The 72,089-nt window shown below is 34.3% G+C and overlaps 1 protein-coding gene and 1 non-coding gene across 4 annotated transcripts; one reads left to right on the forward strand and one right to left on the reverse strand.

Moving 5' to 3' along the window:
• Positions 1-11,482: 11,482 nt before the first annotated feature.
• LOC121213440 (small nucleolar RNA R71) lies at positions 11,483-11,589 on the reverse strand. Its single transcript, XR_005908821.1, has one exon. It is a non-coding gene; the product is annotated as a small nucleolar RNA R71 (small nucleolar RNA).
• A 17,169-nt stretch (positions 11,590-28,758) lies between these two features.
• LOC107893900 (pentatricopeptide repeat-containing protein MRL1, chloroplastic) lies at positions 28,759-45,699 on the forward strand. 3 transcript variants are annotated; one of them, XM_016819044.2, is made up of 20 exons: positions 28,833-29,243; positions 29,648-29,894; positions 29,994-30,380; positions 30,545-30,776; positions 31,001-31,064; positions 31,168-31,312; positions 31,424-31,539; positions 31,894-32,022; positions 32,123-32,296; positions 32,380-32,544; positions 33,504-33,644; positions 33,930-34,029; positions 35,273-35,381; positions 35,506-35,597; positions 43,054-43,144; positions 43,498-43,729; positions 43,821-43,913; positions 44,410-44,458; positions 44,749-44,842; positions 45,189-45,699. In XM_016819044.2, exons 1-20 carry the CDS (start codon positions 28,917-28,919, stop codon positions 45,421-45,423), a joined length of 3,222 nt encoding a protein of 1,073 aa, XP_016674533.1. In that variant the 5' UTR covers positions 28,833-28,916; the 3' UTR covers positions 45,424-45,699. The 3 variants fall into 3 exon arrangements, with proteins under 3 accessions (XP_016674532.1, XP_016674533.1, XP_040942081.1); XM_016819043.2 differs by having other exon boundaries at positions 28,759-29,243; positions 29,648-30,380; XM_041086147.1 differs by lacking the exon at positions 28,833-29,243 and adding an exon at positions 29,291-29,523 and having other exon boundaries at positions 29,648-30,380.
• The last annotated feature ends 26,390 nt before the right edge of the window (positions 45,700-72,089 follow it).

A 72,089-nucleotide genomic window follows, 5' to 3' on the forward strand; every position in this document is an offset into this window, starting at 1 on the left:
GGGGTGATAATCAATCACAAGTTTATAGTGTTTTAACAATTCGAGCCATCTTTGTTGCCTCAAATTATAGTCCCTTTGGGTCATCAGATACTTAAGACTTTTATGGTTTGTATAGACATGGCATTTCTCTCTAAATAGGTAATGTCGCCAAATCTTCAAAGCAAATACAATGGTAGCTAGCTCTAGATTGTGTGTAGGATAGTTTTTCTCATAGGGGTTTAGTTGCCTCGAAGCATAAGCTACTACCTTGCCTTTTTTGCATAAGCACACAACCTAGTCCATTCAAGGTCGCATCACTGTAAATCACAAACTCTTTCCCTGATTTCGGTTGCACTAACACTGGTGCCTTGGTTAACAACGCTTTCAGTTTCTCAAAAATCTATTGGCACTTTTCTGTCCATTTGAACTTAACATCCTTTTGTAACAACCTCATCATTGGAGTGGCAATCATCGAAAATCCTTTCACAAATCGCCTGTAGTATCTAGCCAAACCTAAAAAGCTCCTAACTTCAATTATATTCCTTGGCGGCTTCCATTTGACAATAGCAGAAATTTTACTAGGATCAACTCGTATATCATCTCCTAAAATAATATGGCCTAAGAACCCGACCTCTCGAAGCCAAAAATTGCTTTTACTAAACTTGGCATATAACTGTTTATCCCTCAAAGTTTGTAACACCGTTCTTAAGTGCTCAGTATGGTCTGCCTCATCTCTAGAATAAATTAGAATATCATCGATGAACACCACAACAAACTTATCCGAATATGGCTGAAAGATTCGGTTCATTAAATCTATAAACATGGCAGGAGTATTCGTTAATCCAAATGGATTAACAAGAAACTCGTAGTGGCCATACCTTGTTCTAAAGGCAGCCTTAGGCACATCTAACTCCTTAACGCGTAACTGGTAGTATCTGGATCTCAAGTCTATCTTAGAGAACCATGTCACTCCTTTCAGCTGGTCAAAAAAGTCATCGATCCTTGGAAGAGGATACTTATTTTTGATTGTCACCTTATTGAGTTACCGGTAGTCAATGCATAATCTCATGGAACCGTCCTTCTTTTTCACAAATAATACGGGAGCACCCCATGGTGAAAAGCTTGGTCTCGCAAAACCTTTGTCAGTCAACTCTTGCAATTGTGACTTCAATTCTTTCAACTCAGTCGGGGCCATCCTATATGGAGCAATAGAGATAGGTGCTGTCCCTGGCATTAGCTCAATACCGAATTAAACTTTATGTAAGAGTCGAAACCTACGGAAACACAATCAAGCCAGAAACTGAACCAAATAAAAAATTAATGAGAAAGGGCCACATGACCTTGTGTTCCGACCGTGTGGAAATGCCTAGGCCGTGTGGGGGGCCAACACACCCATGTGGAGGGGCACACGCCTGTGTGCAAGGAGGCACACTCCCGTGTGACCTTGGGGCATGGCCATGTGATCCGGCCGTGTAACTTTCTATCCGTTTGTGCTAAAATGGAGTACAGGATAGACACAGTCGTGTGAGGGTCTCACACGCTCGTTTTCCCACTAGACACAGTTGTGTGTATAAAACACACGCCCGTGTGGGATCCGTAAATCACCAAATTAGCCATATGGCCGTGTGGCACCAAATTACTATATCCCTAATTTCCAAACACACACGCCTGTGTGCCTAGGGGACACAGTTGTGTGAAAATCGACTAAATTCCCCAAATTAGCCACATGACAGTGTGGCACCCAATTTAGCCCAGAAACCCTAAATCCCAATTGCACGCGATAGTGTGAACTACCATTGTAAGGGCACACGCCAGTGTGTCCAACCGTGTAGTCATGAAACCATACCGAAATTGACTGAAAGTCTAATTTTCCAATCACTAAAGTGACCCCTAATCAATGTATTTTCAGAAATCACCACAATAAACCGAATTCATGCTATTTAAAGCCAATTCAAACCTTAATTGCTCAACTACCAAATCACACAAAAAGGGTTGTAGAATTTCAAAGTAATTCGATACCGAGTTATACTGTTCAGAACACACTCATTCTGTCTAATTACCCAGAATCAATTCATTGTTTCGATAATAAAAAGGAAAGTTCAGAACCCACACCTTAATGCACGATCAAAATGCCCAAAATGATCGATGCCTCAAACTCGCCAAGTTTGATTCACACCTAATGTCTTAGCTAATAATTCCTTTAACGAAAACGCTTGAAGACTTCAAACGAAAGATCAAGGCACCGAAAAATAAATAACAGAACAAAATTGGGAAAAAAGAGAAAATAGAAATAATAAAAAAAACAGAAGAAGAGATAGGGAAATGTGGGAACATGTAAAACAATTTAGGGTCCCCACCCTTTATTTTCTCTCCCCCAAATAAAATAAAAACTAAAATAGAAATAAAATAATTAACAAAATCTACTATACTTAAAAACCATACTAAAGAAAATTTTTTCCCCAGAACGCACACAAGAGGATTCGAACCAGGGACCTAGAGACAAACTAACGCACAACCAACCACCAGACCAATAGGCCCATTCTGAAACTAAAATTGTAATAGCCCAATTTTAGAGTTAATCAAAATAGTGGTTTCAGTGCCACCAAATTCGACGAGTAGGTTTGTAAATATTATATTTAATATTTACGAGTTAATTGTGATTTTAAAAATGTTTTTGATATTGTGATTTTTATTTTATTAGCGATTTATTAAATTCAAGTGGTATGACCGTAAGGTCAAGTGCGTTTAGAAAATGAGCTATCAGGACCTCGTTTCTATAAATTGAGTCGTAAGTATTTTTATAAAGATTTACGGAGTGGCAATAAGATGGTATTAAAGTTTCGTTGAAAAATTTTATCGTTTCGATAGTTAATTAAGCAAAAATGACTAAATTGCGTAAAACGCAAAAGTTGCATGCTATTAGAAAAAGGTGTTATTTGGCTTTGGATTTTAAAGTGAAGGTCCTAAAATTTTAATTAAACCATTTGAATTGTGAGTAGACATGTTTGGTCATGCATGAAATATTTTAGTGGTTTTACATTAAGGGTAAAATTGTAAATAGGTTATTAAAGGTTAATTAAATAAATAAAACATGAAAATGCACGAAAAGTTCATCTCTTTCAGCCAAATATGAAAAAAAAGAAAGCCATGGTTGTTCTTTTAAGGTTTGGCCATTCATCTTCATGCATGTAAGTCCGTTTCGTCCCAGTTTTTGATAATTTTTACGTTTTTGAGATCGTTGCTTCGTAATCTAGCTAGCCCGTATCTCCGATTTCAAAATTGTTAAAGTATTTGGATGATGCCATTTTGAGTGTTTCACTATCTTGATATTTAATGATAGAAAATAAATCTTTGATGTTAGATTAATGAGTTTTGTTAAGTGAATTTTAGTAAAAATGTCAATTTTGGACTAAATTTTGAAATATGATAAATTGTGTGGTAAAAGTGTGAATAAATAAAATGTGTGGGCTGCTAGGGACATCGGTGATATTCAGCTATAGTAGGATTGTACTCAATTTCATGAATTTGCATTTTTACGATATAAGGACTAAATTGTAAAGAAGTTGAAATATTAGGGGTAAAAATGTAATTTTTCCATAAAGTGATTTATGGGCTGTTTTGATATCATGATCATTCGTCTAAGCTTAATTATGGTTAAAAATGGTTAATTTGCATGTTTTGAACTGAGGGACTAAATTGAATAAAAGTAAAACTTTAGGGTAAATTTTGTAAAAATGTCAAAAATGACCAAATTGCATGAAATGAAGTGTTTTACTGTCTAAATTAATCTATTGAATGAAATTATTAATTTAGATCAAGATCGGATGGAAAATAAAGGAAAATGAGAAAATTACCAAAATACCCCTGAACTTTAGTATCTCTACAACTTAGCCAGGTAAGTTCGTATGCTAATAAACGTATTTAAATTGTGTTATAAATACTTGTTTATTATCATTGAATTTTCATGAATATCGAATGATTTAATACGAGCAAGAATCAACAAAGTCATGACATCTGAAAGCCCGTACGAACTTTAAGAATAATATAGGATACAAATGTCATGACATTAGGTTACCGAGATGTGACTTCGTGTAAGACCCTGTGCGGGATAGTGGCATCGATATATGATAACATGTAAGACCATATCTAAGATATGGCATTGTACGAGCTATATTGGATTACCGTGTATCCTTAACGATTCCGAATGGTTCAACGGGCAAAGTCAAGTCGAGAAAGAAAGTGTAAGTCTTTAAGCAATTAAAAATCATTTATATTGAATGTGACTTGGTTTAATATGCTGTTTTGGAATCTATAGATTCATAAAAAAAGCTAGTCGAATGTGTTTAAAAATGGAAGTACTGTATTTGAGTTTAATTGACTAAATTATATCATTGAAAGTTCGAATGGTCGATATGAAATATCTGAAGTTTTTGTTATATGAATTGTGTACGAAACAGTTTTATAATAGTGATATTCGGGCTTTAAGCCTAGCAAGCATTGTGCTGGGGAATGTAATTGGGCTTTATGCCTAGAGGCTTATTGCCGGTGGATATAAAATCAGACTTTAAGTCTAGCAGGCCTTGAACCGGTGTGTAATTTAGGCTTATTCCTAGCAGACTTTATGCCGGTGAATTATTAAAAGTTTATGCTTAGAAGAATTCATACTGATGTGGTATTTGAATTAAGTAAATAAACTAAATGGCTAGGTATGAATAAACTTATTATCTATTTAATACAAGGTAAGTAAGTAACATGATGATTTATTACAAATAATGTGTGATGCAAATGAAGTATATATGTGATTATGGAATGTGTATTCGGTTTTATGATCAAATGATATGAATATTTTAGAATTTGGTTTGTGAATATGTTTATACAAGACCATGTATACTCAGCCATATGGATATTTCGTGTATGTGATGTTATAATACGATTTTTGAACTTGTGTATATGATTGTCGAGTTATATGAAGTTGAAAACTTATGAATGAGGACATGAATAATTTGAAATTAGTTCGTGAATTGATGCTTTAATTGTTAAAGATTTATCTAATTCGAAACTGTTATATGAATGTTATGATCATTTTAGACTCATACGAACTTACTAAGCTGTGAAGCTTACTTTGTGTTTTTTTTTTATGTTTTGTAGTGTTTCGGATGTTTGCTCAGGTTTGAAGTCAACGAGATCATATCACACTATCCGGTTATTGAATTACAGTATTTTTACACTTTGAGGCTTGGTTTATGGCATGTATAGGCTAGTGTTAAGATGATATATTTTGTTGTGATTTTAGCCATGTGATTTGGCTTATAAAGGCTGGTGTGTATTGGCCATTTAAGTTGGCCTAAAGTATGTGTTTGATAAATGACATATGTGATGTTTATAATGCTTTTGTGTTGCCATATTTTAGTATGAAGTATAAATAATGAATTGATATGTTTGAGAAGCATGATTTAGGTGATGAAAGATTGAGAATAATACATAAGTAAGATATGTAAAAATTTTTATAATGATGTGTTGTTTTGGATATGTTTAAGATTGAGTTTTGTGTAGTGATTTGGTTTGTGATATAATGTTTTGATTTGTATATGAATTTGCCATGTTGTAATTGCCTATGTATATTTTGAAATGGCATGAAGTGTGGTATTTAGGTATGCTTGTGGAGGGTGAGAAATGTGGCTTTAACAAGCCTATTTTCATTCAACACGGCTGAGCACACGGACGTGTGGCTTGACCGTGTGTGTCACATAGCCTTGGTACACAACCGTGTATCCGCTAGGTAGCTTCTCGAATTAAGTCAGTATACCCTACAGACTTGACACGACCTAGACACACGGGCATGTCTTATGGCCATGTAAGGCACACGAACTGGCACATGGGCGTGTGGCCGGTCGTGTGACCCAAGTCAATATTCATGCCCTTTTTCCACAGGGCCTGGGACACAGGCGTGTCACTTGGTCGTGTGAGTGACACGACCCCTACAAAGATGAAAATTTTCTAAGTTTCCAAAAGGTTTCAAATGTCATCGGTTTAGTCCTGAACCTCTTTTGAGTATGCTTTAAGGCTGTGATGAGCCTAGTAAGGGACAATATAATTGTGAATGATAAATTTTTTAAGTTGTATGCAAAATGTATGATTTGAATGTGTTTAAATGTTTTGATGTAAGTCCAGTAATGCCTTGAACTCTGTTTCAGTTCCGGATACGGGTAAGGGGTGTTACATTTAGTGGTATCAGAGCTACGGTTTAGTCGATTCTAGGACTAACATAGCATATGTGAGTCTAGCTATACATGCCATATAGAACCTGAGATAGTGTGATATCTCCCGACTCTGATGAAAAATTATTTTGACGAGACAGATGTGCTTTCCAACCGAGCTAATTCCGATAGTGCAGAAAGTGGTACTCAAATGTTTGAGGAAAATGTGTTGGTGATGAGTTCAAACTTATAAAGGTATGAATCAGAATGCATGATGTTCTGCTATTGATAAATGTTGTAATTATATGAGTATATGAGTTGTGATGTTGGATATATGATTGTCTAGTGAATATTTTTATTTGAAATTAATGATTTGATTTATCGTATGAGCTATGTGTTAACTATAAAAGTGATCATAAGTAAATGATTGCTAGATGTTTTGAGAATGTGGAATTATTAATGAACTGGTCATTCAAAATAGTATGTGTGATATGCATGTTTACGTGAGAGTTAAATTTTTTTTGGCTTTACAACCCTCACCCCTCATCGGTAAAGTATTGTAATGAAATCCATATTATATGGATTAACTAAGCTTACAAGTGTGGAATTACAAATTTTCGTGATTGAAGGATTAGTACTGTGATTAGATAAGAGAATGAGTTCGCAAGTGAAGGTAGTAACAGAAAAGATATTGAATCGTGTTTAAGGCCATTCGTAATATGCCAATTCACTATTAAAGAAGAAGTTGAATTTGAAGAGATGAAAGTATTTAGGTATGATGTCTAAAGAACGTATTAACTGTGAGTTCTTCTGAATTGATTTCTGTTAGTAATGGGATAATGTGAAATCAGTGATGACAGAATTAGACAGTTGAATAATGTTTAAATTTAAATGATAGTTGAGTGCAGTGGTTATAGTCGGGCAGTTACTATGGTTTCTTCTGGGCATGCTATGTGTACATTTATCCTCAGAGGTATGTGTAACTATATATTTTGAGATGAAATTTTTTTTATCATATGAGAACGTTATTTAAATACTGATATACTAAAGCATTGTTGGGCTGTGCGGGTTATGATCAGCATTATTCTATTTTTCTCTAGTATTTTATTACATTATGTCGATAGAAGGTCGACGGTAAAATTAGTATGATGTTGGTATTCTGTTTCTATTGGTTATTGTTCTGTTGAATGTACATGAAGATTATATTGCTTCTGTTATCTTGGATTCTAGTGCATATGAGTAATGCTTTACTTTTGGATTTCCTTTGAGACATCATCGAGATATTTACCATCTGATATGAGTGCTTTCTTAAAAAGTTCAGTATAGTATTATTATATTTGGGATTACACTATCTCGATTTTCTTATGATTCTATATGATTGTCTGCAAGGGATATTCTTTTAACAGAGATGACCATATCTAATATGATCTAAAATTTCTGGTTTGATCTTGGGAGTACAGTGGTATATTTATCAGATTTATAGAGGTTGTGTTTCTACATTGTTTTCTGAGGGAGCCAGTTTCTATTTTCTTTTGGGTTCCAAATGCAGTATTAACAGTAGGGGATTTTATCTATTTTTATGGTTCAGACATTGGTCTTATTATGGCATTATGATTTCTATATGATAGAAGTGGCTTCAGTATGGTTCAATGCTTAGATGATTAATGGATGTGATAGCTTTATTGTATAATCCTTTCTAGTTTCTTTAAAAAGGGTTGACATCGGCAAAAGTGTAAACGGTGAAAGATCAAGTCAAATTTGTGTATCGGTTATTATTCCCAAGTAATCTTGATAAATGTTCATGGGTTGAAAACGAGATGTTATGTCACATTGAATTATGTTGTTTTTAAAGATATTTGATTAGTATATTAAAGAAGTTGGAATAAAATGTATATTTGAGTTATCCTGACAACAGTACCTTTCTTTGAAAATTTATTGATCAATAGCCAAAATCGATTCAGTTGTTTAGCCTGATAGGATTATTTGCTTGAAAGGTTAATTGAGAATATGTGTTTAATTTATCCCTGAGTCTGGAAAATAAGTTTTGTAAGTTCACGAGTAAATAGATGGATAGTCTAAATGACGAATTCATATTCTAGAAGATGTAATACAGAATTATATCTATTGGAACGGTTCTAATTGAGAAAGTTATCATGATTGGGAAGTCCGAATGATATGATATTTATTAATAAAGTGGTAAACAGTTAAAGACATTGTTAACTGAAGGGTCAATAATGGTTTAGCCTGCATCGGGTAAAGAGTTATTCAACACAAGAATTAAAGATGGTTTGAATTGTTGAAAGATTATAAGTCAATGATTGATTATCACTCTAGGCAAAAAATTATATTCTTGGATGTTCTGAGCGAGAAATCTTTGTGTGCTTTACGATCGATAGTCATGCAATTAATCTTATTAGATGATGAGTAGTTATTGGCTGACCTAGAAACTAAATTGATATTTAATTAGCAAATTTGTTAGGCTAAGAGGTGTGTCAGTGAATTATAAGTTAAAAAGGGGTACAGCGTAAATTGATTTCAGATTCAGAATTTCAGATTAGAACCGGCAATCATTTGTTGTGTCAAGATAAAGTTTGTGTACCGAGGAATCTAGAAATTTTACAACAATTGTGAGTTTTGGGTATGGAATTGCTTTGCAACACCATTTACTATCCTTAATGTGATAGTTAATATAAGAAGTGATTCAAATTTATGAAACTATATTTTGCTACTGTGTTATAGAACTTGAAAGCAACTGAGAAAGACATTTATTGTTGGTTAGGTTGCGTATACTAATAGTTATGAGATGAATATTAAAATAGCATTGTATGAGTATGGAATGGTTACAATTACTGAACTTCGTTGTATTGAATTGAATTTTGATAAAAAGAATTCCAGGGTAGATGTGATTAGAAAGAATGAAGAGAAATGAAAGTAATTCGTGACAATCTAAAAGCAGTTTCAGATTAGCAGAAAACATATGCAGGCTTGATACGTAAAAGTATTGAATTTCAATGAGAAAACTGAGTATTTGTGAAAGTATAATAGTGGGAATAGAATTTCGTGACTTAGCTATAAAGAAAAGTTGAGTTCACGATCATCTGACGGATGAGATTATTGTCAGAACTAGAGAATACCTGTAAATGTGTTCTTAATTATATGATGTGATGATACAGATAAGATCCTTTTTTCTATAGTATCTCTTACAGAAGTAGAAACTCAGCTTGTTAGGATGTATAACAAAGAACAGATGATAAACCGTAATTTATACATATTTTTACCCCATGTTTAACGCATTTTATGAATGATTTCCTATTAGAATTGGTGAATTCGATGCTCCTAATGCTTCAAATTCATGTTTTATACTTAGGAGAGCATAGGAGAGCGAAAGGAACGAGGAACGAGCCAAAACTGGAGAAAATGGGCCAGAGTACGAAATCAACACGGCCTGGACCTCTTCACACGGGCAAACCACACGGCCGTGTCAATTTGGCAGGCTCGAGCATGGCCTGAAGTAATCGCACATGGGCGTGTTACAGGGCGTGTCCCTACTGAGCCCAAGTTGAGTCCAATTCGAGAAAGGCTAATTTTGAGGGCTCTTAGGCACTCCAAAGCCTATAAATACACCCTAGAGGAGGAAGAAAAAGGGGGCACAGAATAGGGAGTAAGGAATTACTCCAAGGAAGCCGATTGATCCATCTCAGAAGCCGGATTCACCATCAAGATTAAAGATCTCTCCTAAATTTCCCCTTCAAGAGTTTTGGGTTTTCTTTATGTTTTGTATTCTTTATTATTCTGAGATGTTTTCCTTTTTAGTTATGAACTAAATCCCCTAAATACCTAAGGGGAATGAAACCTAAGATGAATCTTGTTATTATTTTCTCAATTGTATGATAAATATTTAACTTGTTCTTAATTATGTATTCTTAATTCATGTTTTGATATCCCAGGATACTGATTCAAGATAAGCTCTTATTCAGAGGAGGAATAGACCCTGTCTAAGAGTACATTTGTCATAATTAAGCGGAGTTGATTGCGCCCCTAGACATAGGGTGACAAGATTTTGCCGGATTAGGGTGAAACCTAATAAGAAGATCCATAAATCGAGTTAATGCAACCCTCGGGTGTTAATTAGAGAAAGGTCTTAATTATTCAATCTAGGGATTAGATGTTATTAGTCTTGAATCGGGATAATAACATAACTTAGGGATCTTTACGGAACAAGTTAAATGAATAAATCGTCCGATTCGGAGCCAGAATAACAAGTACAGTCTAAGTGGATTTTTTCTTAGGTATTGTCTTAATTTAATCGATTTTCCCAAAAGAAATTCCCCAATTCTATTCTCTGTGAATTCTTAGTTTAGATAATTAGTTAGTTAAAACAAAAACCTCTTTATTCTTAGGCTAGATAATAAAAAGACAATCATTACTAGTACTTTTAGTTCCCTTGGGTTCAACAATCCGGTCTTGCTAAAACTATACTACTGTTCGATAGGTACACTTGCCCACATCGCGATAATAGTTAGTTTCAAGAACGATTAATTATAAATATTTAAAACCTATCACGAATTAACGCGATCAAGTTTTTGGTGCCGTTGCCGAGGAATCTAAAATATTAGGAACACTTAATTTTTATTACTTTAGCCATTTATTTTTATTACAATCTAATTTTATTTTTAATTTTATTCTAATTTACTAATTTTATTTTTCTTTCTTCTGACAGGTTTTTATAGTTTATAACTAGAAAAAACCCGTCAGTACCACTACTTTTTGACAAAGAAATCGATCGTACAGTTCGCAGAAACCAAAGAGAAATATGGTGAAGCTTAAGATACACAGAGAACGAGCCAGAGAACGATACTCAAACCCCAACCGTAGAGATGGTTGAAAACCAAGACAATCAGCTACCTCCTACAATTGCGGTGAATCAAAATCCTGCTCCACGCACTATGTATGATTATGCTAAACCTTCTTTAACAGGAACTGAATTGAGCATAGTTAGACCTGCTGTAGCTGCAATTACTTTTGAACTAAAACCTAGCACTATTCAAATGATACAACAATTTGTTCAGTTTGATGGTTTGCAGGATGAAGATCCCAACGCTCACTTAGCAAACTTTTTGGAACTATGCGATACATTTAAAATTAATGGCGTTTCTGACGATGCAATTCGTCTTTGGTTATTCCCTTTCTCATTGAGAAACAAAGCTAAACAGTGGTTGAACTTGTTACCATGAGGGTCAATTACTACTTGGGAACAAATGACCGAAAAATTTTTACTAAAATATTTTTCACCGACTAAAACGACTAAATTATGCAATGATATCTCTTCTTTTGTGCAAATGGATTTAGAAACGCTCTACGATGCATGGGAGAGATACAAGGACCTTTTGAGAAGGTGCCCTCACCATGGGTTACCACTTTGGCTTTAGGTTCAAACATTCCATAATGGCCCGAATCATTCGATTCGGCAAATAGTTGACGCAGCTGCTAGCGAAACCATCAATAATAAAACACCTGAAGATGCTTATGAGTTCATAGAGGAGATGTCATTGAATAACTATCAGTGGCAAGTCATGAGGACAAAGCCAACGAAAACAGCCGGTGTTTATAACGTCGATTCGATCACCATGCTCTCTAATCAGGTAGAACTCTTGAATAAGAAAATTGATGGTTTTCTTAGTTCTTCACAGGTTCACCCAGTAATGCAGTACGAAGCAAGTGGAGGTGGAACAAGCCATTCGGAATACCAACCTTATGGCCACAACATGGATAACGAGCAATTAAATTACATGGGTAATAATCCTCGACCTCAAAACAATCCATATAGTAACACTTATAATGCAGGTTGGAGGAACCACCCAAATTTCTAATGGGGAGGCCAAGGAAATCAGCGACCACCTTCGGGCTACCAACAGCCACCCTATCAACAGGAAAAGAAGCCGAACCTTGAAGAGATGCTCACAAAGTTTATCTCAATGTCGAAAACTTGTTTCCAGAACACCGAGACAGCACTTAAAAATCAACAAGCGTCGATCCAAGGGCTTGAAACTCAGATAGGCCAGCTTTCCAAACTAATCTTCGAACGACCACAAGGGAGCTTGCCAAGTAATACTGAACCTAACCCAAGGGAACAACTCAACGCGATTAATGTTCAAGATGAAGAATGATTTGTTGAGCCTGAGCCAAAACCAAGGCAAGAAACTGTGGTAAGCAAAGGTCAAGGTGAGGTAGATCACAATAAAATTAAATCGATGAATGTCGAATATAAATCTCGTGTGCCATACCCCAACACGACAAGGAAAGACCGCTCAGATGAACAATTTGGTAAATTCCTTAAACTCTTAAAAAAAAATTACATATTAACTTACCATTTATTAAAGCTCTATCACAGATGCCAAACGCAATGAAATTTTTAAAAGAGCTTTTAGCAAATAAGCGGAAGATGGACGAGGCATCGCATGTGGAGCTCAACGCAGTTTGCTCAGCTATTCTCCAAAATAAACTACCCAACAAACTTAAAGATCCAGGGAGTTTTACTATTCCTTGCTTAATTGGTAGTTTAGATGTTAATAATGCATTAGCTGATTTGAGGGCTCGTATTAACGTCATGCCTTACAAAATGTTCAAACAATTAGGTCTCGAGAAACCCAAACAGACTAGGATGAGCATTCAATTAGCAGATAAAACTATAAGATTTGCTAGGGGTATTATTAAAGATGTGCTAGTTAAAATCGATAAATTTATATTTCCCGTTGACTTTATTGTTCTAGATATAGAGGAGGATAGCAACACTCCTTTAATTCTAGGAAGGCCCTTTTTAGCAACTGCTAAAACAATTATTGATGTTGGCACAGGTGAACTCACACTCCGTGTGGGAGACGAAACAATCACCCTTCAAGCACGTAATTTTGGCAACACAATGGAAATTGAAGGTGATTGTCTAAACCATTCTACTAAAACTAACAATATGGTGCAACCTACTTTGCAGGAAATGAGTTTGAAGGAAGTACATGAACTATTCTCAAGCAATAGTAGAGGACCCATTCATGAATATTGAAGGCTACAAATCGAGGAGCTAGATGAATGGCGGATGCATAAACTGAGAACACCTGACAAACCGAATCTATGACAGAACAAGCTCAGTCCCTTTCCAAATCAACTTAAGGTTGGAGATAGAGTCTTATTAGATGCCTCATATCCCCACATTGTCGCTACCACATTGAATGAAGAAATCCCTCTTACGGTACTCTGTATTTTCCCATTCGGTACGGTCGAGGTGAGTCATCCTAAGTTCGGCACTTTTAAGGTAAACAACACCCATTTAAAACCTTATTTTGATGAGATTAATAGCAGGAATGAGGAGCATAAACTCCTCAAACCACCATGATCATTCAAAGGAGAAGTAAGTCGAGCTTAGACTATAAATAAGCGCTTCTCGAAAGGCAACCCGAGCACTAACTGAATTAACTTTTTAGAATTTAGTCTTCAACATCTAACTTACTAACGGAACGCTTGAATACAGGTTTTCCACAGGGACACGGCCAAGAGCACGGGCGTGCTTAGGGCCGTTTGAAAATAGGACAATAATTTTTCCCAAACACGAGCTGCGATAAAACGCCACGGCCGTGCGACATGGCCGTGGTTGAACATTCCAAAACAACACGGGGGTGAGACACGCCCGTGTCGAAGAACCGTGGGTGAACTTGTTAAAACAGCATGGGCATGCGACACGCCCGTGGTCGAACCTGTTAGATTGATAAATGCGTGGGTTTGAATACACAGGCGTGGGAGAAGTGAACAACGTCAGACACGACCTGCGACACGGCCATGTGCACCTACACGCCCAAGAAACACGGGCGTGTACTAAATGTCAGACGAGCCCAAATTCAAAATTCGCGAATCACACGGGCTGAAATTGGGGAACACGGGCGTGTTACCTGGCCGTGTGCCCCAAAATCTATAAATACCCTGCACTATTAATTGTCTTCCCCACTCAAAAACCCTAACCCTAGCCGCTGCAATTCCACACGGCCTCCTTGCCATGCCTGTGTGCTGCCTCTAACTCCATTTTTGACGCCCATTCTCCTTTTTCTAGCGTTTGTTCACTCTTTTCTCGTTTATTCTTACTAATTTCTAGGGCTATTTATCATAATAACATGAAATTTTTCATGTTCCTTTCTTATTTTTATCATACAAATGTTATATCTAGAATAGTTATTATCTTTTTCATGTTAAAATTTTTACTCATTATATGATTTCTCTACTTTATTTAATTAACTAGAAGTAAATATTCATGATTAGAACAATATATATACTCATGCCTTTAGTGTTAACATTTTTCATCCGTCACACATATTTCATTCCATGAAATTCGTTGCCATTTTTATGCCATACAATTGATTGCTTTGATTAACTTGTTAGTCTTAGTAGTTACTGAAATTATGATTGTTATTTACAAATTATCTTCATTTTACTTTGATCATTCCTCAAAATGAATTAATGGTTTTTGATTGCAGGTACCATGTCATCTTCACGAGGAAAGAAAACTGACGTACCTGCTTCGAAGAAGAGGAAGGAAGCATCATCTTCCGCGGGTCCAACCACGAAAATTCGTCACCCTCTCCTGCAGTTCTCCCGAGGGCCCCAAGAAGAGCTTTTCCAAATACTTTGGGCCCGACCTTTAATTGCGGGTCGCTGCATCGACTGTGCTACCGTAGAACAAGTTCAGTTGGCTGATGCATTCGGGCCCTCCTAACCACCGACCCTTGGGAGCTGTTCTTTGGGATCATCGAACCAACATACCTCGAGCTCACGATGGAACTATGTTCAACGTTCCATCTTTAGACCGTAATGACGAATTACGATGATCCTAGCACGGTCCAATTTCGCCTAGGCAGGTTAGTCCGCCAGCTAAGCATCCCAGAGTTCAGTGCTCCACTGGGCTTATATAGGGAGGAGTTCAAGGAGGAGAATGAAATAAATGCTCTCACTCGCCACATACATTTCTCTCCCTCGAAGTGCTGGCACACTTTGACCCCTAGTACAGCCTCCTACAATCCTTACCGCTCCAAGGCATCAGTTCTCCCACCATCTCTGAGGTACCTACACACCATTTTGGCTCACATGATTATAAGGAGGCGAGAGAGCACTGGCGTCGTCAACACTCACGACGCCTACTTCTTATGGTGTATGTCGCACGGGTACATCATCGATCTTGCCTATTTCATCGCCCTCGCGATTTAGCACCAGACGGAGTGGCATAGGATGGGGTCATCTTCATTGGCCCTTATGTTACTCGGTTGGCTCGACACTTCGGGCTCCTCAGCACTACGGCCTAAGAATCATCCCTTGCCCTTATCGGCCAAATGTCTCCACAAGGTATCTCGAGCATGCTTAGCATGAGAATGATCGAAAAGCGCCAAATAACCTACCCTTCTCAATATCGTCTCGCCCAATCTACCGATGAGGAAGCCTACAAGGACATTCTTGATGATGTCAGCACAAGGACCTACCGACTCAGCCACTACCACCCTCTCGTCCAGTTCATGCGGCGACTTCATATGCTGACATCTTTGAGCGCCTCACTAGATTCGAGTAGCAGTGTTTTCAACAATTTGACAACATTGATGCTACTCTACAGCAGATTTGTCAGCACGTCCACATCTCATCGCCAGACCCACCTCGCGAACCATCCAGCGATGAAGATGTTTAAAAACATTTATTTATTATTTTATGTTTTTAATTTTTATTAAAACTACTTTTTATTTTTATTATTAGATTTTATAATTTTATTTTTAATTAGGTTATTTCTTTATGAGCAACTATTCTTCCTAATAGTCCCTAAAAATTTCCTAATTTTATCATAGTTATATAGAGCTCTTAAGCTCATCATTGCATAGGAACTAACAACTCCACCGGGAAAGGTTCTTCACGACTGCCATGTCCTGATCGACCATGACCATAGCTACCACTAGATATAATATTCTATTGGCACAGGACTTATGGACTAATGAACCTCTACGACCGCCGGAGTATCCTCCTCCACTCTCGAACCGATTACTCTCCAAAACTCCAGTTCGAGGAATTCATCATACAGGAAGTTTCACTTCTCTCCTTATCTTATTTTTATACTCTAATATCTATCTTTGTACATTGAGGGTAATGTACATCTTAAGTGTGGGGGGTATTTATTTCATTATCAGAAAAATCCTTGAATGACTACCTTATTCTCTTTAAAAGCTCTCATATCATATTTAGGATAAATTTTGATTGATTTTTTATTTTTGTTGATATATCTTGAATTAAAACATAGGCATTTATGCATTGATTGTTTAAACTTAAAGACATTAGAGAATCAAGCATGATAAGTTGATTTTTAAGAATTTAAAATCTTAGGTTGTTTCTCCAAAGTTTAGGTATTACTTTGAGTTGGAATTCACAAGTTTTAAACATCAAAAAGCCATAATTTTTGTGAGATTTTTTAGCCTTTTGAGCATCTATTAATTCTTTCATGCTCACTTTTATTATTGCTTTGAGTGCGTCAGTATTGAACTATTATTCTAGAACTTGCTTGATTATGCATGTCAAGACACCATTTGATTTGATATGTCAAAATGATTAAGGCACTTAGGATTAACCCACTCACGCCATGAAAAGCCTACCTCCACGATTAACCCCTAGTAAACCACCTTGAGCCTAACAAGCCATTTCTTGTATTACCCTTAATATTAACCCTCAACCCATTATTGTTGAAATCCCCTAAATTAATTTGATCCTTATTTTTGTCGAGATTTAAGTTGAGTAAATTGCTTAGCTATGTCTTGTTTGTAATAAGTTAGTCTATGTTACTTAACTTGTTCTTAAAAAAAACAACAACTATGTATACACATTAGTAATTCCATATTCTGAGAAGAAGCTCTGTTGTACGCAAGTGATGATTAACTATTTTTCTAGTTAGACAATTTTTCAATTCAATCTCGATTCTAACCCTTTCTTTTAGGTTGTGACCACACCCCCTAACCAAGCTTCATTACAACCCTCTAAAGACCTTTTGATTGATGTTTCATCTCAATTTATCAGTGGTGGAGATTTGATTTTCATGCAAGCCTATGGTAATAACTTTTCATTATTGATTATTAAGTGCTTCATTTATTGTCCTTAAAACACCTCGACTGATTTGAGTGAATCTTTAGTAAGGATGTGAAACTCTATGATATTTCGAATCAAAGGTAATTACTTAAATGAGGAGAGACACCTATGTTTTCAGGAGAAAATGCTCAACTTGGAATGTTTGAAATTTTTATGTTCTTTTAGTTGAATTCTCAATGTATGATTACTTATGAATTATTTTGAGATATTATCGATAGAAATTATAAGTTGAGAAGAATTTATTTTGATTATGAGTTGAGAATTTTGCTTGAGGACAAGCAAATGCTTAAGTGTGGGGGTATTTGATAAACCATAATTTATACATATTTTCACCCCATGTTTAATGCATTTTATGAATGATTTCCTATTAGAATTGGTGAATTCGATGCTCCTAATGCTTTAATTTCATGTTTTATACTTAGGAGAGTATAGGAGAGCGAAAGGAACGAGAAACGAGCCAAAATCGGAGAAAATGGGCCAGAGTACGAAATCAACATGGCCTGGAACTCTTCACACGACAGACCACACGGCCGTGTCAATTTGGCAGGCTCGAGCACGGCTTGAAGTAATCGCACAAGGGCGTGTTACACAGGCGTGTCCCTACTGAGCCCAAGTTGAGTCCAATTCAGAAAAGGCTAATTTTGAGGGCTCTTACGCATTCCCAAGCCTATAAATACACCCTAGAGGAGGAAGAAAAAGGTGGCACAGAATAGGGAGTAAGGAATTACTCCAAGGAAGCCGATTGATCCATATCAGAAGCCGGATTCACCATCAAGACTGAAGATCTCTCCTAAATTTCCCCTTTAGGAGTTTTGGGTTTTCTTTATGTTTTGTATTCTTTATTATTCTGAGATGTTTTCCTTTTTAGTTATGAACTAAATCCCCCAAATACCTAAAGGGAATGAAACCTAAGACGAATCTTGTTATTATTTTCTCAATTGTATGATAAATATTTAACTTGTTCTTAATTATGTATTCTTAATTCTTGTTTTGATATCCCAGGATACTGATTCAAGATAAGCTCTTATTTAGAGGAGGAATAGACCCATTCTAAGAGTACATTTGTCATAATTAAGCGGAGTTGATTGTGCACCTAGATATAGGGTGACAAGATTTTGCCGGATTAGGGTGAAACCTAATAAGGGGATCTATAGATTGAGTTAATACAACCCTAGGGTGTTAATTAGAGAAAGGTCTCAATTATTTAATCTAGGGATTAGATGTTATTAGTCTTGAATAGGGATAATAACATAACTTAGGGATCTCTACGGAACAAGTTAAATGAATAAATCGTCCGATTCGGAGCCAGAATAACAAGTACAGTCTAGGTGGATTTTTCTTCAGGTATTGTCTTAATTCAATCGATTTTTCCAAAAGCAATTCCCCAATTCTATTCTCTGTGAATTCTTAGTTTAGATAATTAGTTAGTTAAAACAAAAACCTCTTTATTCTTAGGCTAGATAATAAAAAGACAATCATTACTAGTACTTTTAGTTCCCTTGGGTTCGACAATCCGGTCTTGCTAAAACTATACTACTGTTCGATAGGTACACTTGCCTACATCGCGATAATAGTTAGTTTCAAGAACGATTAATTATAAATATTTAAAACCTATCACGAAATAACGCGCTCAACAGATTAGAATCTTAGCTCGTGAGATTGAAAAGTCGAGAAATCTGAGGCTAGTGAAAGCAAATCATTAATCTATTCGCGATAAGATTTTCGGGGACGAAAATCCCTAAGAGGGGGAGAGTTGTAATAGCTCGTTTTTAGGGTTAATCGGAATAGTGGTTTCGGTGCCACCAAATTTGATGACTAGGTTTGTAAATATTATATTTAATATTTACGAGTTAATTGTGATTTTAAAAATGTTTTTGATATTGTGATTTTTATTTTATAAGCGATTTATTAAGTTCAAGTGGTATGACCCTAAGGTCAAGTGCGTTTAGAAAATGAGGCATCGGGACCTCGTTTCTATAAATTGAGTCGTAAATATTTTTATAAATATTTACGGAGTGGCAATAAGATGGTATTAAAGTTTCGTTGAAAAATTTTATCGTTTCGATAGTTAATTAAGCAAAAAGGACTAAATCGCGTAAAACGCAAAAGTTGCATGCTATTAGAAAAAGGTGTTGTTTGGCTTTGGCTTTTAAAGTGAAGGTCCTCAAATGGTAATTAAACCATTTGAATTGTGAGCGGAGATGTTTGGTCATGCATGAAATATTTTAGTGGTTTTACATTAAGGGTAAAATTGTAAATAGGTTATTAAAGGTTAATTAAATAAATAAAACATGAAAATGCATGAAAAGTTCATCTCTTTCAGCCGAATATGAAAGAAAAGAAAGCCATGGTTGTTCTTTTAAGTTTCGGCCATTCATCTTCATGCATGTAAGCCCGTTTTGTCCCGGTTTTTTATAATTTTTACGTTTTTGAGATCGCTGCTTCGTAATCTAGCTAGCCCGTATCTCCGATTTCAAAATTATTAAAGTATTTGGATGATGTCATTATTGAATGTTTGAGTATCTTGATGTTTAATGATAGAAAATAAATCTTTGATGTTAGATTAATGAGTTTTGTTAAGTGAATTTTAGTAAAAATGTCAATTTTGGACTAAATTGTGAAATATGATAAATTGTGTGGTAAAAGTGTGAATAAATAAAATGTGTGGGCTGCTAGGGACATTGGTGATATTCGGCTATAGTAGGATTGTACTCAATTTCATGAATTTGCATTTTTATGATATATGGACTAAATTGTAAAGAAGTTGAAATATTAGGGGCAAAAATGTAATTTTACCATAAAGTGATTTATGGGCTGTTTTGATATCATGAAAATTCGTCTAAGCTTAATTATGGTTAAAAATGGTTAATTTGCATGTTTTGAACTGAGGGACTAAATTGAATAAAAGTAAAACTTTAGGGGCAATTTTGTAAAAATGTCAAAAATGACCAAATTGCATAAAATGAAGTGTTTTACTGTCTAAATTAATGTATTGAATGAAATTATTAATTTAGATCAAGATCAAGTGGAAAATCAAGAAAAACGAGAAAATTACCAAAATGCCCCTGAACTTTGGTATCTCTACAACTTAGCCAGGTAAGTTCGTATGCTAATAAACGTATTTAAATTGTGTTATAAATACTTTTTTATTATCATTGAATTGTCATGAATATCAAATGATTTAATATGAGCAAGAATCAACAAAGTCATGACATCCGAAAGCCCGTACGAACTTTAAGAATAGTATAGGATACAAATGTCATGACATTAGGTTACCGAGATGTGATTTCGTGTAAGGCCCTGTGTGGGATAGTGGCATCGATATATGATAACATGTAAGACCATATATAGGATATGGCATTGTACGAGCTATATGTGATTATCGTGTATCCTTAACGATTCAGAATGGTTCAACGGGTAAAGTCAAGTCGAGAAAGAAAGTGTAAGTCTTTAAGTAATTAAACATCATTTATATTGAATGTGACTTGGTTTAATATGCTGTTTTGGAATCTATATATTCAGAAAAGAGCTAGTCGGATGTGTTTAAAAATAGAAATACTGTATTTGAGTTTAATTGACTAAGTTATATCCTTAAAAGTTCGAATGGTCGATATGAAATATCTGAAGTTTTTGTTATATGAATTGTGTACAAAACAGTTTTATAATAGTGATATTCAGGCTTCAAGCCTAGCAAACATTGTGCTGGTGAATGTAATCGGGCTTTATGCCTAGCAGGCTTATTGCCGGTGAATATAAAACCAGACTTTAAGTCTAGCAGGCCTTAGCCGGTGTGCAATTCAAGCTTATGCCTAACAGGCTTTATGCTAGTGAATTATTAAAAGTTTATGCTTAAAAGAATTCATGCTGATGTGGTATTTGAATTCAGTAAACGAGCTAAATGGCCAGGTATGAATAAACTTATTATATATTTAATATAAGTTAAGTAAGTAACATGATAATTTATTACAAATAATGTGTGATGCAAATGAAGTATATATGTGATTATGGAATGTGTATTTGGTTTGATGATCAAATGATATGAATATTTTAGAATTTGGTTTGTGAATATGTGTGTACAAGACCATCTATATTCAGCCATATGGATATTTCGTGTATGTGATGTTATAATACGATTTTTGAACTTGTGTATATGATTTTCGATTATATGAAGTTGAAAACTTATGAATGAGGACATGAATAATTTGAAATTAGTTCATGAATTGATGCTTTAATTGTTAAAGATTTATCTAATTCGAAACTGTTATATGAATGTTATGATCATTTTAGACTCATATACGAACTTACTAAGCTGTGAAGCTTACTTTGTGTTATTTTTTTATGTTTTGTAGTGTTTCAAATGTTTTCTCAGGTTGGAAGTCAACAGAGATCATATCACACTATTCGGTTATTGAATTACGATATTTTTACACTTTGAGGCTTGGTTTATGGCATGTATAGGCTAGTGTTAAGATGCTATATTTTGTTGTGATTTTAGCCATGTGATTTGGCTTATAAAGGTTGGCGTGTATTGGCCATTTAAGTTGGCCTAAAGTATATGTTTGATAAATGACATATGTGATGTTTATAATGCTTTTGTGTTGGCATATTTTAGTATGAAATATAAATAATGAATTGATATGTTTGAGAAGCATGATTTAGGTGATGAAAGATTGAGAATAATACACAAGGAAGATATGTAAAATTTTTTATAATGATATGTTGTTTTGGATATGTTTAAGATTGAATTTTGAGTAGTGATTTGGTTTGTGATACAATGTTTTGATTTGTATATGAATTTTCCATGTTGTAATTGCCTAAGTGTGTTTTGAAATGGCATGAAGTGTGGTATTTAGGAATGTTTGTGAAGGGTGAGAAGTGTGGCTTTAACCAAGCCTATTTTCATTCAACACGGCTGAGCACACGGGCGTGTGGCTTGACCGTGTGTGTCACATAGCCTTGGCACACGGCAGTGTATCCCCTAGGTAGTTTCTCGAATTAAGTCAGTATACCCTACAGACTTGACATGACCTAGACATAGGGCATGTCTTGTGGCCGTGTAAGGCACACGAACTGGCACATGGGCATGTGGCCGGTCGTGTAACCCAAGTCAGTATTCATGCCCTATTTCCACACGGCCTGGGACACGGGCATGTCACTTGGCCGTGTGAGTGACACGACCCCTACAGAGATGAAAATTTTATAAGTTTCCAAAAAGTTTCAAATGTCATCGGTTTAATCCCGAACCTCTTTTGAGTATGTTTTAAGGCTATGATGAGCCTAGTAAGGGACAATATGATTGTGAATGATAAAGGTTTTAAATTGTATATAAAATGTATGATTCGAATGTGTTTAAATGTTATGATATAAGTCTGGTAATGATGTGATCCGGCTCAGGTGGTTGAGTCAAATTCACTTAGTTGCCCGATCGTAGACGAGAGAGTCGTTCGTGCCTCGAATCTTAGAAATAGAAGTGAAAAGATAGGTTTGGATAAGCGGAAGGTTTCAATGAAGGGTAAGTTTAGTATTAGGTTCGGCTATGGTTAGCAAAGGTGGATGTTGGATGGTTAGCTCGGTTTGGTGATAACAAAAAAGAAACCCAAAGGATGGGGATGGAAAACGAGCTTAACGTCAGGAATGATTCAACACTAGATAGTGTCACCCCGGTTCCTATATTGTTAAGGTGAAAATGATGAATAGAAGGATAGGTGAACGCCACACCAAGATTGGTGATAAGTTCAAACAAGGATGATTGACGCCACTAGCACAAGCTAGATAAGTCTTTGAAACTTGTACGAGATATGAGAGGAAGCAACCTCACAAGAACAATATTCATTAAAACAAATTGGCAAAAGTCCTTTTACAATGAAATCAACAAACTATTTATAGGCAATCATGTAGTAACCGAATGGACAAACTAGCTAGCTTAAAGACTAAGCAAATTCGGTCATGAATTAACTAGAATGTTCTAGAATGAAAACATTAAGTAACTAGTCTTGATTCGGCTGATGGGGATGTGTTTGGACAGCTTCATGTATGAGCTTTAATCACTTGAATGAATGTGCACCTTTGGGAGCTCAACGGGTTGTCTAGGTTCGGCCAAGGTGTGCATGAAACTTCCAAGAGGTGTCTCTTGGCCGAGTAGGTGCTTAGAAAACTCCAAGGGTCCTCCCACATGCATCGGCTGTACATGGAACTTGGAAGGAGGCTTGAACCTAGCCATACATACACTTGCATTAATTGTCCTCCATTCATGCATGTGTGCCGTCCAAGGAAGATGTATCTTTCAATATTCATTAACCCTCCATGTACATGAATGTAAGGCTTCCAAACATTGAACCGAAATATGCATGTATCTTCCCGTTCAATGAACATTCCCATACATGCACCTTGTCATGAATGAACCTCCACATTCGGCTAACCTACATAATTAAATAACATAATTAAATAAAATAATTATTCATATAATCATAATTAAGAATATTAACTAAACAACTTAATGACAATAACTAAATTCAGACATATTAATTATAAGTCAACTATTAAATTCGGCTAGCTCAAATAGTCAAAAGCACTTAGTGAGCTAAGTTGAGCTAGGGAATTCGGCATGAGCTGTAGCAAACTTAGTTAAAAATAAAATCGAAACTTAGTTTATTAAAATGAAGAAAAAATGAGCTGAAATGAGCTAAATTCGAGCTCAAGCGAGCTAAATCAAGCTCAAGTGAGCTGATTGGAGCTGAATGGCGCATGGGGAGCTGGAGAGGAGCTGAAATCGGATTGCAAAAGGGTGCATGGAGTCTTCAAGGCATGTCTTTAGCTCCTTCAACGTCATGGACCTTGATATCATCCCAAATACGCATCACCAAGGCTGATAAAATGCCTTGAAATTGCTTGGTTCGAGCTCGAGTCATGGGGCCTTTTGAAAGCTCGATTAGTTCTTGATTTGCATTCGAGGATGCCCCGGGCATGCTTACATCGGTAATGCCTCGAACTCTATTTCGGTTCCGAATACGGGTAAAGGGTGTTACAAAAATGCGAAAACACACTCAAATGCTCATCTAGCCACTGATCCTACCTACAAATCCCAAAACTCCTAACCCCAAAAACTGAGGCGTTACATAAAGTGCAAAAGTTACATAAATTAGCAATTGAATGTGAAATTAGTTGTGTGATGAAATGTGTTATTTGTTTTATTCCGTAGCTAACATTGACCTGGATTTCTCGAAAAAGAAGGGAAAAGACAAGGTCGTTGATGAATAGCTCATTTACAGTTTGTGTTTCTATAATCCGAACTAATTTATAAATTACTGCATTTTGATTTGTTTGCGCATAGTAAGTATTTGAGGTGAATTCTTGTTCAATTGGGTTTATTTGAATAATTTGATAATGAAAATGATTCAATTATGTATATTTGAGAAATATATGCATCTTATGAATGTATGAATTGAATATATGTTTTGTGGAAATTTTGGTTTTATAAAGTTGAATAAATGCACTCATGTTAATAAAATATATGACATTGAAACATTGTTCGTATTAAAATATAAAATGAAAACCCTATTAACTGTTTAGGCTAGGTCGGATATAGATGGTATGCTATAGGATAGGAAGTGTTCAGGGTTACTTCGACTATTAGTTGATGAGGCACTGGGTGCCAGTTTGCTTATGTTTAACCAATGAAACACTGTGTGTCAACTTATTATAGCGCTGAGCACAATTATTTGCTTTAGAATTATCCGATGAGGCACTGGGTGCCAAATTAGTGTGTTGGTTGGCTCCATGAATCCGTCCAAGTCTGAGTCTTGTTAATATGGATATAAAGAATGAAATAACGTATATAAATTGATATTATTCAGAGAAATATGAAAAGAAAAAGAAATAAGAAATGAAGTGAAAGTATAATATATGGATTGAAATGGGAACATTAATATGTTATGTTCCATGAGTTTTGAAATTAGACTTTGATATGGAAATGATTTTATATACATTTGTTAATAGATTTGATAATCTTACATGTCATTTTTATTCCATAATTATATTTCTTAATGTTTTATATTATACTTAATGTTTGGATTATAAAAATACAATTAAGATATGCTTAGTGTGTGGTTTTGTGTTCGTGCGCAGGTTAGGTATATTTCAGTTTGTTGTCGACTTATCCAACTACGATCTTGGTCTCAAGTGTGGTGATGCTTCTACTTTGTTATGGTATGTACCTAGGAGGTCTTTTGGTTGATAGTTTGTGTTGGTAACGTGACGACATTTTGAATATTAAGTGTATTTATTCATGTGGTTGATGTTTAAATTATATTTTGGTATTGTTAGCTTAACTAGAAGATTTACATGTGCTTAGTTTTATATTTGGTGACTTAGGTAGTTAGGTTATTAGTTCAATATGGAAATTTAGTATGAATGAATGGTTGAATGATTTGTTGCATTAATTTGTTTGAATGGTTAATTGAGGTGTCATTTGAGGCATATTGGTTAGATATGTAGATGCTATTGTTGTGTTTTGTTTGGTTTGGTTTGCGAATTTGATATGAAATGAACTTATAAAGGGATGAGATTTTACCATTTTGATGTTAGGTATTGATACTTTGACATTTGGCATCGATACTTGACCATATGAATAGTTTTAAAACAAACAAAATGCTAAAATGGTATCGATTTTTATTTGAGTATCGATACTTTTTCATAAAATATCGATACCACATAATAAATATCGATACTTATGTTTTGAGGTAATAAACAGAATCATAACTTGGTATCAAATTTTCATAAGGTACCAAAGCAGTATTGATACCTACTATGAATTATCGATACCAATTTTAAGATTTTGAAATTTCATTTTTCAAATCCATATTATGCTTAGACTATTTCAAATAGGTCTTTATTGAATTCAATTTGCTATGTTGCATAGTGTATAATTACGAGAATTATGTGTAAACACATTATCTATGAATTAATTATAATAAACTGATTTTTTTAAATTATATATTGTTCGTATTGGATTGTACTTATTCGTAACATTTAATTGTTTGGTTCCTGTGACCGGAACTGGTGAGGGGTGTTACAGTATCTAGGACTTAATTGGATGATTACTAGTTAAGCTTTATAAGTTGTTTTATCACCCAATAAAAATATTTGTTTAACAATTGGATCCTAAATGAAATAAAATATGTTAGAAATTGGTTAGATTTATTATTAGTTTTTACAGTAAGTTATGGATTTAGGATCTATTTGATTCACTAAAAATAATTTTTGAAAAATGTTTTTTAGAAAATAGTATGATTTTTTGAAAACTATAATAATTTTTTATATTTGAATGTTTTTATGTAAAACATTTTTTATTATTTGATAAATTTTCTTAACTCATTTTTTGAAAATTATTTTAATTGAAACAAACGCAACATAAATATTTTCATATTTAAAAAAATAATTCTTTTCATAGCTACTCTAGAATATTAAATTTAATTGTTAATTAAATCAATAAACAACATCAATTCTAAATACTTTTTTAAAAAAAAAAATTAAATCTATAAATTTAATTAGTGATGAATGCATGGCTTGAGTTGGAAACAAGAACATTTTCGTAATGTCTAATAATAAATTTTTTTCTAATTTTTTTATTTAAGAATTTCATTGAAATGTATAAATATATATTGCAATTTAAATAAATTTAACATTGTTTTTTTAATGAAGAAGTCTCACACTAAAAAAAATGAAATTATAAATGCTACCTTAAATTGACTAAATTATCAATAAATGCCAACTTATTTAAAATTTTATTAGATTAGGCCATTTTTTGAAAGGATTACGAGAATAAGTCTATTTTATGAAAAAGTGTCCAGTTGAAAGGTTTTTAGTCTTCCAATTGGAAACGCTTTTTGAGCTTCACATCAACACTAAAAGTTGCAATACCAATAATTTTTTTTTTGGTACCACCTATTAATGTGAAAATAAAATTTACAAAACAAATCTTTATATAAATCCCAAGTTTTATTTCTCTTATTTTTTTAAGTGATGTGAGATATGGGTATATATAAATTCATAATCTATTTACAGCTTATTTCTAGACAATGTGAAATTGCTTACTCTTTCAACTAATAACATAAAATTAAAGACTACCCTTAATTTTTAAAAATTAAAGAAAATTTTATATAACATTAAATTCTAACAAAACAAAACATTATAAAATTTTGTACAAATATTATCGTTATAAAAAGAAGTTCAATAAAAAAATTGGTTCTTTCATTTTTAGTACTGATGTAGCTGAAAGCATTTCTAGTTGAAAGTATTTTTTGCAAATCACTTGACAATATTTTCACTTGGACTCGTTTTTTTGAATTTCACCTGAAAACGCTTCCAGCTGGAAGCATTTCGCAAAATCGGCCTATTCTTGTAATTCTTCCAAATAAGACATAATTTGGTAAATTTTAAAAAAATTCGGCATTTATTGATAATTTAGCCCCTTAAATTTGTCAAATATAACCCAATAAATACTAGAATTAAGTTTAAAATAATTTCATTATATGGGGCAAGAAAGCTTAATTTACTCCATACTTTTATATACCTTTCAAGTCAATTATTCTCAATTCAATGAATAGAACTATATAATTCAGAGAAAAAAATAAAAAACACTCGTAGTAGATAGTGAAGTCAACACAACAAAGACTTTAATCTCAATATTAATAAAACATTATAATACGTTGACAATTAAAACGTTGACAATTCTTTTAAACTTTAAAATTTAATAATAATAATAATTTAGCAAAAGTAGATTTATATTAACAATCTTGCAAGTAATAACCTCAATAACTCTATGTAAAAAAATTAGGCATATTGTCAAAGCCAAAAATATAATAAATGTCTCCAACATTCTTCCCTCACAAGAATAGAAGTAACTCAACATATGCATCACAAATAATGGCATATTATGCCCTTTATTCTTATTGCTTCAAAACTTCAACAAATGCATTATTAACATCAACTATAAACTTTGGCCTTAGATTTGATATAAACATAACTTCGGTATAGACGAGATTTTTATGTAGTTTAAAATTTAGAAATTTAATCTTAAGCAAATAATAATTATTAAATTTATTAAGTTTTGTTATATTAATTTATCAATTTATTATTTTCACATATTACTTACAGAAAGAAAGTTAATATATTAACGATTATCTTTTGCATCAAAATTAAAAATTTTAAATTCAAAAAATAGAGGCTAAAAATGATTTAATTGAAGAAAATGAACCAACTTTAAACATAGTATATCACTGATAACAAAATTTAACCACATAAACTAAAATTAATCAAAATAAAATAACTAAAATTTATCTAATTGAAGAATAAAAACGCAGAATTTGACCTAGGAAATTAACCTTTTTTAGTTTCTCTTTTCCTTTGAAAATAACATTTTAATTGAAGAAAAAGAGGAGAGACATTTTTTGCTACGTCAGCAACAATATCCGGTAGTGGATCACTAATAACAACTGAAACTGAACATCGTTCATTTCGTTGAACTCGATAAGCTCCTCTCCTCTCTCTTTTGCCACTCTATCCTCTCTTTTTTTTTTCTTTGAGCTTCTTTCTATGGATTCCAACTTAATCTTCTTGTCTCCAAAATTCCAAACCCCAAATTTCCTACCTTCTTACCCATTCTCCTCTTCCACTACCCGTCCTCTAATCAGCCGACAATTCCTTGGTTTCACTCACTCCCTCTGGCCTCCCGGAGGTGCTTCTTCTCTCCGAAGGAAACGCAAAAACTTGACCTTTCTGCGCCTCCAACCTCCCCGCTTTGTTTCCAGAGTTTCTATCGACTCCAATTTGGTTTTCGTTCTCATCGGTGTAACCGCTTTATCTGCTTTTTCTCTTGCTTTCTATAATCAATTTTTTAGAAAGAGTCAGACTTTAAAAAAGGTGAGTTTACTTAACTGATTGAATTGAAGTCTGGTTTAGCTAAAGTTCTGCTGAATTGGGGTAGCTGGTTTTCATTATTCAAGTGTTGGGACGTGGGATTATGGTTGTTTTGGAAAGAACTATCCGAGAAGGTTTGAAAATTTTGAGTTGTGAATGCACAGCTAAAAATGAGAAAGTTGGTTTAAACATTCAGAAGACGTTTTTGATCATAAATTTATATTCCTTGATGCTTATATTATAATTGTTGCAGAACTAACTTGGGTGCACAGTTTATGTCATGGTAATTCTGATGATTTTCCTTTCTATATTAGGATTCACTAAATTCTGAAATTTGGGTTGCCTTTGGATTTAGTTGAGTTTTTTTAGACGTGACTAACTTTTTCGATTATGATGCCCACGCACAGGTATCTGGTTCGTCACGTTCTGCCTTACGTCAACAACGACAAGGAAAAGATGTGGTGATCCAGACTGCTGACCATCAGATTTTGGAGGCGGGGGATCTTCAAAGGGATACTTTTGCAAAAGAAAATGGCGGTTTGACAGAGCACATGAAGGAAGTGAATGATGCTTCTGAAAGTAAAGAGGTGTTTTTGCAAGAAACTGCTGTGGTGAATGGTGATTCCACGTTGTCTAAGGCATCAGAGTCAAATGGTGCTGATTTTCTTGCATTTAATACTAATGATTCTGATGTTCTTGAAGAATCTGGAACTACTGTTCTACCTCTTCAACCTACTGTGCTGCTTGAATCAGGAGCAGGACAGCCACTTACCTTTGCAACACAAAGGTCAGGACTTCATTTGGAAGAACGAGTAAATGAATTTGAAGCTGATTACCCTAGACTAGCTGTGGAACCCAAGTCTAGTGCTTCTTCTGTTCTAGTAGAAGATGCTGTTGTCCTTGTCGGAGAAGATAAAGTTAGAAATTATGACATATTCAGAGAATCCGGCAGAGAAGAGCTTCACACCTTCTACGAGGCTGATCACTTGGTGGCAAAATCTTCATCAAACTTGACTCTAAGACCAGTGTCTTCTCATGTTCTCTCTTCAAATAGCAATAAGTTTTCTTCACTGAAGCTGAAGCCGAACAGTGAACTAAACAAAGATGCATTATCAGCAAAGAATTCTCTCCAAACAGCAGGTTATGCCAAAAAAAGACATCTGTCATTATGATCCCATTTTAATGTATGTTGTAGTTAGCATTAACATCTCTCTTTTCTTTATTTTGATCCATATTTCAGCAGTTAGTCCTGCTTTTTGGCTTCCCTGGTTACTAACATTGTTTAAAGGGCACTTCTTATCCAGATATGGTTGAAGGAAAAGTAACTCAGGCAAATTTCCAAGGGGGCTTTTCTCACAAAAGAAAAGACGTGGGAAGGGGTATGGAATCTCCAAGAGACAAGGGAAAAAAACACTTGATTCAGGAGAAGGATACAAAGTTGGCCCAGTTTCCCTTCCCAAATGGGGAGCTTGCTAATGACAATCTCCATCCCGAAGAGTATTTGAGTTATTACAATTGTTTACTAAGATGTGGAAGGTAACTTGCCATTGTCTTCATGTTCAGAAACCTTATTTGCTCCCTTTGTTAAAGACTAATTTAATATCATATCAAAAGCTTGTCTTTAAAATGAACTAGAACTTAAGCGAAATTCATCATTTTTACTATTAGAGATTGAGAGATTTTAATTTCATGATGGCAGCTCTTGAAACCTTCTTTTATGTTTATTTGCACCTCTTGACATCATCTTTGATTCATATTAGGTTAAGTGACTGTGTTGATTTGCTTGAAGATATGGAACAAAAAGGTTTACTGGATATGGATAAGGTAGGGCCAGTGATTAGATATATTTCTTTGATTTTTCCAGAGTAAGAAGGACTGGTATTAATGTTATTCTCTTATATGAGAGTATCAAATTCTTTGGTTTCAGGTTTATCATGCAAAGTTTTTCAAAATCTGCAGTAAGCAAAAGGCTGTAAAAGAAGCTTTCCGCTTCACAAAGCTGATTGCAAATCCAACATTGAGTACATTTAATATGCTGATGTCTGTATGTGGATGTTCTAAAGATTCAGAGGGTGAGTCCATTATGTTTGTCGAAGTGTTTGTTGCTTATAAACACTCAGTTTGCACAGGATACTTTTGTTCCAATATGCTTTGAATATCTAATTTGTCTTTGCAAAATTTAGGAGCCTTCCAAGTTTTACGGCTTGTCCAGGAAGCTGGGTTCCAAGCTGATTGTATACTATACACTACATTAATATCTACATGTGCCAAAAGTGGAAAGGTTGATACAATGTTTGAGGTATGGCAACTTCTTGTAACTTTTCTTGGTACTGACAGGACTTTTACTGTTTAGGTCTTGTTGCAACAGTTTGCATTCTCATTTTGCTTTCCCTCTCAAATTGATTTACATGTAACAAAAAGAAATTCATTGTATGATCTTTTTCTGTTTTGGAAATTTAAAATTGAAATTTCTGTACAAATAGCTTCCTTTTCTATATTTCTACATGTTTCTTGGAGTGCAAACTTCTAGAAATGGTATCTTCAAATTTCCATTGCATATCACATGATGACCAAATATAACTGATAAACATTTGATGCTTATTGGTTTTTAAATTACATTTACTAGTAACCTGATTTTTAATCTGACACTTAGGTGTTTCATGAGATGGTTAATTCTGGAGTGGAACCTAATGTGAATACATATGGAGCTCTGATTGATGGTTGTGCCAGAGCTGGGCAAGTGCCCAAGGCATTTGGTGCTTATGGAATAATGAGATCTAAGGTATTGTTATGAAAAAAGATTCTTTGCTCTTATTTATTTATAAGTTATTTTATCACATGTATATATTTTTTTGCACTGATTAAAGCAATATATGCAGTAGAATGTAAAGCCAGACCGGGTTGTATTCAATGCACTTATTACTGCATGTGGTCAATCTGGAGCAGTGGATCGTGCTTTTGATGTGTTGGCAGAAATGATGGCTGAAACACAGCCTATAGATCCTGATCACATAACTGTTGGTGCATTGATAAAGGCATGTTCAAATGCTGGTCAGGTGTGCATACTGATTCTCGTCATATTTTCTATTCTTTCCTTTATTTCTGTAATGATTGTCTCAGCATAATGTATTGCTTACAGGTTGAGCGGGCACGGGAAGTATATAAGATGATGCATAAATTCAACATTAGGGGCACTCCCGAAGTTTATACAATTGCCGTTAATTGTTGCAGCCAGACTGGAGAATGGGAGTTTGCTTGCGGTGTCTATAATGACATGAAAAAGAAAGGCATAGCTCCTGATGAGGTATGATGTGGTTTAAGGGAGAAAACAACAGCATAGTAAGAAAGAAGATGGAAGTCTATAAAACTTAGGGTTACAAAAAAACCTCTAGGTTTCTTTATTAACTTCAAAGATAATAATCAGGAAAGTTGTTTTTTGTAAGTCTGCTACAGTTATATATATAAATAGGCTTTCTTGCAAGCAAAGTTATTAAACTTTCTTGCAAATAAAGTTTTATTATTAATCCTAGACTTAACCCCCGAGAAATAATAATACTAGCTGTGTCTAATACTTAAAACTAAATATTATAAAATAAAATTTATCATAAAATTAAGCTCCTGAATCTTCTTGCTTCTCTTCCTTTTGTTTTCTCCTTCTTCCCTTTTGCCCTTTTTTTATCTTTTGGGTCCCCCCTCCTTGTGAAAATGGGAAATAGTGTTTAAGGTTGGGAGGGGAGTGTTTACTGTTGAAATACTCATTCTGGTCCTAGTTTTGAGTTTGCAAGTCTCTTGTTTGAGAGTTAAATCATGTATAGTCTTTCAAGTCTTGAGCTTTTCAAAATGCTTGTGACACATAAATGCAAATATGTCGCACTCCATAGGAATCAGCTTTCTCTCAAAGCCTCTTTATGTCCAGATTTAGTATTTCAGTTATAATTTAAACCAGATTTCGGTCTGCAAAACTGAGCTACAGAATGTAATTGGTCATCACTTACCTTTATGCATAAAGAAAATGATTGCAATGCCCTTGACTGTATTTGGCACATTCTTGTTCCAAGATAAACTAGCAGCTCCTATGACTAATGTTGTAAGACTTTTAAATGGTCTGACGTTCACTAAAATTTTGCATGTAGGTTGCCATGTCCTTGATTTCAGATCATTTGTGATTGTTGTTTTCTTTGGACATTAATTTTTGTTGTCAACTTTATCTTGATTGCACTCTTTCTTGTTTCTTTTGGTGATAATAAGTTTACTTTAATGCAGGTATTTATCAGTGCATTAATAGATGTCGCTGGGCATGCGGGAAAGCTGGATGCTGCTTTCGAATTGCTACAGGAAGCAAAGAATCATGGGATAAATAGTGGAATTGTGTCATATAGTTCATTAATGGGGGCCTGCAGCAATGTAAGTCCAGTTAGGCAGTCTTGTTTTGAAAGTTGATTTATCATATTACTGTATGCAATGTACTAATAAGTACATTATTAATGGATGCATTTTTGGACTTGCATGATGTTTAAGAGTTTTTTCCTGTTCCAAAATAGGCACTTGCTGAATCATTCGAATTTTGTATTTCTTAGCCCAGGCATGCACATGCTGCATGGGGTTTGTCATTGAAATTGACTTGCATGCAAAATTTTTAATGCCATCTATACTGTCATGACAATATTAGTTTTTTCTGATTTATTTCAGGCTAGAAACTGGCAAAAGGCGCTGGAGTTGTATGAGAATATAAAGGCTCTTAAACTGAAGTTAACAGTTTCTACGGTTAATGCTTTAATTACTTCCTTGTGTAAGACTATCTATTTCTTCTTCTTCTTCTTCTTCTTCTTCTTCTTCTTCTTCTTCTTCTTATTATTATTATTATTTGCTAGCGTACTTTACTATTCAATAGTCTGATTGCTTTTTGGATTCCAATGTGCTGTTTGGAAAATATAATTGCATTTCCTCGTCCTAGTTTTCCCTTAACTAGTTTTATGATAATGAAGAGATGCTTCCAGATGTGAAGAGTACATGAGCTGTCCAGCCTTTTAGGTTCATATATTACAGGCTTAAAAAGATGGTTGGAACTTTGGATTGATTATTATGTGTGATGACATGTTATCTGTAGGCGTATGTATCGAACTGACTCACCATCTTGATAACTTGATGAAATGCATCATTTTTATAGGATATTTGTGAGGTTGGACATGGCTTTATGTGGTCATGTTATATATGTTTGAGACTCAAATATTTTTGAAACACACTTGCAGATATCTTAAAATCTTATTCCAAGTGCTTTTCTGTTTTAAGATATCCTTAAGGCTGAAACAGAGCAAAAATGATGTAGAAGAATTTCTAGGATTAAACATAATGTTAGAATAAATTACTAGATGAGAGAAGGCAATTTCCATGGCCATCTAGCTGTGAAGGTTCCAATTTCTGTATCAATTGCTTAGATTATTGTGGACTTTTGGCTTTAAAGGTTTTGAACATTATATCCTGGAATGGAAGTCTGTAATGCTGAATTTTAATGAACCTTATAGTTTTAATTTAAAAAAAGAAGAATATGTGAGGAGTGGTGAAAGATGGGTATATACTTTTTGGTCTGTATGGAAAAATTTATATCCTTGTGGTGCAACATATATAATATGGGCACTCTGGTTTTGAGGTAATCCTTTATTTCTGTAACTGTGTACGATATGCCAATGACTTGATAGTTTTCATAACTAGATTATTTTGGTTCATGATTGATTTATTTATTGGTTGTGGGGCTTTTCTCTCTTTGAAACAAATAAGTTGTTAAATTGTATTAGAGGTCAATGAAACTATCTAACCAAGTATAGGGTAAGTGAGTTTTTTAAATTAATAAATAGTGTATATATTATTTTATGCTCTTTTTCTTAAAAGATGAATCTCATTTAACCCTTTAAAGGGTTAGGTTAAAGGCTCGGGGCACTGATAATCTTAAATTATGATATAAACATGCTTTATCTAAACATAATAACTATTAATGATATTGGAGTACAGAATGATACTGTTAGTCTTATATACAGGTGAAGCAAATCAACTGCCTAAGGCCATGGAAGTTTTGTCAGAGATGGAGGAGTCAGGATTGAGCCCAAATACTATCACATACTCCATACTTTTGGTGGCAAGTGAAAGGTAAGTGCACATTGGAGTCTGGTAATATTGATGACACATCAACTATATATGTATGCTTTCATCCTACAACCTCTTAAGTTTAGTGCATTAACTCCTGTTTTCTTTGGTCACTTGTCCTTAACAGAAATGACGATCTTGAAGTAGGCCTCATGCTCCTCTCTAAGGCAAGAGATGATGGGATTGCACCTAACCTTGTTACGTCCAGATGCATAATTGGTAAGCTTAAACTCTGTGCTGCAATAGTTCTATGATATTACTGTGCTAATTTTTGTATGATGTGCAAATGTACACAATTGCTAGCAAGTAATATAGTAGTGAATACTAGAGGTATTGTCTCCACAGGTACTGATTTTAAAATATAAATTGCAAAATTAACAAATGACACTTGGAAAGGAAAATCAAATTTGATTAAAAACATAAAAAATTTCAAGGCAATTTAAGAACAGTAACACAAATTGAAAATGATGAAATGATAGGATAGAATAATTAATTCCCCCTAATATGCAACTATTGGAAACGATGCTGCAGTGATGCTATGGCAATATGACAATTTGTTAATCCAGAATCCAACAGTTGATAGGTTTCTCTCGAAATCACTATGTCTCGATCCATATATCTATGCTAATTTAATGTCAATAATATATTTTCAACCACCATTCTTACAAGATTATGCAATGTAACAATATATGTCTATATCATTACAAATTTAAAATCAAAGAAATTAAACATGCACCATTCAAATTTTAAGTCCATTAATTACAGTCTTTTCTGAATTAGTAATAAACTCAACTACCCACTAATGTTGATCAGGCAATAGCTAGCATTAAACATGAAGAACATTTGAATGGATAAACCTCATATTGCATTAAACATCCCTATCAAAGTACCAATAATCTCATATTAAGGTTCCATAATTATCCTAGTTAAATAACTTTTAGCCCATAAATATCAAATTAAAAACAATTAAAATAAATCCAGCCATGGCTCAAGATACAAATAAGAAAAAAACAAAATATAAAGTGAATAATAAAGAGATTTCAAGTCAAATAATGTGATTCCCCTCAATTGGTTCGTCTCTTTCTTCCTCTTCTTATTTTCTTCTTTTCTAGCTTCTATTCTTCTAAAAATGGGTGTTCTCAGCTTGTACCAAGCTGCTCTTTTTTTTTTTGTTCTGAAATGAGGTATTTATATCCCCAAAAGCTGGTAGGAGGTAGGTCACCTCCCCTTGGATCTTTTCCTCCTTTACCTTTTCTATTCTTTTGTTTTGTTCTCTTGAGAGTACTTGGGCCACTCAAATTTTACAATGCCTAATTTTTTCTAACTCTCAGTCATCATTAGCTATTAAGTAAGAAATGGGTTAAGTCCAAGAGTTGATGTGGTGTTCTTTAAATGTGGGATCTCCAATCTGTTCTCGTCAGACTTGATGCCACGGCTTTGCTACAGCATTGGTGTTTTAGATGTTAAAATTTAACATTTCTTTTCTCCACATTTTCAATGTTCTACTAGCCACCTTAAAGGACAAAAATTCACATTTTCAGTATCTCATTTGGCAGAAATACATTATTAAAATAAAAACTTCAAAAATTAACTATTTAACATAAACATAATTAAAATAACTACAAAAACACTTTAAACCACTATTATCTTGGTTGAAGTATAAGCTTAAAAGTAATAAAACAACTTTATATCCTAAAGTTATCACACACCAAATTTAATTAATTACTCGTCCTGAGTGATGACACTATCTAACCTAGGAGACATGAGCCAAACAACAAATGACATAAGAAACACACAAAGACTCAAAAACAAAACAAACAAGACTAGCTAATTAGAATTAACTCTCCAAATGGTCATGCAATAGTGATTTTTTCAAATGTCTAACTCATGTGCACTTATAAGCCGAATTCCTTAAGTATTAAAATGTTAACAAAGTCATGATTTGAATGCTTTCCCTGTGAGTGTGTGAATTGTTCTCAATCAATCTCTATTTTCTGAATTAACCTAAGCAACAATCCTGAGGTTAAGTTTATGTTTTCATAAGTTGAACTCAATAACCCCTCTCCATTGATGTAGTTGGCATAGTGATCTAGATCAATAGGTCTTCACATGGTTGCAATGTGGCTAGGTTCAATGTATGGATTAAACTAAAAATTTATAGGCTAAAAACCTTAAAACTTAGCTTGCCATGGACCTAATGAATAATAATGCATTAACCCTTTACAAATGGAGATATCCCTCAAAGTTATCCAAATTTAGTTTTTCAATTTTCTCAATTACAACTATATGCTCATCAGTAACATTACAATACAAACTATACACAAATTTTTTTAATAATTGAAGATATTTAAAAATTAGTCATGGCTGAGATAAATTTGAGCATACAATTGCATATGATTTAACATTAGGAACATTTAATGAGAAAAAGATACCCCTCTAAATTCCCCCAAACTTTAGCAAGATAATGTCCAAGACAAACTAAGTCTAAGATTTGGTAGAAAATAAAGAGAAATACTAAAAAAGAAAATAGTTACTTAATGTATGGTTAAGTCAATAAAAATAGACCATTAAGCTCAAATTGGGTTTCTAGGGATAATAATCAACAAGGTATATTTGAAAAGGCTCAAACGGTCCAACAAAATTGCTTAAATCCTCTCTAAATCGCTAAGCCTTATAGGATTTTGCCTCAAGGGAATTATCAAGCTAATTCTAAAAACTTAAACCTTCATGCATACTTAGATCTTTCTAAGCAATTAAAATTTCATGGTTAAACTCACACCACAATTCAGTTAAGATCAAAAACTTTAAGTACTAAAGGCTCACTCATACACAAGAGTTATCATTATTATGCAAAAAAAAAATTTCTTCATTGAGCTCTCTTACTGAACAAAAACCAAAGTAAAAAGTTGATTCCATTACAACCTAGACTCCATGTAAACACTATAATCTTAAAATAACATCCTATAACATAAGAAAATAAGATAAATTAAAACATAAACAACTTAAACATACTGCCCCCTAACTTAAAGGAAAGCTATGTTCTCATTGCTACACAAATAAAAAATAGCAAAAGAAATATTAACAAAAACAGCCAACCAATACTCAGTAAAAACAACGAAAGAATTACAAATAACGAAAGAGAAAAAAGAAAAATCCCTCAACTTTTACTGATGACTGTCACCGTCGGTGTTGGTGTCGGGCCCTTCCTACTCTTCGCTAGTAGTAGGGTTCCATGGTTCAATTATATGCTCCGGAAAGTGAGGTAAGAAATCAAAAGGCCTGTGGAAAGCTTTGTCAAAGTCACGACATATAGAATCATCACGGACTTTAGCATATGCCCAATAAGCTTCTTCTTGTCGCTACATCATGTTCATTAGTGAGGCATGAATTGTTGGAGTGGCACTGCTAGATGCAAGGTTATGTGTCATTGGATTGTTCGCTGCTGGTTTGATAGATGGCCCTAATCGTGGAGGTTGAGATTCTTCTCCTAGAACTTTCTCAATATCAACTGAAGTGATGCGGCCTTTTGTATAATGCTCCTTGGTGGACATTCACATAGGTATACTAACTTTTTTACAAAGCTTAGTGATAAGAGAGGGAAAGAAGGCACACCGCACACGCTTAACAGAACAATCCCGAATCTCCTTGACAATAAGTTTGCTGATATTAATAGAGCACTCCATCAAAATAGCATAGAGGAGGAACATGCACTCCATCGAGATGGTGGAACCATGTGAGCTTGGCATAAGACTGAACCGCAAGAAGTAGCACCACACTTTTGCAACTGGAATCAGAAATTCCCGTTGACATGAATGACTGCCATGCAGAGAAATCATCCATTGAGTCTTAGGAATAGTGAACGCATGCAACACTTCTTGGAGTAATTCCCACTCAACATCCTGAAGCATAGCTGAATAGCCATCATCTTCAATGTTAGGTAACTCAAAGAGTGCATTAATGGTTTCAGACATTAAAGTTACTGAAGAATCCGACACAATGACTTCGGTGGAGGTGGTCGGTGTAAGATTAGCATAGAATTCGTTGACTACCTCGACATCAGGGGATTGTCGAATATCACAGAGGCGCTGCCACTGAAATTCATCAATCGATTTTCGCACGTATGGAGGCACTACATTGGCATTGGTGCTAGAAAAAATGAACCCCTTATCTGTAACATGGGTTGATACTTGAAGATTTTGTGAAAGAGTTCCCTAGCTGCATTAGTGTGAAATGTTCAAAAGCTATCAACATGGTCGACAACACCCTTCCTTGTGCGAGGCATTTCTCGTAACTACTAAAATTTGCAAAAATATTTTCTGGACAGTAGCCAATGGATACCAACAATCTAACTTGAAAGTCAACCCTAAAATTCGACAAAAATCTCAAATGCTACTGGAGATACCCGAATGCACTAGTGAACAATTCAACAATTATACCCAAATCAATGCAAGTAAAATACCCATATCGATATTTCTTTAACCATGTACTGAATTTGAAGAAGCCACGAAGGAGAATCACAAGTATTACCGATGTGAAATTGGAGAGATGTGGTTGTGTAGCGCGACATTGTTGACACTAGGTCCTGGGCAAAATTAGGTGCGGTTCCTAAGTAGAGTGCATGATTATGGATTGCAGAGATGCAACTGTGATAAACGGGGTTGAGAATGGTTAAGTGGCCTGAAAAATTGAATTTAGGGATTTGAAACCCCTTTATGTAACCTTGTGTAAAACACGCCATTCATTGTTGTTTCAAAGTAAGTGCCCCAACCTTGAGTTATCTCTATTGCAGCAGCATTTTGCCAGCATTACCATTCAGCCCTCTACCTTGTTCTATCATTTCATTCCTCAGCCCCTGTTGCACCACTACAATAAAGATAAACATGATCAAATCCATAGACACTAGTAGTGAAGAGTAGAATGAAAAGAAGCACACCACATAAAACACACATTATGATATTTATATATGTATATATATACTTTTCGGCTGCTCAAAAAAATTAGTTCTAAACACAACAATCTCTCAACATGGAAATGTCAAGAATCGAGTAAAGTGAGAAAGGTCTTATTTCTCTCAACCTCACCACCCTAATAATGCTTCAATCTTTGTCTGTTAACCTTGAATGCACCTTCTTTATTATCACGCAACTCAACCACTCTGTCCGAAAACACCTTGATAACAGTGAATGTCCCTGACCATCAAGACTTGAGTTTCCCGGGGAATAGCCTTCAGTCTAGAATTGAACAATAGAACTTGTTGTGCTTCCTCAAATACCCGAGATTGGATGTGCTTGTCATGTCATTTTTTTTGTCTCTTCTTTATATATCTTAGCATTCTCATAGGAGAACATTCTCATCTCCTCTAGTTCATCAAGTTACAGCATTTGCTTCTCTCCAACAAGTTTCAATCGAGATTAAGTTGCTGGAGAGCCCAATAAGCTCTATCCTCAAGCTCCACCGGAGGTGACATGTTTTCCTGAACACTAAACGATAGGGGGACATGCCCAAGGGGGTTTTAAATGTTGTTCGATAGGCCCAAAAAACATCACCTAACCTTTTGGACAAATCTTGCAGTTTGGATGCACCACCTTCTCTTGAATACCCTTTATTTCTCTATTAGACAACTCTGCTTGCCCATTGGTTTGAGGATGACAAGGAGTAGCTACCTTGTGTTTCACAATATATTTTTCCAATAACTCGGTCAGCAACATATTTACAAAACAAGTCCCCTAATCACTTACGATAACCCTCAGAGTTCCAAAATGTGTGAACACATGCTTGTGCAAGAAAGGCATGACCACTTTAGAATCATTTGTCGGATAAGCAGCGACCTTCACCCATCTAGAAACATAATTGACAACCACCAAAATAAACAAATTACTAGAAGACGGAGGTCCAAGTGTACACAATTGCTAACAAGTAATATCTTAGTGAATACTAGAGGTAATTTTGTAGTGAATACTAGAGGTATCATCTCCATGGAAACTGATTTTAAAACATAAATTGCAAAATTATCTAATGACACTTGGAAAGGAAAATCAAATTTGGTTAAAAATATAAAAATATTCAAGGCAATTTAGGAAGAGTAACACAAATTGACAATGATAAAATGATAAGCTAGAATAATTAATTCCCCATAATATGCAACTAATGATAATGCTGCTGCAGTGATGCTATGGCAATATGACAATTTATTAATCCAGAATCCAACAGCTTATAAGTTTCTCTCGAAATCATTATGCTTCAATCCTTTAATTGAACCAACATATTTCTATGTTAATTTAACGTCAATAAAATATTTTCAACCACCATTCTTACAAGATTATGCAATGTAAAAATATATGTCTATATCATTACAAATTAAACTTGCACCATTCAAATTGTAAGTCCATTAATTACAATCTTTTCAGAATTAATAATAAATTCAATTATCCACTAATGTTGATCAGAAAATAGCGAGCAATAAACATGAACATTTGAATGGATAAACCTCATATTGCATTAAAACATCCCTAGCAAAGTACTAGTAATCTCATATTAAGGTTCCATTATTATCCTAGCTAAATAATGTTTAGCCCATAAATATCAAATTAAAAACAATTAAAAGGCTCAAGATACAAATAAGAAAAAAACAAAATATAAAGTGAATAGTAAAGAGATTTCAAGTCAAATAATGTGATTCCCCTTGATTGGTTCGTCTCTTTCTTCCTCTTCTTATCTTCTTCTTTTCTAGCTTCTATTCTTCTAAAAATGGGTGTTCTAGGCTTGTACCAAGCTGCTCTTTTTCTTTTTGTTCTGAAATGAGTTATTTATATCCCCAAAATATGGTAGGAGCTAGGTCACCTCCCCTTGGATCGCTTCCTCTACCTTTTCTATTCTTTTGTTTTGTTCTCTTGAGAGTACTTGGGCCATTCAAATTTTACAATGCCTAATTTTTTCTAACTCTCAGTCATCATTAGCTATTGACTAAGAAATGGGTTAAGTCCAAGAGTTGATGTGGTGTTCTTTAAATGTGGGATCTCCAATCTGTTCCTGTCAGACTTGATGCCACAGCTTTGCTACAACATTGGAGTTTTAGATGTTAAAATTTAACATTTTCTTTTCTCCACATTTTCGATGTTCTACTAGCCACCTTAAAAGACAAAACATTCACATTTTCGGTATCTCACCCGGAAGAAATACATTATTAAAATGAAAGCTTTAAAAATAAACTATTTAACATAAATATAATCAAAATAACTACAAAAACACTCTAAACCACTCTTATCTTGATTGAAATATAAGCTTAAAAGTAATAAAATAACTTTATGTCCTAGAGTTATCAATTACCTTCCATATGACTCTTACCTCACTATTATGCTTTCCAATACAAGTAGGTCTTATGCTCTTTTTCCTCTCCATCCCCTTAAGATTAATTTGACTGTCTCCTATAGTAAGTTCATCTTTTGGGACTAATACAATCTGGTGGTTTTAAGTTATGAAAAAAAATATCTTTACCATTCAAATACTGGATTTTAGCTTCATGTCCGTGCCATATTATTTGAAAAAGAATTGATTTTATAGATGTTTATGCTTTTTGTATTTGAAGATAATTTTATAATGAATACACAGGCACAAGCACATGCGCACACAGTCTTCAATGACCTTATAATAACCCTTAAAATATTTCTCTTTGTAGGCATGTGCTTGCGAAGGTTTGTGAAAGCTTGTGCGGTTGGTGAGCCTGTTCTGTCTTTTAATTCAGGACGACCACATATTGAAAACAAATGGTACATGATTCCTTTGACAAGTGAAAGGATTTGTTAATTGAACCCGTCGTGATTGATCTTAATAGAGATTCTGAAGAATTGCCAATTTTTTTTCTTTGTTTGGGAAGGGTTGTAATCATTCCCCTTATCATACATTTAAGGGGATACTATACTTCCTACTTTGGTTGTGTTAGCTTTGAGTTATTTTGTAAGTGATACCTGAATGGTGGAGTTGGGCTAATTTTCCAACTTCATGCTCAATAAGTAAAAAAATTGTTTTGATTGAAAGAGACTGATTTCCACTTTCTATATTTACTGGAAAGCTACTAAAAATTTTGGTGATAACTAAAGTTGGTTTCTCACTTGTTTTTTAGGACGTCAGTAGCCCTGACAGTCTACCGTGAAACTATTGATGCTGGTACAGTACCAACCATGGAAGTTGTTTCAAAAATTTTAGGATGTTTGCAGCTCCCTCGTGATGATTCTTTGAGAAGTAGACTTGTTGAGAACCTTGAAGTTATTGCTGATCCATCAAGGAGCTCTAGCCTTGGTTCATTGATAGATGGATTTGGTGAATATGATCCTCGTTCTTTTTCGTTACTTGAGGTAAATAATGCTCAAACTGTAATTCCCCTGTTCTTTATGCTCAATATTTGGAAATTGTGTTATCCAATGCTTTGTATTACCCTTTTTGTAGGAGGCTGCTTCTTTTGGGATTGTTCCATGTGTATCCTTCAAAGAAAGTCCTATTGTCGTAGATGCAAGAGAGTTGCAAATTAATACAGCGGAGGTATGTGAATCTCTCTCCTATGATGCAATGTTATAAAAAATTCCGCGTCATTAAGAAGTTTATCTTTAACTACATTGAGGCTAACTGCTTCCTTTTGAGAGTGCACTGGCAATTGGAAGCATTTTCCTGTAGTTCATTGAGAATATGAATGCTTGAACTGCTTGGTCTTTATAATTTCCTTTGGTGGTGTATATAGAATTTTGACTTCATAACAACTTGAATTTGATTAACCTAAGACAGTTTCTGTTTTCCTCCCCTTCCTTGCTTATTTTCTCTCTCTTGAATTTAATCATTTTTGTTCCAAATTCCCACATGGTATGTTACCATATAATCAAAAAGATGTATTTATTAGTTGCAATGTACAAAAACATGAATAAAATGTGAAAATTTTGTAAAGCTCAACAATTTTTATATCATTTTTGGTTAATTTGAGCAAAGTACATTATGCTCTAGTTAAGAATCTAATATTACTAATTCTTGAGGACAATTTGGTCAGGTTTATCTCTTAACTATACTGAAAGGACTCAAGCATCGGCTTGCTGCTGGTAATATGATCTCCTTTCCTTTTCTTTTATCGTATACTCTGGGATTTGCCTTGCCTGAAATAAATCCCTAGTTCATGAGGTTGCCGGAACTCTGAGTCTTTTAGTAGAAGACTGTTAAGTGTTAATATACATGTCTGTTTTAAGATTAGGATGGATTGTTACTTGTGATACTGATAATCAAATGACAGAACAACCTATTTAATTGGATAATGTTTGTATGTAATAGGATTAATTGCATAGTTGCATTACTAACTTTTGTTGGTATTCTTGGTACACTGATCTTTGTGTAGGTGCAAAATTACCTAGCATATCCATCTTATTGCCCTTGGAGAAGGCACAAATCTTGACATCTGGAGGAGAGAAATCAATTAATGTTGCCGGAAGGTTAGAGGATCTTTTACTTGAATAAACCCTCACACACTCGTACCACATCCCCCAAGCATTTAATAGGAGGCATTACTATAATCAGCGGTAGACATGTTTAGTACTTTATCATTTGTTAATAATTTAGCGGTTTAGAAATAGATTTTGGTTAAAATTAAAGAACACAAAAGAATTTCCCAACAGAACAAAAGATATAGACCATTTAATAGTTTTTTTTGCAGCAGAAATTAAGGTTATCAGTATATTTCATGCGATGAGAATATATTTGGAAAAATCTCTCTTATTTAGTCAATTTTGGTTCATGAATGAATGGTGATTTCTTATGTCAATTAATTTTGTTGGACAGGATGGGCCAGGCAATTGCAGCGCTATTGAGAAGGATTAAACTACCATACCAAGGGAATGAATCCTATGGAAAAATCAGAATCAATGGCCTTGCACTAAGAAAATGGTTTCAACCAAAACTCGCTTCTCCGTTCACTGGAAAACCAGGTGAGTGGAACGCTTCCCAATTGCGACTGGGAAAAGGAATCTCGCACCAGCAACGCAACATTCGAACTGGCAATCTGTCTTTGCATTAAGAGTAGAATCTTCAGAACTGATGCCCTTTTAGCAATTTAATCAAGGACTTCTACTTCATGCCCCTGAATTTCTTCTGCTTGCTACTTTGGAATTCAAGAGTCAGAAAGCTCTCTTCTTCCACTAACTAGAATAGCTGAGTAGTGGATGGGAAGAAATATAGAGAATTTGATCTCAGTCATTTTGTGTAAAGAGGATGGTAGGTGGGGTTGTATTTTAATTTCCTTTTCTTGAAGCATAACAAATGATTGGGTGATAAATGCTAGTTGATTCTGAGCGAGCCTTCTCTGTCTATACTGATTTTTGGTTCATAAGAATCTGTACGAGGGTTATTACATTAGGTTATGTATGGCATCGTATACTACTTAATACTCTACAACATATAATGGGGAAAAACAGAAAAGCAAAAGGGTGAATATATTTTGAGTAAGTGTGCCCCAATAATAATAGAGATAAAATAAACATTTAGTTCTTGAACTTGATAAATTTTTGAGTAAGTGATTTTTGAGTAAGTGCGCCCTAATCAAAAGGGTGAATATATCGTTGAATTTCTTTTGACATCCACCTTAAAACTTTGTAACCTACTCAATCACCTCCCAAGCCCATAAGCTTAGTGCTATCTGATTGGTAGCTCTAGCCTTAATCCCTTCACCCACAACTTCACAGAGCCACCCTTTGTTAGATTTGGCAGCCTAAGATTAGTAGTCTAAACTCCAAACATCTGGAACAATATTCCTTCCCATAAGCAAAAGTCTAAAGCCGTAAGGGTCTTGCACCTCAACGACAACCCCATTGACACTTGTAAACGCCAATCCATGTGTATCATTGCAATCATTCACCATCCTCAACAAGAAAGGTTTAATCATGTTTTTAGGAGCAAGATTACTCCTCAAATCTATTAAATATTTGCCACTAGTTAGTTTATCAATTTCACCTTTGCCATTTTCTTCATAAGTTGGAGAGCATGCCAACTTACATAAATGAATGACATCACCATGAGGTGCCCAACAAGTGTTCTATGATTATTCAACATGAAAGTTGTTGTCAATTGCGGCTAACATACCTAGTTAATAATGGAAAAGTAAAACTTTTGGATGATTTTGAACCATTGAATTAAGTGAAAAAGAGAATTTTAATGTGGATCATTAGATCTAAGTAGATATTTTCATTTGGGTTAGATTAATTTAAAAAAAGAAAAGAAAAAAAGAAAGATGTAGAATTTTTTACTCTTCTTCTTTAACCTACGGCAACAAAGAAAGAAAAAAGAAATTACTCTTTTTCATCTTATTTCATCTCTTTCACCCAATCAACCAAAAATCTACCAAAAAGCCATTTCTTTTTTCATGAAATTGTAAGTGAAATTTAGCTTCCAACACAACTATAAGCTTAGTTACATGTTAGGATTCAAAAACCCATGGTTGGAAGTGAGAGAAAGTTGAGCTAGTGAGAGAGACAATATGAGAAATTCATGTTTTCATCATGAATTTATGTTTATTTTACGTAGAAACATATGTATTTGTTATTAGATATGTATTTTGATTTTTTGTTCTTATGTCACCATTAGAATTAGATAGTATAGAAATATTATCTAATCGGATCTGATCAGTAACTTTAGTTGGGACAACATGAAACACAAGCAACCCAAGCGAAAACTCTTTCATTAGACTTGCCAGAATGTGTGTAATATCCCTAACTCGTCTCCGCCGCTAGAGTAGAGTTATGAAGTATTACCATACAAATTGAAAAAATTAATTACAAATAAAAAAATTAAACAAATTAAATAAAACATTCAATAATTCATTTTAGTTAAAGTAAAAAAAATACATTTACGGGCCTTAAATCGAGTCTACGAGGCCCTACAAATAGTTTGGGAACATTCAATGACCATTTTGAAACAAAACAAAAAATTTTGAAAAAAGTGTAAAATTTTGAAAACAGGGGTCATACGGCCGTGCGGCCAGGTTGTGTGACATAGCCCAGGCTGTGTGAGTATTCGATGTATAGGACACATGACTGTGTCCCAGCCCGTATGTCTGCCTGTGTGGGTATTCAAAATAAGGTCACATGGTTGTGTCATAGGTCGTGTGCGCATTTGAATATTAGTCACACGGCCGTGGCACTAGGCCTTGTAACTCTCTGAGACCATGTGGTTCATCCTGCACCTAAAATTCAAAAGACACACAGCTGTGTGGTATGACCGTGTGTGACACACGGTCGTGTGACAGCCTGTGTCCCAGGCCATGTGCTTTACAAATTACCCCTAATGCAAGCCAATTCAAACCCAATTGCTTGGGCACCAAAGCAACCCAATTCAAGACACTCTTATATGGTTTAAACACATTTAAAGACATCCTAACCTACTAAAAATCAATCAACCTAGGTGCCTAACCAACGTGCCCTCATTGACACCACAATGTATAAACCAAAATGAACCAATTCAATCACTTATAAATAACCAAACTCATTTCTACCTAGATTCATCATAAGCAAACTAATCACATAGCCAATTTGCCAATCAATCACACCAATGATGTTTACTTTCAAGAATTCATAATTCCAAATCAAACTAACACCTTAAATATATATACTTAGAACTACACAAACTTTCATTTCATTCCATACACATTTAAACAACTTATACATACATCATCGCAAACATTAAGTAAGAGACTTAAAGTATTCACAACTTGTTCACTAAAACAAGGTAACATACATATCAACATGACCACAAAATGCTACCAAATTAAGTACCCAACACAAACAATATGGAAAATGTTAACCAAAAGTCCTAATACATGCCATTTATAACCAACTTCCAAAACAACTCAAAACATCTACCGAAAGAGATGGATAATGTGTATGCTCTGACTTGAACTTCTGATCTACTAGGCTTTACGAAATCTACAATAAAAACACAACATGTAAGCACGATATGCTTAGCAAGTTCAAATACATATAAACACAAGTTAATTAATAAATTTTAAATACATATAAACACAAGTTAATTAATAAATTTACTTTACATAAAACATATATAATCCCAAAACACACTTATGTATTAAAGAATTCTTATTCACATAACAAACCTTAAAACCTTTACATAATGGTCCTTCAATTGCTATCTTTTTCAACATTTCCTTTGTTTCGAGGATGTCATGATATCTTTCAACCAAGGTCTTAAACAATCCTAAAACGTTGTCATGGTGTCTTTTAACCATGATCTTTTCCTACTAAAATATAATGTCATGATATATTTCAATCATGGTCTTTCCCTTTTCTCAATTCAAGAAAATTCAATCACCAATTCATAGATAAGTATTAAGAGGTATCAATTTATATCTTGAAATGAAATGAATTATTTTAATGTAAGTACGATTGAAACAGTTACTAAAACCGAGTCAACAACTAGACCGAAACTTTGGCTTTTCCTCGGTTTAAATCTGATTGTGGTGTTTCTTGATCTAAATAATAATTTCATTTAAGTAATACCATTTCAGCACTTAAATAAACAAATTTATACGATTAAGCCCTTACAACATCATTTTACATAATTACCCGAACATTTTAACTTTTGTACAATTTAGTTCTTAAACCTAAAACTTGCAAATTCACCATTTTTAAAGAAAAACTCTATTAGCCGATTTTCCTAGGGGTTCACTATAGCCCATATCTTTCAACAATTCACCCTAATTTTCATTGAATTTTACTAATTTTCAAATAGGTCCTTAAACATCAAAATCATCAAAAAGCACTTAACAAAATACTTATTTTTAACTACCAAACTTAATAATCTATCAATTAAATTCACAAAAACCTCCAATTCATTCATGGAAAGTCCCTAAACATTTCAAATTTTTATAAATTGACCTATGGGCTAGTTAGATTAAGCTAATATGAGCTAAAAAATATAAAAATAATTAGAAATGGACCAAAATTTCATACCATGCAATTGGATTTTCTACGGCAAAAGCTTGATTCTCCCTTGACAATGTCTATTTGGTTTCAAAACAAAAGAAAAAGGGAAGAAGATGATGATATTTCTTTTATCATCTTTTGTTTAATTTCTAATTTACCTAATTACAAAATTAACCTTTAAAAACCATTAAAATTACACTAAAAACCAAATCAACATCATCCACTAAATAAGAATATGACATTTTTACCCAATAAGTGCATTAACTTACATTTCCATAGCTATTTAACCCATTTAACTAATAGAAACCAACTTTTGCATCTTTTACGATTTAGTCCTTTTTACTTAATTAACTATCTAAACATTAATATTTCTTAACCAAATTTTAATACTTCTCAAATAAATACCCATAATTATTAAATAAATAAGAAAACACTAACTCGTTTGTCAGAATCGTGGTCCTGAAACTACTGTTTCCGACACCACTGAAAACATCATGTTACAATGTGGGGGGCAAAATCACCAAAAATTGTATAGAATGAATTAGAATTATAGAAAAATATAGTTGAAAAGCTTGTTGAATCTAGTTTTTTCATCTTAATTTTTTATTATAAGTTAATAATATTTTATTGAAGGCAACTCAAAATTGTTGGCAGCAACCCCTCTTTCAACTTTGGAAAATTGCCAAAAATTGTAGAAATTTATTTAGAAGAAGAGTTTTGTATATAATGCCCCTCACTTGGTACAGTTGTCGGACCCGAGCTACAAGATGCTACTACAGTTACCAGAACATGATCATGCAAGTCACATCGTTTAATTCAATTTGAACGCATCATTTTGAACCTATATATATACATAATAATAATTACAAACAATAAGTGGATTAAATTGAACATATATTCATAGCTTAATTGATTTGAGCATGAATATAGACCGATCTGTAAAAAAAAAAAAACTTTGGACAAGGTTGCGATACGAGGAAATAAGTATCGATATTTTTGTGTTAGGTATCAATACTAAATTAAGTATCAATATCATTTTAGCATTATGCCACTGAAAACTGTTTATTTGGTAAAGTACCGATACCTTAGTCCCTAGTATCGGTACTTTTACTATAAAGCTAAAATTTCAAGTTCGAAAACACATTTCATGCTCAATTCAAATTCTAATATAATGACATATATTGGTACTCAACCATCAAACATACCAAACATGTAATTTTCCATTCATAAGATCATTCGTTCATATCAATTACAATTTCTTCTTAAACAAATTTAATAACTTATATATCAAATAACTAAACAAACTAGTCACATTCTTTAATTTAACATTCTCAACTACACTCCCACCATGCCATATATCCATTTCCTAATCTTCTAAACATTGTGCCTCAATGGCATCATTTCACAACAATATGATATACATATAACATATTCCATCCTATTAATACATTACCGATATCCATACATTTCAAATCATTCATTTCAACCTCAATAAAACATACTAAGTCCCAAAATCACACTTAACACAAGTGGTCAAAAGAGTTCTTCATCCACCTATGTTTATACATGTCTAAAGCATACATAAACACATATACAAAACCTTGAAAACTAAACAAGAAATCATATGGCTCAAATCACTTCTTTCAAAGATAACACTTATACGTTTAACCTAAATAGATGCCATATAACCATTAAAGAACATATCAGAATAGGTACGAGTCAAATGTTAGATAGTGTGAACTTTAGGGATGTAACACCCCCTAACCCATATTCGTCACCGGAATAGGGTTACGGAGCATTGCCGGATATTTCAGATCAAATATGAACATTACATAATTATCTAACAAACATATTATTTCTCATATAATATCCCAATCAATTCAATTACTTCATTCAAATCAAATCTAATGTTCATACCAAAACATACTATTTATAATCTTAGTATAGTACATAAAATTATATATATGTATTCAATATTTTGCAACACTTTTCAAAATGACAAATACAAATGTCCTAGGTACATGCCATTACCAAAAATATGTGTACTTCACCACAATGAGTTCGGAATTGGCCTTGGATTCTAATTCAACAATTCAAATTTAACCTAACCTGGGCACGAAAACAAACCGTACGTTGAGTATAAAACTCAGTGGTATTTCTATAATCCGAATACTTTAGAGAAAATAATATTATAAAGCATACACATTTTATCATATGGTAGACGTAGTTTTACAAATAATCATTTCATAGATAAAGCATTTGTACTCATTCTATTCAATCAATTTGCTATCCCAGATAGCTTTCACTATATGACACAATCATGTTGTAACATCCTAAACTAGGGCCTAGCCGGAATAGTGGTTTCGGGACCACAAATTTGACAAAAAAAATTGTTTTTATTATATTTTTATGGTCTATAATTTCATAGCATAATTGTTTGAAAATTTTGTTCGAAAATTTTGACGTTTGGGCACTCAATTTGGCCAAAAGGACTAAATTGTAGAAAGTGCAAAAGTTGAGTTCTACATGTTAGAGGGGTCTAATTGTTATGAAATTTTAAATTGGAGGCCCTTAAATGAAAAATTAGACCATTGGATATTTTTTTGGACAAAAATGGACATGAAATGGGTGAAATAGAATATTTTTAAGTTAGGGTATTTTGGTAATCTAGTAATAAAATGAATTAATAACAAAATTAAAAGCCAATTTTTGTCCATCTTCTATTCCATGGCCAAAAATTGAATGGAGAATACATATCTAGGGGTTTTCAAGCTTCCAAGCTCGATTTTAAGACCGTTCTAGCCTCGTTTTTAATGATTTTTACGTTTTTGAAATCCTCATAACAAGATCTACTCATTTCTACCCATATTTTGAGCTAGGGTTTGTGCTTAAAAATTTACCCATGGATGAAATGCATGTGTTTTGATGTCTAATGGTAGAATATGAATGCTCGGTGTGTAATAAACGACTTTTACTAAGTGATTTTTGGTGAAATTGTCAAAAAAGGACCGTTTTGTAAAAGTTATAAAATTTGTCATAAAAGTGTGATTTAGTGGAAATTAGGAGCTGCTAAAGTTATGAAAATGATTCGTCTAGGCTTAAAGTTCAAGGAAATTGAATAAAAATCATTTTACGAACCTAGGGGCCAAAGTGCAAATATGTGAAAGTTTAAGGGTCAAAATGAAAATTTGTAAAAGTATGATTTTTGGACCCATATGAATAATGTGACTAATTAGTAAGCTAAATGTGGTATTATAGATCAAGGAAAATGAGATTCGGGCATAGATTGGAAATGAATGAGATTATGGACTAAATCAGAATATATAGTCGTACTCAAACCCGAGGTAAGTTCATGTGATTTTAATAATGCAATATTGTATTTGAATGCTAATGCTTTGATATTACATGAGTTGTAAGTATATATATGTGAATAATTTGATATTATGTGATTATTTTGATGATATAACATGTTCTTGATGTTTTGCTATTATGATGAAAATGTTGCAATGCCATGTGATTATGAGATATTGATATGTGAATGAAGCCACAATTCGAGTACGTCCGGCAAAGGTTTGGAAGTTTGATGGAATATGATGTTTCTTTGAAACAAGTAAGTTTGTATGTAAATAATATTTTGATTCTTTTTATGTTATTATCTTTTGTTATTATATGAGATGTGGCTGCCTATAGAATGATCAATTGATGTAAACTACGAATCAGAATTGACTAAGAACGAGTTAGTAAAATGTTGAAAACTGAAGAATTTCCCTATTAAACCTTTGGAATAGAAAAGATACAAATGATCCATTGTAAGTCACGTTTGTAGTACTATGTGCAGGCTACTACGTGTACCAGATAGATAGGTCGCATGTGTAGTACTAAGTGCAGGCTACTATACGTACCCGTTAGCTTCGATCACGTGTGTAGTACTAAGTGCAGGCTACTACGTGTATCAGATGGTTAATTCACGTGTGTAGTACTAAGTGCAGGCTACTACTTGTACCAGATTGATAGGTCGAATATGTAGTATTAAGTGCAGGCTACTATGCGTACCAAAGAGCTTCGGTTACAAGGGTGGTATATGCACAGGCCACCGGGTATCTATTATTATTCCGATGAGTTCAATGGGAAATTTACTAAGTGAAAATACATATGTACATGACTATGTGATGAATAAGTGCAAGTATATCTATGTAAAAAGTTGTGAGCAATGTGCTCGATAGTTGAGCGAATCTTTTGGTAAGATAGAATAGAGTAAGTGAAATTTTGTAATAAAACAATTTTGGACAGCAGCAGTTGCGTGACTTTGAAAAATCACCAAAAATGGTAGAATTTGAATTAGAGGTTGAATAAGATATAAAATTAAATCTTAATGAGTCTATCTTCTCATAAAAGAAACTATGAAGGCAAAAGAGTTTCATATTCTGTGATAATTGGATTTTTATGAGACAGGGTTAGAATGATTTTGGAATCCCCTGTTCTAATTTGGTAAAATCATTAAATTTGTAAAAAAAAATAATTATGGGTCATAATTTGCATTCTTAAAATCCTTAATGAGTCTATTTTCAATAGAAATTGATGGGGACAACATCCGAGAGCTGTATCATGAGATAAATAATTGTTAGTGAAGAGAGGTCGGAATTTTTAGATAGTGAAACATGGGTATCTTTAACGAATAAAATGTACTAATTGGATAAACAAAAAATTCTTAAAATTTTATGGTAAGAATATATGTGAGTTTAGTTTTTAGTAAAATTAGTGTTTCTCAATTTGGAGTCCAGTACCATGATATAAATAATTTTTAGTGAAGAGAGATCAGAACTGTCAGATAGTGAAATAAGGGTATATTTAATGAATAAACTGTACTTATTCACTAGACCAAAAATTCAAATAATTTTATAGTAAGAAGATATATGAGTCTAGTTTCATAGAAAATTAACGGATCTTAATTTAGAGTTTTGTAGCTCTGGATATAAATAAATTAGTAACTATGACTTGAGAAAACAGCATGAACAGAAAACCAGCAAAAGTGTAATTATGATTACATTTTCATGGAATCATGTTGATAATTTGCTTATTATTTTCATATGGACTTACTAAGCTTTAAGCTTACTCCCTCCTCTCCATTTCCTGATTGTTCTCAGGTCAGCTCGGGGTTGGAGACCGTCGGAGGCAGCATCACACTATCAAGCCAACAACTCCGGAGTATTGTCATATGTGTATTAAATACTTTCAAGTGAGTCGCATGTATAAGGACTAGTTTTTATGTTAGATGTTGTTATGATTACCCAAATGTATCAGCTTATATTGATTTATTGTATATGGCCATGAGATGTGGCTTAAATGGTTATGGCTTTTAAGCCTAATTATTCTTGCTATGTGTTAATGTTTGTAATGTGTTTATAATTGGTTGTTATGAATGATTAGTATAACACATGTACATGATGAATGCTCTAAGACCATTCAAGGTGGTTGTGGCCATGGAATAAATGTGTGGCATGGTAGTAAGTTGATAATGATTGAATATGGACAATTGTAGAATGTGAATTGGAATGTCTAACTTGGTGTAACATGAGTATAGGTAATAAACACATGTATGACAACATGTAAATGCTTTAACGGAATTTTACTAAAGGATGATTAACCATTAAATTGATGTTATAATGTGTGTCTATAATGTGTATAAGTATGAGAGAGAATTAAGGACAACATAAGGCTTGGAAAATAGCCTAAGTGTTGGCTACAAGGGCAGAGACACGGCCATGTGTCTCAGCCGTGTGGAGGACACAGCCTAGCACACGGGCGTGTGGCTTGGCCGTGTGGATCAATTTGTTTTGCTGACGTCATAAACAGAGAGTTACACGGCCTGAGGAGACGGGCATGTTGAAGGCACACAAGCGTGTCCCTGTGTCCACACGGGCATGTGACCCTGTTTCATGAAAATTTCTCTAAGTTTTCCCAGAGCTTTCTAAAGTCCTTGGTTTAATCCTGAACCACCCCGATGTATGTTTTAGGCCTCGAAGGCCTGTATAAGGGACGGTTTACATGTGTTTGAAAAGTTTTAATTTAGATGAAATTTTATGGCCCGATTTTGCATGTTTGTTAATGTTTAAGTCCGGTAACGCCTCGAACCCTGTCCTGGCTTTGGATACGGGTAAGGGGTGTTACACATGTGTCTCAAATCACATTTCAATTCATTCTTCGATTTTAATCATAGCACTGTCTCATTCACTAACCATTCCATGAACACATGGTTCATACATTTCATTTTCATGTATCAATTCAATTTATTTATTTACCCTTATTAACGTGACTCGGACTCGGACGGATACACAGATCCAACTAAAACACACTAGTATGGCACACAGTGCCTCATCAGGTAATTTTAAGTAATAAAGTGACACCAGTGTCTCATCGGCCATGCCGAAGTAAGTTAGTACCCAGTACCTCATCGAATTTATCCGAAGTAATAATATGACACCCAGTGTCTCATTGACTCGTGGTCGAAGTATCCCTGAACTCTTCCAATCCTATGGCATGCCAACTATATCCGACTCTGCCCGATATAGTTAATAGGGTTTTCAATTCATTTTTCAATTTCCAATCAATACACATAAACTCATAATTCAACTAAGATTAAATTTTCATATTTCAATAGAATCAACATCCAATATCCATATTCACATTAATCACAAATTTACTTTCATTCAATTCAATATCAACAATACCAATACTCAGCTTAGTTTCACTTATTATGCATATTAAATAATAAATATAACAAATAATTATTAAATTCGGATTATAGAAATACAAACTAGAAATTCTAAGCTATTCCACTTCGACTTCATCTTTCCCTTTTTTTTTGTCGAAGATTCCGGTACAACGTTAGCTACGGAATTAAAATAATTAAAATTAATCAATACAATACAATTAAATTTCATATTGAAAATTTTAATTTTTACTCAATATTTGCCTAAATTTCGATTTAGTCCCTAAACCGAGACTAACTTTTATTCTTCACATATAATTCTTTATTTTCATGCAAATTCCACTTTAGACTAAATTCAACTCCCTATTTTTACATAAATTCCTAAATTTTGAATTTTTTTTAATTTAGTCCCTATTACACAAAATTTACAATTTATTCTACAATTCAATCCTTTTTCATTTCTAACTTGAAAATCTATCAATTTAGTCCCTAATACTCTAATTATTCAACATAGACAACATTTAAAAGCTCAATAATTTCTAAAATTTTGACATGGGTTGGGTAGCATTTAATACCGGGATTCCAAAAACATAAAAATTATAAGAAAAGGGGACTAAATTGACTTACCAATTGAGCTTGGAACCCTTGAAAATCCTAGCTTTTTCTCCTTTCTTTCTTTTTTCTTTTCTTTCTTTCCTTCTCTGTTTCGTTTCTACTTTAGCTTTCTTTTTCTTTTTCTATTTATTTATTCTTTCTTTATTTGTTTTATTATATATAATATAGAAAAATATAATATAATATAATATATATTTATACTTATATGTTAAGTAAAAGATATTTTAATATAATATATATTAAATTCAAAAAAAATCTTCCTTATGCCGCCTCATTTATGAGCAATGGCATAATTGCTTTTTAGCCCCTTTAATTTTTCTTTAATCTATAATTCAACTTTCACCCCTATTTCAATTTAGTCCTTTTTTTCACAATTACTCTTAATTAAGTCAAATTCACCTAACCAAAACCTAATTGATCACACAACAAACTTCGTAAATATTTTTAATAAATATTTACAACCCGTTTCACTAAAATGGAGGCCAGATAACACATTTTTTCGATGCCTGTGAATTTTGGGTCATTACAAGGGAGATCCGATAGTTATGTTTCGCAAAATGTCAACTACAAGAAATAGGAAACAAAATTGATTAAGCTTTAAGAAAGTTTAGTAAGTTCATGTGATAACATATACATTAACTTACCTTATCAACCAAAAATACAGTTATATAACTGATAATCATGGCATTTTCAACCATGATATTTCATAACACAAGAAACATGTGAGACTTTCATATAAGCATGTAATAAGATCATCAATGTATATTTCAATCATTTCAATTCCAATATTCAATACACATTCAAGTCATTAAGTCATTCACTTATTTTATTTAATCAAGACAACCCGATAAACAATAGTAAAAGAGTTCAGTTACATAGGTTACAATATCGAGAAACACATAGGTGTTAAACAGGGCACAAAAGTGCATACAAGAGCACCAAAGTGCTTGTTAGGGCATATGAGTACATAATAGGGCACAAATGTGTATTCAGGGCATCGTAATGCCAACAAGAACATGAATATGTTATCAGGAGCACCATAGTGCTAACAAGAGCACAAATGTGTTGTCAAGGGCATCGTAGTGCTATCTGGAGTACGAAAGTACTATAAGGAGCACCGTAGTGCTATTAGGAGCAGTTAGTTAGAACTCAATACATTCATGTTATCACAACACTTCCAATAACTAAAGCATGTATCAAATTCATCTCAATATCGTGCAATACTCTACACAGAGTTTAATTCTCACATACACATCTAATTACCTGTCAGTTGAGTCTAAACTCAACTTTTATATCAATGCCATTTCATTCAAGACTCATTAAGTTTATATAAGTATTTACAACAAAATTAATCAACATTTATAATGATTATAAGCTGTATGAACTTACCTAAGATAATAAACTAACGAATTGAAATGTAGGGACTATTCCGCAATTTTCCTTTTCCTTGATTTTCAACAACTTGATCCGATCATGATCTATATAATATTTAAATTCAATTTATTAATTCAAAACACATTATACCACTCCAATATAAGCATGAACTTTCAATTTCATTTTACACTTTTTTTTAAACTTTTAATTTCATTCAATTTAGTCCCTAAAATCGAGATTATCATATCTTTCACAATTGAGCTTCATTTTTCGTTCCAATTCCAATGATATCCTTCTAAAGCTCTCTTAACTCTAAATTTACATAAATTTCATTTCAATTTTAACATATTTATAAATTAGTCCTTAAATGCAAAATTAACAAAAAAATGTAACAGCCCGTTTTTGAGTCAAATCAGAATAGTGGTTTTGGGACCACAAATTTAAGATCAAAATATTTATTTTATTATTTTATTAAATTTTAAAGCATGGTGGAATTATTATGTGAAAGTTTCGTAAAGAAATTTTACTATTTGAATGCTTAATTCGGTAAAAAGGACTAAATCGCGTAAAATGTAAAATGCATGTTCTATTAGTTAAAAGTGTTAAATAGCTATAGAACATTAAAGTTAAGGTCCTTATGTTGTAATTAGACCATTTGAATTATGAGTGGACATTTATGGGCATAGATGGATGAATTAAATGGTTAGTTCCTTAAGGTTATTATAGTAAATGGATAAATATATGTTAGTAAATTAATAAAAGAAAAGTATCATATTTCTTCCTCATGGTTTTGACCGAAAATAAGAAGAAGAAAGACTCCATTGTTGCATTTTGAAGGTTTGGCCATTGTCTTACTTGCTTGTAAGCCCATTTTTGCTCAGTTTTTAATGATTTTTACGTTTTTGAGATTGTTGCTTCGTATTCTAGCTAGCTCGTACCTTAGATTTCAAAATGGTTAAAGATTTATCATGTTGCCATTGTTTAATGTTTGAGTAATTTTATGTTTAATGATAGATTATGAAGGCTTATTGATAGTTAAACTAGTTTTGTAAAGTATTTTTTGACAAAAATGTTAAAAATGGATTAAATTGTGAAATGTAAAATTAGGTGGTTAAAAGTGTGGAATAATGAAAGATATGGGCCACTAGGAGTTCATATGAAATTCGGCTAGGCATGGGTTGGTACTAAATTGCATGAATTTGCAATTTTACGTTATAAGGACCAAATTGTAAAAATGTGAAAGTATAGGGTCAAATGTGTAAATTTGCCAAAATATGAATTATGGACTAAATTGAATAGTTTGAATGCTGAATGTATTGAATTTGATAATATATAGATCAAGATAAGCCGAGACTGAGTTTAGATCGGGGAAAAAAGAAGATTGACGAATAGCTGATAGTTTTTATCCGAGCGTTACGAGGTAACTTCGTATAATTAGAATCGAACTTTTAAATACTTGTATTTATTTGAGATGTATGTATATAATTGAGAAATTGATATAATTGTATTATGAGTGCCTAATTGATATAGACTGATGGTTACCGAGTCCCGTTTGAACCTTATGAATTTGTAGGATACGAGTGACATGTCATTAGGGTTATCGATTTGGTTGAGCTCCTGCATTTGTTTTAAACTCACCACAACTCGTATGAGATTATTGTTTCAGCTCGTCAGAGCTTACTATTTTAGCTCAGTAGAGCTTACTGCCCACCAGCTTAAGAGGAGCTTATCGATCATGGCTTAAAAGAGTGGAAATGGTAATGAATTGATAGACTACTGATGTATATCACTCAAGTATCTTTTGAAGACCTAATGGGTTCAACAGGCATAAATATTGTGTATATAGATGAGCTATTTTTTGCAAATGAACTATTGTTTAAATGATGGAGAAAGAAATGCTACCAATGTTAGTATAATGTAATGTATTGAGTATTGAATTGATATAATGGATGGTTACATGTACATTATGGCTAACTTGTTGATGAATATTTGTGTTTAGGCATTTGGAAATTGAATTGAGTATATCTTATTTATTTCCTTAATATGAATAAATGGTATGTTCAATTCTAAAATTGTAATGGCTTACTAAGCTATAAAGCTTACTCTGTTTCCTTTTTCTATGTTTTATATAGGTTTGTTAGCTCACTCGTTTCAGACAACTCGGAGTTACACATCACACTATCCATTTGCCGATTACTTTCGAACTTATGGATATGTAAATATGGCATGTATAGGCTAGTTATTAAGATGATAGCTATGGTCATTTGAGATTATGGTTTTGGTATATGTTGTGTATAAGTCAAGCCATGTGATTTGGCTAAATTTGATAGTATGTTTTGGAATGTTATGACTCATGGTTAATGGAATGTAAATTATGCAAATGATGTCTTGTTATTTGGTGGGCATATGAATGGAAAATGTATGTTATTTATTAGGTAATGAATACTATGTTGAATTGGTAATATATGTGTATGAAATGTTATAGAATGGCTGCCTATTGGGTTATAAAATGTTGTTATTTATGCTTGTGTATGTATATGAAATTAGGGTGGAAAAATGGCAATGCAAATAGCCTATTTTTGTCCACACGGGCAGAGACACGGGCATGTGTCTTAGCTGTGTGTGACACACGGTTAAGTATACGGCCATGTGTCCCCTGGTATTGAAATGGAATTGAAGTCAGTATGCTCTACACGGCCTCACACATGGGCGTGTGACTGGCCGTGTGGTACAAGTTAGTATATCCCCTAAATGGCACATGGCCTAGTACACGGGCGTGTGACTTGGCTGTGTTGATAAGTCAATATAGCCTCCAGTTTTTGCACGGCCTGGCACACGAGCGTGTCCTTGGACGTGTGATGCATGTCAGTATGTATGCCCTATTTGTACACGGTTTATGACACGGGCATGTCTACTAGCCCTGTGAGGCATACGGCCTGTTCACATGGGCGTGTAACACTTGAAATGTTAAGCTTTTTCTAAGTTTCCAAAATTTCCATATGTTATCGGTTTAATCCTGAACCACTTCTAAAGCATGTTTAACGCCTGTAGGCTCTGATTAGGGACAATATGATTGTATTGAATGATATTTGTATATGAATGTGTAAATGTATGAGATTTGGATATTAAATGATGTGTATTGATTGGTAATAACTTGTAACCCTACTCCGGCGATGGATACGGGTTAGGGGTGTTAAATTTATTGGTATCAGAGGTACTGTTTAGTCGATTCTAGGACTAACGTAACCTATGTAAGTCTAGCTATACATGCCATGTATAAAACTGTGATAGTGTGATGACTCGTGACGTTTTCAAATGTGTTTTTATATAGTAATGCACCAGCTCTCGCTCAAGGGATAGCGCCTTCTAAATCTAGACTCGTGACGAGTAGTCAAGGGGGTGAGGCTTGAGAAGCTTTCTTTCAGATATTGAATGAGTGGTTCACAAGGTATATTCATACGAACCCGGCTGTTCAGCAACCTGCACCCCCACCTATTCCCCAACCAATCCCTATAGTTCCTTAAGTTCTGGATCCCCTGCGATTGAATAAGCCACCTATTGATAAGATACAGAAACAAGGGGCTGAGGAATTTAGAGCCACCGTTAATAATGACCTTGAGAGAACTGAGTTTTGGCTTGGGAACACGATTCGGGTATTTGATAAACTGTCATACACACCTCAAGAATGTTTGAAATGTGTTGTATCACTATTAAGAGATACTGCGTATCATTGGTGGAATACCTTGATATCCGTAGTTCCGCGAGAAAGAGTTACTTGAGAGTTCTTTTAAGTTGAATTCAAAAAGAATTACATCAGCCAAAGGATTATTGATCAAAGGAGAAAGGAATTTCTTGAACTGAAGCAGGGCCGTATGTTGGTAACAGAATATGAATGTACGACTCAACAAATATGCTCGTGAATGTGTTTCTTCTGAAGCTATAATGTGTAAAAGGTTCGAGGATGGATTGTGTAACAGTCTGGTTCTGACCCTAGTCAGAATAGTGGTTTCGAGACCATGTAATCGATTCTAAAAATATTTTAATATTATTTTTTGTGTCTATGATATGTGAATTTATATCTGTGAAATTTCTGTGATTTAATTTGTCTGTTTTTGTGCTTAATTATGAAAAAGGATTAAATCGCGTAAAGTGTAAAAGTTGAGTGCTAAATGTTAAAGCACCTATTTGGCTTGGCTTTTAAAATAAAGGTCCTTGCATGTCAAATTTACCATTCATATTAATGGTAGACAATGATGGACATTAGTTGGTAGAAATTTAATGGTATATGCCATGGGCAAATTGGTAAAAGGTGAAATAATGTTAACTAAAATAAAAACAAAACAAAAGTTAGGCATATTATCATGCATGTTAGCCAAAAATCAGCAAAAGAAAGAATGGTTTGAAGCTTTTCTACATTCGACACTTTGGTAGCTAAATTGAGGTATGAGATATGTTCGGTTTTTGATGATTTTTACGTTTCTGTGATCGTTGCTTTATGTTCTTCACCCATGTCAGAATTTTTGTTTCTGTTAAAGATTTCCTGAAATGCCATTGTTGATATCATGAGTTTTGTGATATTTTTGGATGAATTATAACGGCTTGGTAGATGATTTATAAGTTTTGTCTTTGAATTTTGATGAAATAGAGCTATTTGGGCTAATTTGTGAAAATGAGGTTTTGAAGGACTAAATTATGTTATTTGGGCTAATATGTTATTTGGGTTGGTATGGAAGCCATGTATATTCGGCCAAGTTATAGTCTTGGTGAATTTTTCATATTTGTGATTTTGTGAAAATTGAACTAAATTATCAAAGTGTGAAAATGTAAGGGCTAAAATGCAAAGTGGCTTAAACATGTGTTCATGGATTATTTTGAATGAAATGAATGATTGAATGGTTGAATTTGAATTGTATTAGATCAAGAATAAAGAAAATCAGACTTAGATCGAGGGAAGTCCAAAATAGTTGAATAGTGACTCGTTTCATCCGAAATTCGTCCAAGGTAAGTCAAATTACAATTATGTGTTAAATTGACTAATTTCCACATATAAATTGTAATTGTATTGGATGGACTTGAGAGCCTGATGAATATCTTTTGAGTAAAGTCTAATAATATGTTAGTATCCAAAAAGCTCTGTATACTTCTAAAGGTACATTGACATCTATCTGAAATATCGTGTAAGACTGTGTTTGGGACACAGGCCTTGATTGAGATTTACGTATAAGACCATGTCTGGGACATCGGCATTGTATCTGATTTTGTGTAAGATATTGTCTGGGACAGAGGCATCGGTATTGAATTACATGTAAGACCACGTCCGGGACGACGTCATTGTACTTGTTTGTGAGTATTGGTATCGTTTCTAAACTATCTGCTGATAGAGTATGAAATATGAGAATGAGTATATAAAAAGTATAACCTATACAGGTACGTTTGTATAGTACTAAATTTCTGAATATGAAAGACTCTGTCTCTGTGAAATATGTATGGAATTTGGAAATGAAGCATTTCATACAAGCAAATAAATGAGCATGGTTAAGCTTATGAATTATTCTATGAAATGACTCTGAATCTTTATAGTTGAATTGTACTTATAAGCTTTAGTAGTTAGACCAATTGTATTTGTCTTACTAAGCTCTTTGTAGCTTACTCTGTATGATTTCTGCCTGTTTTACAGTTAACGTAGCTACTGAAGGCTCGGGGATAGTCGAGGATAGTCACCACACTATCAAACTCATTTGGGTACATTTGAAAGTGTAAATATTTTAAAATATGGCATATGTAGGCTAGAAGGTCTATGTATTAAGTTTTGATTTGTAAATATATGTTATGCCATGAGAGTTGGCTAGAAAATGGTATAAGTTTTGGTATGGTTTTGAATGGGTTGTTGAATGATGATAATTTAGTTGTAATGAAGTGGTATTGGTTGATAATTGTTGTATGAATGTTGTTTAACCTTGCTAGTAGGAAAGACCATATAGGGGTGGCAAGTTGGCTTAAACCAAGCTTGCATTGTGCCATACGGTCAGGGGACACGGGCGTGCCTTGTGGCCATGTAAGAAAATCAGTAACCTCTTAAGATCCACACGGCTATAGCACATGGGCGTGTCATATGGTCGTGGGCTCAAGTCAGTAGCGAGCTAAGTATCACACGACCATAGCACACGGGCGTGCCTATTGGCCATAGATGAAAGTCAGTATGGGTACCTTGTTTTGGCGCGGCTGGTTCACATGGGTGTGTCTGATGCCCGTGTAAGGAACATGGCCTAGTCACACGGGCGTGTGAGCTCAACAGAATTGAAAGATTTTCTGAGTTCTGAAATTTATGAATGGGCTTGGTTTAGTTCTGATTGTTCCTAAAAGTATATTTTAGGTCTCGTAGACCATTTTAAGAGATAATTGCTTATGAAATGATGTTATATGATATATGTGACTCTAATTTGGTCTGAAATGTACTGTTTGTCTGGTAATGCCCCTTACCTATTCCGGCAATGGATACTGGATAGGGGTGTTACAGGTTGAATAAAGAAATCAGTGTAACACCCCAAAACCCGACCTAGACATTGTGGCCGAATCTGGTGATGTCACATTGAAGTGTTTTTCGGAATCTAAAACTTGTCATTTTAAAAACCCCTTCTTTAGCTAGCCTCTTCGTATAGTGTGAAAAACTGAAATAAAGTCTTATTGCACATTGATAATGTGGGACTTGTACCTTTAAAGGATGCTTTTATTAAAACGTTATTAATTTTGTAAACAGTTTATTATTCACGGAAGCTTTGAAACGAGTTACGTATTTGTGGTGGTTTTGAAAATGTATATCATTTTTAGAAACCGCATCCTAAAGCTAGCAATTATAATCCAAGCAATCAAAACCCCAATTTAAAGATTAAAGGTGTAGAGAGGCCTTATTACAAAAAAAATACCCCAAAATAAACTACTTATTAAAACAAAAGTCAGAAATGAAAGCATGTACGGTTGCATAGCCACCCTTGAGTCCCTCCCAACACCGATCTGCCTATGACTGGGGATTACCTGCACAGTTAAAATAGTTGGGTGAGTTTACAAAAAACTCAATGTGTAATCCCAATAATAAACAAACAGTGAACAACATAGTTTGGGCCTAAGCCCATATCAGTAACAGTTCAATATCAGTTAGGGCCTTGGCCCATTACACTAACAATGGCAGTGGCAGTAATTAGTGCAGTAACCATGATCAATGCAATAACACTAATCAGTGCAGAACGCAAATAGAAAATCCTACCCATCCATCCTCTACACTCCACTCCGTCCAGCCCTACACTCCATGTGGGGATAAAATCGACCCACCCATCCCTACACACCAAATATAGTACCGGTTGCAGCACCAATCAGTAATTGCAGCAGAGTTGCCAGTAATAAGCTTAAAGCCATCAGTAGGTCCACAGTCGTCTTGGACTACCTGTGCGACCATATCAGTACAATACACTTCCTCCAAAATCATATATCCCACCCCATGCAATGCAACATAATATCATACAAGGATGCAACATATATATAACTTAGCATGCTCAAATACAGTCATACACATGTCATTTTACCTTACCGGGGTATTACAGTCATTTTACCCTACAGGGGTATTTCAATCATTCTACCCTATAGGGGTATTTCGGTCATTTTACCCTATGAGGGTATTTCGGTCATTTTATCATATAAGGGAAAAATCATTATTTTATCATATAAGGGAAAAATCGTCATTTTATCACATAAGGGAAAAATCGTCATTTTATCACATAAGTACAAAATCGTCATTTTATCACATGAGGGTTCAGGTATGCTTACTGACCCAACAGAAGGTCACAGTCGTCTCGGACGACCCGTGCAGCCTTAACAATCAAACAGTGAAAATGGGCCCAACGTCCATAATGCAGGCCCATGTGGGCGCACACGCTCGTGTGACCCACGAAGCCCAATTATGGCCTTGGTCGTGTGAACTACTCCTCTTGGCCCAATAATCGCCACACGTCCGTGTGGTCTACTAGTGCGGGCCCACGAGCTCGTGGGGCCCAGACAGCCCATTTCAGCCTAACTTGGCCTAAAATGGCCTAAGCCCATGGTATCGCCCATGGTGACCTCTCATTCTAACGCCCACAATTTATGTGTTCGGGATACCACACGAGCGAGCGCACGCTTGTGTAGAGTCAACAATCTGTTATTTCAGCTTTTGTCGTGTTACGATTAGAGGTAGTGTGATTACACACTTGATTACAGAATGCGCGAAAAAGACCACGAATGCTTCACCCTGATTAAATCAATCGTTTATGACTTGCTTACTGAAGCCGTTTGCAATAGGTTGATAAATAGGCCTTAGGGTTCTCTGCAATCCAACTAACGATTATCAATCATCAATCAAATAATAGTTGAACAAGACGAACAGTCGCTTACCGAAAACGTAGAGTCCAGATTTAGGAGGGAAGAACAATCGACTCTTACCCACACAAGTCGAGAGTACAGACAGAATGATAGAGGCGCCCCCAATATCAGAGAACACTTGCAACAGCCAAAAACAGAGTGGGGAGAGGTTATATGCAATAACGGTTAAAGTATTAAGATGGTAGAATGACTAAAGGAGGGGAGAAGAATGAGGTATTCAGCAAGTGAACAAAAGGGAAGAAAAGAGTCGGTTAGCAACAGTCGAGGGGTCTAAGAGACAGAGATGGGAGTATTCGGCCAAAAGCATCAACACAAGAAATAGTGATTGAAGAAAACCGAATAAGGGGAAAAAGAATGGCATTCAGTTAAGAACACGAGAGGAAATGATTTGCTACTAGAGTAGGGAAGAAGAGAAGTCGATCAAAACTAGGCTCTGTAAAGAAGAGTAACACGAAACATACCCGAAATGCAAAATACCTGAGTGGTCAACAATGTTCAGTCTCAATAACAAAAGAGAAAAAGAGAAACAACAAAGTTTCCAGACAAAATCGGCATCCCCAGAATAAAGTCCCAAAACGCAAAAAGGAAACAGAATTTCCCAAAGTCGATAATTTTTTAGGGAAAAGCTAATTTAGCCAAAATTTTGTATACCTCCTAACCAATTTCAGCACAACACTACTTCTCTTCAAATCCCCCTTTTTCCTCCCCTTAATTATCTCCTCATATCTCTCCTCAACTCCCTCTTACAATCCCTCCATGACCAATTCAAACTCCACTCCACTCTGCAGTGTTTCAGTCAAACTCTACTACGTCCCATAGCCAACAGTAAAAATATTCTCCATTTGCACAAGAAAGGATTCGAACGTCAGACCACTAGCACACTCCACATGCCACTATTGACTAGACCAGCAGGCTTTTTATGTCATACGTTACCAAATAAACTTATAATAGGGGTTTTATCCTCAAAAACCAAAATTTTGTGGAAGCCAGGGCTTGAACCCATGACTTCCCGGACACTTTCAGAGTACACAACCACTAAGCCAAACACTCAATTGTGTCACTTCCTTGCACAATTAATTATTATGAATAGCTTCCCAACTGCTCCCACGCTCAAGACCTAATAGTTCTAGGCCCAAATTTGGGGCATTACAATCAGACTATTTGTTGGAATTCTTGAGCTGAAAGAGTTTGTCGTTTTGTTTGACAAAGCTTGTAAACCTGAAGAGCTTATTAAAGAGAAAAGAATAGCTGATTCTGAGGCCAGAGACTTTAGAAATAGATTTGTGGGGAAATCACATCAGTCAGCATCAAAGAAACCAAGAGAATATCATCCTTATTCTATGGCTTCTACTGGAATTTCAATTAGAGATAGAGATGCGAGACATTTCAGTTTTAAACCTCAGACAACATCAGTTGCCAGTGTAGGAAGTGTTAGAAATGTTGGACTTGAATGTAAACATTGCAATAAGCGACATTACAGTGAATGTAGATTAGTGAACGGAGCTTATTTTAAATGTGGATCTCTTGATCATTATCTACGGGACTGTCCAAAAAAGTTAACAGCTGAAAGAGAACAACCGACAAAGTAAGTAATACGACTACTAGAGGGAGATTGCCCTGAAACACTGGAAATATGAGTGGTAACCGAGGTGCTACGAGAGATTCTACTGTGAGATTTGAGGCACGAGCACCTGTTCGAGCTTATGCTATCCGTGCACGGGAGAAGGCATCATCACCAGACGTTATTACCGGTACTTTTTCTCTTTTTGATATTGATATAGTTGCATTGATAGATCTTGGATCAACTCATTCATATATCTATATGAATTTAGTATTTAAAAAGAGTTTACATGTTGAGTCTATAGAGTTTGTAATTAAAGTATCGAACCCCTTAGGCAAGTCTGTTTTAGTTGATAAAATTTGTAAGAATTGTCCTTTGATAACTCGGGGTTACTATTTTCAGACTGACTTGATGCTTCTACAGTTCGATGAGTTTGATGTGATTCTGGGTATGGATTGGTTGACTATGCATGACGAAGTTGTGAATTGTAGACGAAACATTATCGAATTGAAATGTCAAATCGGTGAAATTCTTCGGATTGAGCCTGATGATTCGAGTGAATTACCTACTGTGATATCGTATATGTTAGCTAAAAAATATATGAAAAAGGGCTATGATGCATATCTTGCATTCTTACTGGATACAGAGGTGTCTAAATCAAAGATTGAATCTGTACCTATTTTTTGTAAGTTTTTGGATGTATTCCTAGAAGAATTACCGAGTTTGCCTTCGACCAGAGAAGTTGAATTTGGTATTGAATTAGTACTGGGAACAACACCGATATTGATAGCTCCGTACAATATGGCTCCAACAGAATTAAAAGAGTTGAAAGCTCAGTTGCAAGAATTGATAGATAAAGGTTTTGTACGACCGAGTTATTCGCCCTGGGGTGCACCGATATTGTTTGTGAAAAAGAAAGATGGCACGATGAGAATGTGTATCGACTATAGACAGCTGAATAAAGTAACTATAAAGAACAAATACCTTCTACCGTGGATTGATGATTTATTTGATCAGTTGAAAAGGGATACAGTATTTTCAAAGGTTGGTTTGAGATCGGGTTATTATCAGTTGCGAGTTAAAGAGTCGTGATAAACCATAATTTATACATGTTTTTATCCCATGCTTAGCATATTTATGGATGGTTTCTCCTTAGATTTGGTGAATTCGATGCTCCTAAATCTTTAATTTTATGTTTTATACTTAGGTGAGCATAGGAGAGTAAAAAGAGCGAGAAACGGGTCGAAAACAAAGAAAATGGACTCCCATGGGAAATCAACACTGCTTGGAATTCGTCACACGGGTGTGTCCCACGGCCGTGTCCCTTGGCAGGATCGAAGCACGAGTTACACAGGTAGACTACACGCCCATGCCTATTCAACAGCCTTGGCCACGGGCTGGAGTAATCGCACACGGGTGTGTCCCTACCGAGCCCAAGTATAACCCTATTCGAAAAAGGCCAATTTTGAGGGCTTTTAGGCATTCTAAAGCCTATTTAAACACTTAAGGAGGCACTTAGGAGGGAGACGTGGAGTAGGAGGCAAGGAATTACTCAAGGGAAGCCGATTGGTCGATTTCAAAAGCCGGATCCATCATCAAGACTGAAGATCTCCCTTCAATTTTCATTCAGGGGTTTTGGGTTTTCTTTATGTTTTGCATTCATTATTCTTCTAAGATGTTTTCTTCTATAATTACGAACTAAACCCCCTAAATACCAAAGGGGAATGAAACCTAAGACGGATCTTGTTATTATTATCTAACTTGCATGATAAATATTTGACTTGTTCTTAATTATCTTAATTCTTGTTTTAATATTCCAGGATATTGATTTGAGTTAATGCTCTTATTCAGAGTAGGAATAGATCCTATCTAAGAGTAAATTTGTCATAATTAAGCAGAGTTGATTGCACGCCTAGAGATAGGGTGATAAGATTTTGCCGAATTAAGGTGAAACCTAATAAGGGGATCCATAGATCGAGTTAATGCAACACTAGGTGTTAATTGGAAAGAGATTTCAATGAATCAACCTAGGGTTAGACGTTATTAATCTCGAGAGAGATAATAATATAACCTAGGGATTTCTATGGATCAAGTCAAATGAATAAATCGTCTGATTCAGAGTCAAATAACAAGTGAAGTCTAGGTGGATTTTTCCTTGGGTATCGTCTTAATCAATCGAATTTTCTCAAAAGCTTTTCCCCAATTTTTCTCTGTGCACTCTTAGTTTAGTTAATTAATTTAGGTAAACAAATCTCTTAATTTTTAGGTTAGATAATAAAAAGAAAGTAATTACTAGTACTCTTGGTTTATTTGGGTTCGACAATCCGGTCTTGCTAAAGCTATACTACTGTTCGATAGGTACACTTGCCTTCATTGTGATAATAGTTAGTTTCAAAAACAATTAATTATAAATACTTAAAACCTATCGCGAATATCAAGTCGGATGTGCCAAAAACTGAGTTCAGAATAAGGTACGGACATTATGAATTCCTGGTCATGCCTTTTGGATTAACTAACGCTCCTGCAGTTTTTATGGACTTAATGAACCGAATATCCAGACCGTATTTAGACAGATTTTTTGTTGTATTTATTGACGACATTATGATCTATAAGCGAGGTGAATCAGAACATACTGAGCTTTTGAGAGTTGTGTTACAAACTCTACGTGATAAGCAATTATTTGCAAAGTTCAGCAAATGCGAGTTTTGGCTCCGTGAGGTTAGATTTTTGGGGCATATTGTTTCAGCTGATGGTATTAAAGTTGACCCGAGTAAGATTTCTGCCATTGTTGATTGGAAACCTCTGAGATATGTGTCTGAAGTCCATAGTTTTCTGGGTTTAGCGGGCTATTATCGAAGATTTGTGAAAGGATTCTCGATGATTACGATGACGATGACTTGATTATTTCAAAAAGATGTGAAGTTTGAATGGTCAGAAAATTGTCAACAGAGTTTCGAACAGTTGAAAGTACTGTTAACTGAAGTACTACTATTGGTTCAACCAAAACCGGGGAAGAAATTTGTGATTTATAGCGATGCATCATTAAATGGTATAGGATGTGTTTTGATGCAAGAAGGAAAGGTTATAGCTTATGCTTATTGACAATTGAAACTGCATGAAAAGAACTATCTGACACATGACTTAGAGTTGGTTGCAATTGTGTTTGTGTTGAAAATTTGGCGACACTACTTATATGGTGAGAAATGCCACATTTATACGAATCAAAAAAGCTTAAAATATCTAATGTCACAGAAAGATTTGAACCTGCAACATCGAAGATGGCTTGAGTTATTAAAATATTATGACTTTATGATTGACTATCACCAGGGAAAAGCTAATGTTATTGCTGATGCCCTGAGCCGAAAATCTTTGTTTGCATTACGAGCAATGAATACCCAGTTGATGATTTGTGATGATGGGTCTATTTTAGCTGAATTAAAAGCTAAACCGGGTTTTCTTCAACAAATTAGTAAAGCTCAGAAAAATAATTGCGAATTGCAAGTTAAACGAATTCAATGTGAGAACATCCCTAATAGTTTTAGATTGGAACCGATGATTGTTTAAGGTTCCGAAATAGAATTTTCATACCGAGAAATTCAGAACTCATTCAGAAGATTTTGGACGAAGCACACCATAGCTGTTTATCTATTTATCCAGGAAGTACCAAAATGTACAATGACTTGAAATAGTTTTACTGGTGGCAAGGCATGAAACGGGATATCTCAGAGTTTGTTTCTAAATGTTTGATTTTTCAGCAAGTCAAAGCTGAACATCAAGTAGCATCAGGATTACTACAGCCTGTGATGATTCCTGAGTGGAAATGTGATAGAATTACAATGGATTTTGTGTCGGGATTGCCCCTAACTTCGAACAAGAAAGACACTATCTAGGTTGTTGTTGATCGACTAACGAGTTCTACTTATTTCATAGCAGTACGAATAGATTACTCACTTGACAGATTAGCTGAATTGTACATTTCTGAGATTGTTCGATTACACAGAGTGTCACTATCTATTATTTCTGATAGAAATTTGATATTTACGTCACGATTCTGGAAGAAACTGCAAGAAGCTTTGGGAACAAAG

Source organism: Gossypium hirsutum, chromosome A13 (assembly GCF_007990345.1).
Source record: "Gossypium hirsutum isolate 1008001.06 chromosome A13, Gossypium_hirsutum_v2.1, whole genome shotgun sequence".
Classification (NCBI taxonomy): Eukaryota; Viridiplantae; Streptophyta; class Magnoliopsida; order Malvales; family Malvaceae; genus Gossypium; species Gossypium hirsutum.

Excerpts from the sequence above, each read along its gene's own strand:
- LOC107893900 (XM_016819043.2), top strand. The coding sequence starts at position 28,917 with ATGGATTCCAACTTAATCTTCTTGTCTCCAAAATTCCAAACCCCAAAT. Across the intron at positions 43,145-43,497 it reads CCACATATTGAAAACAAATG|GACGTCAGTAGCCCTGACAG; the intron begins GTACATGATTCC and ends CTTGTTTTTTAG. Across the intron at positions 44,459-44,748 it reads CAAGCATCGGCTTGCTGCTG|GTGCAAAATTACCTAGCATA; the intron begins GTAATATGATCT and ends ATCTTTGTGTAG.